General features: G+C 31.7%; 1 protein-coding gene across 1 annotated transcript; it reads left to right on the top strand.

Annotated features, from left to right (window-relative positions):
• The first annotated feature begins 6,669 nt into the window (after positions 1–6,669).
• LOC130450253 (2-oxoisovalerate dehydrogenase subunit beta, mitochondrial) lies at positions 6,670–31,994 on the top strand. The gene is made up of 7 exons (XM_056788550.1): positions 6,670–7,092; positions 17,346–17,626; positions 20,500–20,655; positions 23,841–24,012; positions 29,144–29,289; positions 29,730–29,816; positions 30,455–31,994. Exons 1-7 carry the CDS (start codon positions 6,948–6,950, stop codon positions 30,593–30,595), a joined length of 1,128 nt encoding a protein of 375 aa, XP_056644528.1. The 5' UTR covers positions 6,670–6,947; the 3' UTR covers positions 30,596–31,994.
• Positions 31,995–60,948: the final 28,954 nt, after the last annotated feature.

Below are 60,948 nucleotides of genomic sequence, written 5' to 3'. Positions count from 1 at the left end.
ATCAAATTTAAGTACTATTGAAGAAAAAATTATTCAAATCTAAAAAAATTTTAATTTTTGCTTAATATCTCCATAAATAAAGCAGTAACAATCACAGATGAAGATGACGAAGAAGAGGAAGAAATCGAAAGTGTCGATGATACATAATGTTATCTCGTATTTAATAAAAAATATTATATACATTATTTTAATTTTTTCTTTCAATCATTGAAAAATAAAAAAAGACGACGTAAAAAAGGGTTTACAATTTTTTTCATGATTTCATGATAAAAGGATTGTTTTCAAGGGTGAAAATATTAATATGAATTAATGTTTGGACCACCAAGTATTACAATGATTATATTAGTTATTATGTGGTTTTGAAAAACGTGTTAAATCTGAAAAAAATCTTTTTATTTATAATGTTATCATTAAGGGTAGATTATATGGGTTGAAATATGATTAATATAATTAAGAATTATATTCCGTGATATGTAACTAAACTTTTTTATTCTGTGTAAGGGTTGGTTTTCACCCCTTTAGAATGAAAAGCCGGTGCTAAGATCTTCTAAAATTGATCCACAGGGTAAATTAAACGTATTTCCAAATTTCCATAAAAACACACAATTATTCTATAGTCGTACACTTTTTCTCCTGATCAGCTGACTTTCTTAAATATTAGCTTCGTTATTTTCACTGTTAAACTTTGTACAAAATATTATGGTAATTATACACTTTCACGGTCACCTGGTTTTTTGGCTCTAGAATGAAAATTTCTCATAGTTTTACTGTTTTAAATCGTAAAAAAACGGTTTTGCAAAATAATCCTTTACAAAAAATTGTGGTAATTATACACTTTCGCGGTCACCTGGTTTTTTGGTTAGGTTAGGTTAGGTTGGCTCTAGAAAATCGAAAAATGGATGGATTTTAATGATCTTGGTCTCAAAATGTTCCATTTTACGGCGGATTATATAGAATATAGTACGAAACTATTCACGAAAATTGATTGTTTTTCATCGATTTCATTTTAAGCTATAAACATTGAAAAAATCATTCTTTTTGGATTTTTTTTAAATTGTTTGTTAATTTATGTAGAATACAAAAAAAAATATAAGAACTTTATCTGATAATGAGATAATTTTTTGTAAAGGATTATTTTGCAAAACCATTTTTTTACGATTTAAAACAGTAAAACTATGAGAAATTTTCATTCCAGTTATTTCTACTAATTTTTTTTATAAATCCGCCGTAAAATGGAACATTTTGAGACCAAGATCATTAAAATCCATCCATTTTTCGATTTTCCATAGCCAAAAAACCAGGTGACCGTGAAAGTGTATAATTACCAATATTATTAAAAATCGAGGTTAGGAATTTGTTTACTTTTAATGTTTACCGAGATTTGAATGCAATTTCTTGCACGTTATATTGCATTATGTCAAGCGGCCTTTAGTATTCGGTTGTTGATCCCGAAGGCTGATTTATTTATATCTGCTTAATCATGAAATTTCAATAAATAATCATTAAAGTGTGCGTCCCAAAAATTAAGGTATAGGGTACCACAACAACATTAATGTAAAAGTCTAAAAAATACATATTCTTGTGGGAATATTTATTAAGATATTATACTTTTACATTTTTAACAATAATATAAGTAAAGATTTCTGTTTAAATAACACATTTTTAACATTGTGAAAAAATATATTTTAGTATTTCCTAAAAATAAAGATAAAGGTTTACGAGAAACAAATCATAAAATATAATCATAAAAAAAGATAGATAATAAATAAATATATAATAATATAATATATATTGTTATGGTATAAATATATCCAAAATAAATTATTAAATAATAATAAGATATAAATAAAGCAATAAGTTCAGTTCTGTTATTCGGTTACTTAGAGCAGTTTATCACAATAAAATAAATAACATTCTTTATATTCAGTTTTGGCCAACACTATATTCTAAATTATTATTTAATTTTGACAAATCAAAGAATTTAATCCATAAATTGACAGATAAAAACAGGAGCACCAACTTCAAAAATTTGTGTGACATACCAACATAAATTTTAAGGTTATAAATGATAAAATATAAAAATTTTGACAACTGCAATGATAAAATTAATAACATAGGAATGAGATAAATACAACAAAGAAATTATAGAATAATATTATTTGAATAAAGTCACAATAATTTAAAAATTTAGAAATGACAATTTAGTAACTAACTTTTAAAATAAATATCATTGGTTAAAAAAAAAAGGAATGAAGAAAAAAATCAACAACGAGAAAAAATTTTTTTTGGCAAGAGAAAAAAGAGTAAAATAATTTTAATTGAAATTTAAAAAAAATTAAAATCTTGATAAAAAAGGCATAAAATATTCAAAAGATTGATAATTAATAATTGTATAAGTGTAGTAATAAGAAATTAGTGAAAACAATTAAATAAAGTGAAATAAGTGAGAATACTCACAAAGGGACAATTTCCAAGATAAAGAAGTTGTGAAAAGGAAAAGAACAGGAGTGGAACTACAGCGGAGTATCTGTTTATTCTGCAAGGCCGTAACAATTTCCAATTAAAAAAAAAATTAAAAAATACAACATAACAAACACTTAAGGTACTGTTCTATTAAGTTTAAGTATTTCTTTTAGTATATAAAATTTGAGTTCACATTTCCATATAATTTAGTTTTATGAATGTAATTATGAGTATGAATGAATGAATGAATGTTTGTAAAATAAAATAATTGTAATAGCTAGTTAAGAAATTGTATATTTTGAATATTTTATTCATTATAAAGAACAGACCCGGTCTTAAAACTATTATAATCTGACCTTATAACCATAACAATTTATCGCAATAAAATTTTTTAATTTGAACTCACAATATAATACCCTGAGAATAAAAACAATAATAACATAATAAAATAAAGAAATTCAAATAATTATTAATGGCGCCCAAATTAAAATCTGATTTTATTTAAAATAAAATTTATAAAAATAAACATTACACACTATTAATACCATAACAATATGGCGCCCAACGTGGGGCATATATAAAAATTGGGCATAAAAAAAAATTGGACATAACAAAATTTGGCATTGAAGAGTTTACAGTAATAACAAATTTAAACAAGAAAAATGGAAAAAGGAATGACACTCAGAGATGGGAAACAAATAAGAGCAGAAGGAGAATCAGATGAAGAAGAAAGGAGACATGGAATGGGTGATTTCCAAGTACATTATATGGAACAAGACCATAATGAAGAACAGAGAGAACTGAAACAGAAGAAATGATAGAAAATCAAACAGCAGAAAATTCACAGAAAAAGAAAGAGAGGATGGATATAATGAGTATGTTCCAGATTATGATAAAAAAAATGGATGAATCTAAAGAAGAAATAAAACGAGAAATGAATACAAATAGTCAAAGAATGGAAGAGAAAATAGAAGATATGAGAAAACAATTGGAAGAAGTAAGAAGCTATGCCGAAAACAAAATACAAGAGACAAAACAAGAAATTCGAGATGAAATGTTAGGAAGATTAATGGAAGCAAAAATAATACAATCTAGAGAAATGGAAAATATTAAGAAAAATGAAAATGAATTAAAAATGGAAATAGGTGGGAATAGTAAGAAAATAGAAATAAATACAGAGAAGATAAAGAAATTAGGTAGAGAAATGATGAAAACGAATAAAAATATACAAGATATGGAGGAAGAGATGAACAAAGAAATAAAAATGAATTTTAAGATAGCAGAAGAAGAGAATTATAAAACAAAAAGGGAATTTAAAATGGAAATAAAGAACATACAAGGAAAAATAGAACAAATTGAGAAAAAAGGAATGAGTATGGAATATGTTGGAGGAGTAAAAACAATTTATGGAGCAACTAGTCAAAAATTTGACGGAAATATTAAAAAAATACATCCAAAAATATTCATAAGAATTTTGAAAAATCGAATAAGAGGAATAAATAATATTGAAGACATAAAGGAAATAATAAGAGATCATTTAGAAAATCATGCGTTAATATGGTTTTCTGCCAGGGAAAAAGATATGTCGGATTTTTAAGATTTTGAAACGGCATTTTTACAATATTTCTGGGGGGAAAATACTCAATCAACCATCAGGGAACAATTATATTTCGGAAAGTTTGATGAAAATAGAAGCCATAGTTTGAACAATTATGCAATCCAACTACATGCGATGACACAATATCTGGAACCACCAATCCCTGAGGAGGCAATCGTTATGTTCATAGCAAGGCATTTCAAGGCAGAATTGGCTGAGACCATTGCAATACAAAATATAAGAAAATTGGATCAATTATCTATGTATCTACAAAGAGTAGAGAGAAATTTGATCAGACATGAAAATTCACAACAAAATATAAGAACAAATTATAGAAACAATGAAAATAATCAGAGAAACAACAATCAAAATAACAATTGGACAAATAATAGATTTAATAATAATAGAAATTATAATAATAATGCACAAATTAATAATAACAATAATTATAATAACAATAATTACAATAACAGAAACTACAATACTAATACTAACAATAGAAACAACAATGATTCATACAGACAAAATAATTATAATGACAGGAACAATAGACAATATAAAGGACTGGAGAGTAGAAATTCTGAAGGAAATATGCAAAGAGGAAATGGAGATCAAGAGACAAGAAGAGTAAATTTTCAAAGAATCAATCAAGATAGAAGAAATAGATCAGAAAGCAGAGATGATGATGTAACAAATATAAATGAGACAAGATTACATACAGCACAAATATATAGGGAAAATACAAGACAGACAACTGAACAAATAAATGACAATGAAAATTTTTAAATACGCACACATCAAATAAAACGAAAGGACATGACTGATAAATTTATTGATATTTCATTAATACTAAAAAAATTATAACTGGGAATTTATCACAAAATAATTATTGGAATAAAAGACAATAACTGAGAACAACTTATAAAGAAGAATTAAAATTTGGTTTTCTTATTTCTTTTATAAAAAAAATAAATCAAGAAAACAAATTTTGGGAATGTTGTTATGGTATAAATATATCCAAAATAAATTATTAAATAATAATAAGATATAAATAAAGCAATAAGTTCAGTTCTGTTATTCGGTTACTTAGAGCAGTTTATCACAATAAAATAAATAACATTCTTTATATTAAGTTTTGGCCAACACTATATTCTAAATTATTATTTAATTTTGACAAATCAAAGAATTTAATCCATAAATTGACAGATAAAAACAGGAGCACCAACTTCAAAAATTTGTGTGACATACCAACATAAATTTTAAGGTTATAAATGATAAAATATAAAAATTTTGACAACTGCAATGATAAAATTAATAACATAGGAATGAGATAAATACAACAAAGAAATTATAGAATAATATTATTTGAATAAAGTCACAATAATTTAAAAATTTAGAAATGACAATTTAGTAACTAACTTTTAAAATAAATATCATTGGTTAAAAAAAAAGGAATGAAGAAAAACATCAACAACGAGAAAAAATTTTTTTTGGCAAGAGAAAAAAGAGTAAAATAATTTTAATTGAAATTTAAAAAAAATTAAAATCTTGATAAAAAAGGCATAAAATATTCAAAAGATTGGTAATTAATAATTGTATAAGTGTAGTAATAAGAAATTAGTGAAAACAATTAAATAAAGTGAAATAAGTGAGAATACTCACAAAGGGACAATTTCCAAGATAAAGAAGTTGTGAAAAGGAAAAGAACAGGAGTGGAACTACAGCGGAGTATCTGTTTATTCTGCAAGGCCGTAACAATTTCCAATTAAAAAAAAAATTAAAAAATACAACATAACAAACACTTAAGGTACTGTTCTATTAAGTTTAAGTATTTCTTTTAGTATATAATATTTGAGTTCACATTTCCATATAATTTAGTTTTATGAATGTAATTATGAGTATGAATGAATGAATGAATGTTTGTAAAATAAAATAATTGTAATAGCTAGTTAAGAAATTGTATATTTTGAATATTTTATTCATTATAAAGAACAGACCCGGTCTTAAAACTATTATAATCTGACCTTATAACCATAACAATTTATCGCAATAAAATTTTTTAATTTGAACTCACAATATAATACCCTGAGAATAAAAAAAATAATAATAACATAATAGAATAAAGAAATTCAAATAATTATTAATGGCGCCCAAATTAAAATCTGATTTTATTTAAAATAAAATTTATAAAAATAAACATTACACACTATTAATACCATAATATATATATATATATATATATATATATATATATATATATATGTTATAATATATAATAATAAATAGATAATAAATATAGTACAATAATTGTAAGTAGTCAATTCTCTCCGATCCTTAACATTGTGAGGACATACCTTCGAAACTCTAATATAAATAAAATAATCTTTCAATTATTAACGTATTTAATTATTTTTCATAAATACACCACCTAATCCATGATTCTAACAGTTCTAATTAAATATTCACCATTGCAGTAACTTTGCGTTTTAGGACGACTCTGTATGTTTTTTATGCAAAATAATGCTGTCTTGTCAACCAAAGCATATGATATAATCTTGTATTCATGTTTTTTTATTGTTTTTAAATATTCAGATATTAATTTCCAGACTTTAAACTAACTCTGTATAACACACATGTTGAAATCTTTACTACTTTTAGAAGTCCACGTTCAGTATAGTAGATTACCTGTTAAAGTAAAAATAAACGATTCAATAAGTTGAAAATGAATTCTTAATAACCCGTATTATGATAATGAGTTTATCAAGGTTATTGTTTGTGTTCTGTTCGACAAAATTTATACTCGGTTATCAATAAAAAGATAGCATTTATTCAAAGACCAATTTCACTTACTAGTTTCAGTTGTTTGTTGTTAACGTGCTTGTGAAAAATGTCGTGGAATAAAAATTGTGTCAAGTTTTTAAGACGAATAGGACAATTCAGTTATTTAAACAGAGAGATTAGAGTGTTGAATGGATTAGTTAATAAAAGAAATCATTTTGTTTATGCGCCTGATTCGACAACTTCCATAAAAGGTAATTAAATATTATCTCCATGTATGCAATGAATAGAATTTCTAGTTTATGAACGACTGAATCGACGGAGATTATAGTTCAAATTAATAAATAATGTGTATGTTGACATTATGATTGAAGGATACGAGGCAATGATATTCAGATATCGGTAATGATGAAATTGTGCAGGAAATACAGATACGGACTAGTAAATTTCTTTATATTTGCCAATAAGGTATAATTACGATTATGTTGGGAAATGAATATAAGACAATACGGTAAATAATTTCATGTCAGCACGTATCTCTTCCACTATAAATATATACAGGGTGCTTTCTTTCGCAAAGAAACAAATTTTGCAAATAATTTCATAATAACTTAACGCGTAACGATATGTGATTAATAACATTATTACCAACTAGCTGTGCCCGCGATTTCGTTTACGTAAATAAGAGTTTATTTTTATAAACTCTTATTATTTAATACCAAGGATAAATATAATGAATGTTTGATATAAACAGATCATATATCAAACTTATAAATCTTACGACATAATGTATATGTTAGAGGAAAAGTGGATTCTCCACTAAGAGTTGACTCTTCCTAGGTTAAGTCGACTCTTACTGGACTTTTTAGTAAAAGTTGATTAAAATGGAAAAGTGATAAATTTTGAACAACATTTACTAGACAGAGTTGACTAGACCTAGGGAAAGTATACTCTTACTGTCTTAAGTTAGTAAAAGTTGACTTTCCGTAAGGAAAAACATTCTTCCTAATAAATAAATAAAAAAAAATAAAATAAGAAAAAACAAATAAAAAGCAAATAGAAAAGCAAAAACTCCAAAATAAAAAAAATTATTGGACAATGTTTATTATTTATTACAACAAGGTAAAGATTTGTGACACTTTGAGCTGCATACTACATCATTCTTTTTATACATGCACTTATTAGATTTGCATTTAGTGTGGCAAGAACATTTGAAAAATCCTTGTCCATTTCCAAGCGATTGTGAAGTTGCAACAGTCCATAGGGACCAAGACCCTCTTCTGTTTATAAATTTGTCAATATCTCAGTAGGTAGTTTTGAAGTGCAGTGTTTTTCATAAGTTGAATAAACTTTAAGCCTTCACTCCATTTTGATGTTTTATGGTCTTGCATCCAGGTGGTTATCATATTCTCTATGTCTTGGTTGGCTCTCTCAACACTAACTTGACTTTGACTATGTCGCGGTTTGCCATGCACCATTTTGAAGTGTGGCCATACAGTAACCAGATTGTCAATAATTTTATTAACGAATTCTCTGCCATTGTCAAATTGTAAAATATAAGGATCGCCTAACAACGTAAAAATATCAATGATGTTTTCACATACTTAGTTTGCAGTCTTTGATTTCAGTGGCCTTAGCACAACAAACTTTGTTAAATGATCCTGGTACACCATTATAAATTTAAAATCTCTATCGGGTTGCGACTGGAAATCAATCAAATCCACTTAACATCGAGAATTCATTTCCTTGAATAACAAAGGCATTACAGCCAGTCCTTTCTTCTTATGGTTCAATTTTTAAATACAAGGTTCGCATAAGCTTAAAAATAGTAAAATGTCCTTTGTGGTTACATTTTGAAATTTTCCTTTCAATTGCTCAATCATGCGATCTCTTCCTCCATGTCCAGTGGATATGTGTGCCTCCTTTAGAACTCCAAACAGCTCTTCATCAAAAACATAATACTTTATGTTTTCTTGGTCTGTGACAGGGTGAATTAGTTTTGTAATACCGCTTACTTCAATAATATCATATCATCTTAAAAACCTAAGATCATTGCTTTCTTTTTTACTTGAGGTTTTTAGACTTCTGACTTTTTCAATGTAGCTGTCGTATTTCAATTTGGAAGCCGAGCGTTCTAGATTTAGCTTTTCTCGAAACACTTGTTCCTTGGAGTCTTACACTCTGAAAGCGATTATTAAAATTTAAAGACACACTGAAATTAATTGTAGTCCAGGAAACGAAGCCAAAAAGCTTTTGTATTGAATTAATTGCAAGACTAGCAAGGCATCAATTTTTAGAAACATATCATGGAAACAGAAACAGTGAGTGATCTGGAAAAAACGATTAAAAATCAAATAGTATCTGTAAATGGATCATTCGAAACTTGGGAAACATTTCAAACTTGAACAAATAACACTACTGGAATCTATAGATTACAAAATATTACTTTTCCGGTATATCTTTGCCTTGAGCGGCATCAATGAAAGAAAAAACAGATTCCGCCTCGGTTTTTGGCTGTCCAATTAAAGTAAGATCGCTCAATTCGGAGAATCACGACACACATTAGGTAGATAACTTTACAACTTCAAACTATTTCGTTTACTGGGCTATTACCTAATGAAGTTTTATAACAAACTGCAACTAATTATTGAAATATAAACACTTACTGAATCCTTGGTCGCTGTTGTTAATAGCATCAAATAGACACTTGAACGGGAAGACAACGGTAAAGACAATATGCGCGCGCAGTTATATGAGAAGAGAGACATCTCGGAATAAACTTTTACTAAACCACAGTAGGTATAGTTAACTCTTCCCAGGTAAAGTTGATCTGTTTATTCTCATCCAACTTTTACTGAAACTTTTAGTAAGATTTAACTCTTCCTAGGCAGAGTCAACTCTCCCTAACAATCTACTTTTCCTGTAACATATATACAAAATACCAGTTATATAATAAGTATTTCCAATACCTCTTTATGTTGGAAGTTTGGTTTGTGGATGTCGGGATGTATACAAATAATTTATTTGCTTCACTCACTCGGGAGAGAGCAACGTATAGTTGGTCGTGTGAGAAGCAGCTTGCACCAAGGTCCACCCCTGAAACGCGTAGAGTCTGCCCCTGTGCTTTGTTGATAGTCATTGCATAACCAAGACTAACCGGAAATTGGACTCGTTTCAAATGAAATGGAAAGTTGTTTGGTATGAGAGGGATTCTTGGTATAAACACTCGCGTTTGCTGCTCACGATAAGAGTTCAATCGGATATTTCTTTAGGTGGCCGTTACCGCGGAGCGTGAAATAACATGGCGCTCTCGATTTGTGTATTGTCGAGCTACCTTTTCGGTAAGGGTTTCCAAAGAACGACTTAAAGCTTGGTGTTCTCTAACCATAGAAAATCTTGTTTCTCGATACTCATTGGATTCCTGAGATCGAACTAACTTTAGTTTTTTAGCCCCTTTTGTGTATTGAGAAGATTTTTTCGGCATTATTTGAGATTCCTGCACTGCATACAAACGTAATCCCCTGTTTTATTCCTAGATAATCCTCTAGAGCTAACTGTTTTTAATAAAAAAATATAATACCTACTCCAAAATTAATAAAAATGAATTTTATCACTGAAAACCTTCTTTAATCTGAATATTGTGTAACGGTTTCATTCATTCCATTCCTAAAAAGTGGTTTTCATTTATCAACCTTATTAAATGTATATCACCAGTAACTTAATACTTACTATATATATTAATGTTCAGAAAAATCTGTAAAGGAAAATGAAAAAAATGGGAATAATAACAAATATTTTGTTTCTGGCACAATGTGGTGAGCATAGACGCGCCCCGACACTTTTGGAGTGCTCTATGAGCCACAAGAATGAGTGGAATTCAAAAAATCCACATATAAAATTGATCCTCAAAGAAAGATCTAAAAGATTGTTCTGAGGTAATTTTACTGAAAAATTGAAAAATAAAAAGCTATTGAGCGAAAAAAGAAATTGTTGACAAAATTTCTGCACTTTTTGCTAGTAACTTTTTAAATTCGCGATTAATGGCAAAAAATATTATTAACAAAATTGTAGGCAAAGCAATTTGCTACAATTTATGGCTTCGGGAATTTTTTGTAGTGACAATAGTTTGTGAGATATCGTCCAAAATAGATTCTCACCCCTTTATTTAAGATGACGGCTGGGTTACAAGAGGTAGAAAATAAAATTGCGTCTTTAGAAAAACGGACTAATGGACTAAAAACAAACCAATGGACAGACGCCGATTTTTCAGTTTTATTATAGTACGAGGATATATTGAAAAATTCTTAGCCTACTATAGAACCAAACAAAATTTCAATGTTAATATATTTTATTACTCAACATATTCTCCTCTTAATTGGATAAATGTATTACAGCAAACCTGCAACGTCTCTAGACCTTTCAAAAAAAATGTTTCTTCGTGCTGTGTAAACCAGACCCCTACAGCTTTTATTACCTCCTCGTTGGAAGAAAATTTACGAACTTTTTTTCAGTTGAGGAAAGAGATGATAGTTGGACGGAGCCAAATCTGGTGAATAACGGGGGTGTTCTAGCAATTCAAACCCTAAATTTTGCATGGCAACATGAATTTTGTGTGCAGAGGCGTTGTCCTGCAAGAACAAAACACCTTTGGATAGCTTTCCGCGTCTTTTCTCTTTAATTTTTTCCCGTAGAGTGGTCAGTAATATCGAATAGTAATCTCCAGTTATTGTTTTACCTTTATCCTAAAAATCAATCATGATTACTCCATGGCAAACCCAAAAAACGGAGGCAGGAACTTTTCCAGCAGATTTTTGGACACGAAACTTCTTAGGAGAACCAGAATGTCGACATTCCATCGATTGTTGCTGTGTTTCTGGATCATAGAAATGTACCCAAGTCTCATACATAGTAACAATTCGGTTTAAGAAGTCTACATCGTTTTCAAATCGAGCTCAGATCGAACGCGATGCTTCTACCCTTGCACGTTTTTGGTCAACATTCAAACATTTGGGGATCCATATTACAGCAATATTTCTCATGTCCAAATTGACGTGAACTATATGATGAACGCGTTCGTATTAAATATTCAGTGCCTCAGATATCCGTTTTAGCCCAATTCGACGGTCTGATAAAATCATGTCATGAACAGCATCGATATTTTCGGGGACTGACACAGGAACTGGCCTTCTCGATCGGTCATCATCTTCTCTGGTTTACTTTTTTGACGTCAAACTTAATATTTTGTTTATACATGGAACTGGTCTAGGCTAACTAGATATCAATACATCGTCGTATAGAAGATAGATTAATCAAAAAATTTTTTATTTCCAACACGCTTATATTAGCTTCATCTCTATGTAGATTTATGAGCTTGTTTGTTTGTTTGTAACTCTCCTTTGTGGCTTATCAATATATATATATATATATATATATATATATATATATATATATATATATATCTGTATATCTTTTGTTAACCGTTCGTTTCTTTTCGGAAAAGTTTTTTATAAATTATCACTGCAAATTTTCTTTTTACCTCGAAATAAATTTTACAACTGTTGCCCTCTGTTGGAGATTTAACATGTTGTTTCAGAAGAATTCTACATCTATGCATCCATTCATTATAGTTTTAAGTGTATTTTAACAATTATTTTTATTTTTTTGTTTATTTTTTTTTGAGACAAAAAGAAATAATTTTGTTATATTTCTATGTTATTCTGTTTTTGGTTTGTTGTGAATTAAAGGGATTTACGTTTAAACGAGTTCACTTTGTAATCTTTCATTGCTTCCGTATTGAAAACATTTCCGTTCCGAGTGATATTGACCGAGTTTGAGTGATATTTGAGGTAACATTCTACGAATTTTTTTCTCACATACGTTTTTCTTACTTTGATACGGCTAATACTTCCTAATTGATGTGAAAAATAATGTTAATAACAGTTTCCCTAATAGGTGGATTGATCGGGGAGTTCCATTTGAATGGCCACCACGTTCCCTTGAATCTCTCCTAAAATACAATGAATTTTTTTGGGATATCTTAAAAGTTTGGTATATGCACCACCGGCAAGAACAAGGAAGGAAATAATCGATAGATAAAATTTCCATTGTGGCGCTGTAAGGCAGAATCTTGGAATGCTCTGCCAAGTTCAAAGAAATATCCTCCGTAGACTCCGGAAGTGTGTATAAATGAAAGGTGCCCACTTCGAATAATCATTATTGTTTTTTTTTGTTTCGATTTGTTGAGTAGTAGACTAACCAACCAAAAGTTTCTATATTTCAATTTTTCGTTATGTTACACCCTGTATATCGCTAACTTTGGCGTTTTCTACGTGTTATAGATGGCGTTTATCAACAAACTTCGATTTAGACGTTACCGGCGGTCTAGGCGTAGTTTAAACTTCAGCTTAACATGAAACGGAGGACCTAACTTTTTCATATTGTTCACATTTTTACAATATTATGAAGGGTTTTGGTACAATTATTGAAGATTCTCACGTTATAATTGATGAATTCGACGATGATCATGAAGAAATTATCAACAATGTTGACGCTCCGAAAACAAAAAGTTATTTGTTCTGGAGCGAATCTTTAAATTGTCCTACATTTTTAAATTTCTCGCGGTTCTATCGAGAACATGACCGCTTTTGTTATTTTCATCATTAAATCCTCTTACCAACTCCTCTCAAATTTTTTCCTTTTCCTCACGTATCATTTTTTTTATGGTTTCGACTGATTATTCGAATTTCTTCACAAGGTTAATCAAAAGTGTTTTGTTTTTTGTTTATAAAATTCTTTTAAACAATTCAGCTCTAAAACAAATATCGGAAAAATTTTGGTTATACGTATGATTGTGATAACTGGCAGAAAAATGTCTGTGTAATAGCTGTAAAATAGAGAAATCTTGTTTTTTCTTGGTTTAAACAAGAGTTCAAATCATAGTTTAATCTCCAGCTTTAACCTAGATTATAAAGTTGTTTCAGGAAAAGAATATTCTCCGAAAATGTATCCGTGGTCACAATAATTTTTATCCAAATCTGAATTAGTTGAAATTGAGTTAATATAAGTCAATTCCTTTTGAAAGCTAAGTTTAAAACACCACCGTTTCTAAAGGTGGGTCGTGGGAATAACAGCACTAGAGTTTTTTGAACATGAACCAGAAATCAAACACAACACTACTGTCGATTGATGAAATTATATGCGAGAAAACTGTGCCGACACTCTATTACGTAACTATTCAAATTGGGGAGTCAAACACAGCAGTACGTTGAACAACAGTGAATTTTTGAAGGAATATATCGTGAAAGAACCATCGTAGAACGTTTGCTGCTCAGTTATTATCCATTATAAAGTAAAGTTTAGTTCTCCAGCGACATCTATTATATCAGACGAGTGATAAGGGAACTTCTCCTTTTTTAAGAAAGGTACGTTGGGTTTTATGTGGTTTTGATGAGGACATTTTTCATGTGAGGATTTAGTAGGTTTTTCCCTGATATAGAAAAGATTCGTTGGCAGGGATGGAGTTGTAATGGATGGTAGAGTGATATATATTAGAATGAAAAATAAAAGAAAGACAAAAATGCCGATCAAACAAACAGTTTTTCGCAGAATGCGGGTAGACCGGTGGCAGGTACAGCTGTGGCTGTATTATTGTCTATTATTTGATTAGTGAACCAGTTTACCAGGCTACAGGAAAACTGCAAGAAATACGCAATACTGACGATCGACGAGTGATGAAAATACAACAGTATTTATAAGTTAGGTTAAGATCATTATATGGTAAGCCATACTGATAATTTCGTCATACAGAAACCGTCGAAAGTATTTGGCGTCATATATTCAAGTATTTGTCAGCTTTATTAACTTAAACGAGTAACTCACCGAACTATTTTGTTTGATTACAACAAAATAGAATATGAATTGACTATAGGTTGACATTGTCGAGTGGTATAAGTAAAACGAAAAAGATCCATATCGTGTGTTAAGACAAACAAGTTTGAAACTAGTATCGAGTTAAACCGATTATAATCTGAATGTTTGGAAAGTAATCGTTCATCACGTTCCCGCTCATAGCTATATGATAGGATCCTTTCTACTTTGGTATATCAGTGATAAAATGGGATTGGTTGGTGGGTTGTTTCGTTTGTTTTTGTTCTGTTGAACTTTGAAAGTTATTAATTCCGCTTATATGGTTATATATGATTAATTCTTATGAAAAGCGTAATGAGGCGTTGATTTCCCATATTTTTTGGCTGTTCAACAAAAATATATCTCATTGATTCTAAAATTTGTTAGGAAATCTGTGTGTGTTTGGAACTCGTTTATAACTGCTCGATAATGTAATGTTTCTTATTCATTTAAACATTTTTTATATAGTGGAGTGCATTTTTAAACAAAATTTCTCATTTATTTGATTTATTTATACACTAACGCATAATGCATTAAACTAATCACTATCCACTAAAATATGCACTAAGATTTATTATTAGACGCTTATCCCTAAATCTCAACAAATTAATGTTTACTTATATCTCTCTATATATTTGGGGAGTACATCTGATTAGTTACTGAGTTATCGCTGTAAACAAATGCCCGTTTATACGTTTATACAAAATGGATTTCTAGGTAATTCAAGTTCTAGAATGCGAAAAAAAGGCTTCTTCGAATCTGACAGCTATAACATACTGAAAATAAGTTCAGGACCATATAAAAAAATTGTCGTGGTATATAAAAAACGTGAATAGTCCCTCTGGAAATTTGCCAAACTTTAGATTCTATTAACGTAACAGAAATAGGACCGGCTTCACGAACTAACTCATGGACGAGTTCGTGCCAATAATAATGTGACAAAATATAAAATCTATTAATTATCTTAATAATAAAGAGCTGTGAACATGAGAAAACTATAACATATGAGCATAAAGTAATAAAAATAGTTTGTTGTAAATATTAAATTTACCTCGTAAACAGAACTTGACGTGCAAAAACTCTGATATAAAAACTCGTACTGGAAAAGATTGGATTGATACAGATCCGGATTTTATTGTGAAAATAGTTACTGAATATGAAAATTTAGTATACGACTATTACCGTGAAACAGGAATTTAGAGTTCTCTATGAGAAACCAGTGGTGGAACTCGTTTTAAGAAGTCCGTCGATCAAAGTCGGACATCAAAGTCATAGTTATTGTTAAGTTCGTCTCAAGGGGAAATTTTGTAATTGCACAAGTAGGTACTGATGAGTTTGCGTGACGATACTTGGAAAATGTGCCAACGGCTCAGTTATGCATCAAGACAACGTTATTTCGGGAGTTTTTGGCTGCTAAACGTCTTACTGACATTTAGAAATCCATAGCAGAGGCGATGTATATATGTATGTATGGATTCGGGGTCTCGTATACACTCCAGGACCCAAAGGATCCATTGCTGCGATACTGGAGAACCCTAGAATATGCGATGGCTTCAATTGCCAGAGATCTTCGACTTTTATTTCTTTAGACGTTTCATCGGCTATGCAACAAATGGTATTCGATCTTTAAACTGTATAAATAATTTGTACTAATATTGGATAAACAATTAGTATTTAGTTGGATGCCAACAGCTTTTCAACGAACAACGTTAATAATAAAGAAAAAAAGAGTGTAAATCTAGAATAGAATCTAATATTTTTTGATGCAAACAATAAAAAAGTTTCAGGAACAAAGAAATTTATTAAAAAGTAATAAAATCCGTATCAACTACATATCCAATAGAGCAGAACGAATAAAAAGCGGTTAAAAAATTAATAATAACTCAAATTTATGAATATTAAAGATAAGAATATGAAGGCGGGATGGTTGCAGCCCCCAACTGAGTTCTAAGATGTTGTAGTTTAATTTGGTGTGTATATGGTGGTGCACCGGTAGTATTTAAACTCTAACCTGGCAGCTGTAAAAATGCTGGATAAAAAAACAATATGTGGTATCACTGTTGGAAATTATTAAAGAAGGAATGAGTAGGAGGAAGAGATTTTAATAAAAAGGAGCTCACGTGTTTATACGAAAATAAGTATACAAAATTTGTGAATACTATATGTTAAAAAGATATTGGAAATTTACTGTATTTTCTTTTAATTTTGAACTTTTAGAATGTAGACAGAGGCCGTTTTAGTAACGACACGAGGTTTTATTGAATTTTTTAAATGAATTGGGATGTCGATAACAATAGATAGATAGCATGAAAGTGCATGCAATTTATCATTGCTGTAATTATCCAAAGAAATAACTCTTCTTCCCATTTATTTTTGCTAACTCTCAAATGTAGCAATTTAAATAAATGAATATGACTTGTATTTGGATGGTTTGTACATGTAAACTAACAAACTTGTACCTTGGACGCAATAAGTATAGCACCAAAACGACAGTTGCGATCGCTAGTTGTTGTATAAATCGATGAGCTTAACTTCATCTGCATATTCTTGTGCTTAAAACATGTTGTACTAACTGACATCGATTTTTTTGTTTATGTTTCAGGTGAAAAGCAAAAAATGAACATGTTCCAATCAATAAATAATGCGCTGGATATAGCTTTAAAGACAGATGATACAGCTTTAGTTTTTGGTGAAGATATAGGCTTTGGAGGAGTTTTCAGATGTACACTCGGTCTACAAGAAAAGTACGGAAAACATAGAGTATTTAATACTCCTCTTTGTGAACAGGGTATAGCAGGTTTTGGTATAGGTGCGGCAGTTATGGGTTCCACGGCTATAGCAGAAATGCAGTTCGCTGATTATATATTTCCAGCATTTGATCAGGTATAAGTTAAATAGAATGAATGATACAATCTTCTGTTCTAAACTATTAATAATTTTTAATAACATAGGAATGGATCATAAATTTTAATTGGCCATAATTTTCACACAGCTCATTTGATTTTTCAAATTTTTCCATAATGCAGTACACTACTATTAAGCATTCGACTGGTATTAGCTAAACTTAGAAATTCTAGGACCGGCTTTGAAAAAATTTATATTCGGGATTCGTATTGAATATTGTACCCTGAACAATATTTATATGTGATTTTCAAACTAAATACATAACCAATAAAAACAAATTTGTGACAGATTTGTCTCATTTTTATTCAATTTTTGGTGAAAGATCAAATCTTATCAAAAATAGAACAACCATAATGACGTATGGCATGATGGCAATCCCAAAAAACTTAAGCAAAATCTTTTCCAGCAGATTTTTTGACACGAAACTTCTTAGGTCTTGGAGAATTAGAGTGTCGCCATTCCATCGATTGTTGTTTTGTTTCTGGATCGTAAAAATAGACCCAAGTCTCATCCATAGTAACAATTCGGTTTAAGAAGAATACATCGTTTTCAAATAGAGCACAGATAGAACGCGATGCTTCTACCCTTGCACGCTTTTGGGCAACATTCAAACATTTGGGGAACGCGTTCGTATGAAATATTCAATGTTTCAATGTTTCAGAATTCGTTTTAGTCCCATTCGACGGTCTGATAAAATCATGTCATGAACTGCATCGATATTTTCGGGGACTGACACAGAAACTGGCCTTCTCGATCGGTCATCATCTTCTCTGTTTTACTTTTTTGACGTCAAACTTTACACTGACACTTCTAGTAAGTTATTGTTCGTTGCTATGGTGACGCAATATTTTGTTTATGCATGGAACTGGTCTAGGCTAACTAGATATCAATACATCCCCGAATTAAATGAACATTCTTGCTTTTATGCGACATACACTATAGAAATAGAAAATATGGCTCCTTGCCTATCAGACATCCAACAAGTTGGGAAGTATACTCGTATATCTTTGCTCTGATGCTTAAAAGATTGCGATTCTCGAAAAGCTGCTGGAAACAGATTTTAAAATCAAGAACCACTCAAGTTCGGGAAGTGGTAATATATCAAACGTAGGTTTTAAAGGATATATTTCGTAGATAGGGGAGGAAATATAAAGAGAGATACGTGGGTGTCAGAGCAACCAGTAACAACAAAATACGTAGCAAAATCGGTGGAACTGAATAGTTATTAAAAAATTATTGAGCTGCCACAAAAAATGGAAGTAGAATGAAAAGCGTGTTCATATAGTAACGTAACTTGCCAATATTTATATTTCTGTTAGGTTTACAAAAAAGACGTTTTTTGAAATCATTCAGGAAATTTTGTAAGCTGTTTATATGTCGTATCTAATGATACACTACCAGTCAAAAGATTTTGCCCATCCTATAGTTTACGTGATAAATAATAAATAAAAACAATACAATTGATTTTGTTATTTTTATTTTGCAAATATAGATAAGAATATAATATATAATAATAAAAATACAGTCTGTGATTGTCACATATTTAAATTTTTGATTCATCGATGTTATCCCCTTTTCCTTTTATTATTTCGGTGCACAATTTTGGCATTCTCTGTAATAATTTCGACGAATAATCATCATTTATTTGTTCTCCAGGATATTAGGATATTCCAAAGATTTGAAGTAGATCTAGGACATTGCTTTCTCACTTGCTTATCCAATTTGTCCTACAACTCAATCTTGTTGAGGTTGAGCGACTGTAACGGCAAAATCATTACTTCCAATACATTATTTTCTTTCAAATACTCTCTGCACAGATTCGATGAATGCTTGGGGTCGTTGTCATGCTGAAATATACATTTTCTGTCAATAAGGCGCTGCCCAGAACATAAATGTTTATTATAGCCCCATTTTCTTAGAATCCCTATCAGTTCTCCAGTCGCCTGTCTAAAACTTCCACAACCCATCACCGAGCCTCTGCGGCATTTTACTCACCAATAAAATAAGTTCATCTTTAGCAGTTTTGGTTTTTCGAGACCGCCCAGAACGTTTTCCATTGCCAAAACCCTTGGGTGATGCATATTATTTCCCGTTGTAGTCCACGGCGCGTCGAGGTTTTTATAGACTATAAAGGTATTGCAAATTAAAATATCGATACATTTGATTATCTGATATGAAGATATTCTATATGACATAATTTGGAGCTATTGGATTTATTTTTAAAAAATCATAGATGTTAGAGAGTGCAGAGCTAATACTTACATACGGCAATAACTAGGTTTCAATCCACTCTAAAGTACATTGACATTAAATGAACTGGTCTATATTTTCAGATGTTACTCAAATGTATTTTTTCTACGAGGAATAATGAAAAAATTGCGGAGAAACAAAACTTTAATCCGTCAATATAGCTACGAGTCTTAAATCTGGCAAATAAGGCGTATAGGAATAAACACAGAGGACTTTTAGTTGCAAAAAACTCGTGTATCAAACGGTTGTGAGTGTTTTGAGTTCTTTTTCTGGTACCTGTATTTTCACATCGTTTTCCAAACATTCTAGTATCCCAATCGTATGTTTCAACGAACAAATCTATCCACTTTTTGTGAATTTATATCTGGTGTTCATGTCGAAGGATGTTCCAATCGTTTTTCGTCCTTAACTAGTCCATAAACAGTCACTGTAGCTATATTTTAACATTTATGGAGTTTTTTTGGTACCTCTTACAAAATTTCATGTTAAAACATTATCAAAAATCCATATTTCACGTCAGATAGCGCAATCATGATCTCACTGAAAGGTTTATCATATCTTGTACATAAAGAAATTCTGAAATCAACTTATATAATTTTTAGATAGTTAATGAAGCTGCCAAATACAGATACAGATCAGGAGGATTGTTCGATTGCGGAAAACTTACCATTCGCGCTCCTTGTGGAGCAGTAGGACATGGAGCTTTATACCATTCTCAGAGCCCAGAAGCTTATTTTGCACACACACCTGGGTTAAAGGTAAGTGAAATAATATCAAGCAGTTATCAAAAGGAATTCATGTTCTCCCATTTGCTTCCGTGTACGGTCCCGCCTATTTTAATTCACGAAATCGTACGAATAAAAGGTACTGGTAGGAATAAAACTACAACTGTACCTACACTTGGAATCCTTGGTAACTATTGTATGAAAATCCGTTACTACACAAATATAATTTACCTACACATACTCATTCCTTGTGATACATTTACAGATGCCCAATTGTTTTGCAGTATCATTAATATACCAGAATTACGAGTCCACCATAATGGTTGCAATATTATGAAACTCTTTATGATAAATATAATTAAACTTTCTTTGATTATTCTTTGAAACTCATTGTATATTTAGTATTGTCTTGGTTTTGTCCAGATTTGTTCGTAATGTATTATTATGTTATATATGTTTATGAATACAAACTTATTTCTATAAATTTCAACTCCAGGTACGATTTTTTGGGTATTGTTTTAGAATTAAAAACGTACATAGATTTTTTATATGAAAACCTGTATTTTCCAACATAATTTTCACTGGTATTGAGAAAATTTACCATATCGTTCAATTAACTTTCAAATTCAATCTTCTAAGAATTCTACCGCCTGTTTTGACAACCTCTTTCAACACAACTATTTTGACATTGTCATTGTTATCGTCGTTTTATTCAATTTGAGAAACCTGTGGCAGTCAGAGAGGGAAACAATAGAACTTATGGCGAGCTGGTCCCAACCAAATGCTCTGATCATATCTTTGATACGATTAGTAACATGTGGACGGAAAATTATCGTGAAACAAAATGATACCTCACTCAGCATGTCACGATGGTGTTTTCACAATACGTTGTACAACTTGGTGTCTCCCCACATCTACGTTGTTTAAACGTGACTTCTGGTGTAACGTTGGCACATATGTATATCACCATTTATTTAGCTTATTTATCGTATTGCAAATAGAATGTGAAAGACTAAACCCTTGGTTCAATGCTACTCTGGGAACATACATACAAGTGATCTTATACTACATACAAGATAATTATTGAAATAATAAACAATAAATGCATAAACTATTTATTCAAACAACGTGAGGAAACACTATTATTCATCTATTTCTTCACTTTCGGTTCTTGTAGTTGACCAATTCAGAATAGTATCATAAAATTCTTTTAATTGAAGGATATATTGGATTATTTTTTGCATGTCATTCATTTTTATCTCATTTTTGGGTATTTTAAACTTACACCAGATTTTCTGGTATTTTCGTATTCGTTTTTGGAGCAAAATGTAGCTTTGATGAAATCATAGATGAATTCAGAACATTAACTTTTATGACATAACTATATTCAAAGATTCTGTATTGCGAGATATTAGATGATTTACAGCTTTTCTTGAAACATCACTGCCATGAGTTTTTAAAATCAAGTATGTAGTTTGAAGTAATCGAGAAACCCTTTTTTTGTTGCCAAAATAAGACTATATACATACTTATGTCATTTCTCCTAACGAGTCATTTTGTTGTCCTAATATTTCTGTCACATAGTAAAAACGAATGTCCACGCACTGGAAAGTATTGATATATTTTATTGAAACGATTCATTGCAACAAAAGTAAGAAAGAATCTTATGATCGTGTTATTCTTTGACATAGGGATCCATATTCTTTATGGTTTTCCACAATAAACAACACACTTCATCCGGGCCCCATTCACCCTCATGGTAAGTCTTCAAGTTGTGAACACAAAACACTTAAAGCCATAGTTTTCTTAAATAAAACATTTCTTGAACTGGGATCTTAGGAATACGCAGAGTTAATATATAATCAAATACGATGACTTCTCCGTCTTTTCTTTTCTGAAACAATGTCAAAAATTCTTTTTGTTTATTATAAAACTTTTTAGCACGTTTATTATAATTTTTTCCACAACTGCCACTCTCTTCGCATTCTCATTGAGAAAATTTTTATTTTTGCTTCTACTCGAGCTCTCCTCTTGTCAAGCAAACGTCTACCTGTGGCCGACCAAATCTGTAGCCATGATCATCATTGAAATATTTTCGGTAAGTCGTATTTTACGCATTGATATAAGGAGTATTTTTTCCACGTTTAGGTTCGCTTCTAAATATTGTTTATGTTTGCTGCTGTAATAACATGGTTTTAGAGGAAATGATCGAATACGTTCATCAAAAGTTGCAATTGCTTCGTTTAGTAAAACATTATCAATGTTTCCCTTCCTGTTTATCTTCAGGTAAATTTCCCTTCGATTTAAGGGAGGTAAGACGAAAAACACACTAACTTATTATAGCATATAAAATGGAGAAAACGTAACTGTATGCCTTTCATGGCCAAATATGTAAACGTACTGTCACATTTTTTCGGTTTTTCCTGTTTTGAGCGGAAGCGTTAACCTTTGAGTATTCAATAAGATTATCAAATATAATTCTTATTCTTTTACCGATCGTCCACTGTAAACTAATTAAAATAACTGCTGTTAGTGCTGTTTTTCTCCATTACTAAACGTCTGAGTACAGTTTTTTACAAACATAGATTTAGATTTAGCCGACACAACCTTCCAGTACTTGTATTCGCATAAGATTGAACAAGTAGACGCTGTGACCTTTGCTTTACTTTGTACAAATTGTATTTCTAGCACGTCTTCTCTTCTTTTTCGGAGTCTTAGCTTTAGACTCGTTATCAAATAAGTCGTTGCAGCTACTTTCACTAGTCATATCCAAACTTTAACAATGAAATAAACAATTTTTTGGGTTAATAATCTCCACAACGTTAAACCAGTGTCTCAAATACAACTAAAATGACGACTAATTTGTCCGTTACTATTGCATCACCCATCAAAAGCAATATTATTTTATATATCGAAAGAAACTGAAAAAAATAAACAATACTTCTAAAAAAAAATAAAGGTTTTATTTCTTTCTTCCGACTAACGGTTCTTGTGGCCTCACGAATCTATATGAAGTGAATGGTTTTTCATTACATTCTTAAGACTTATTATTGAGCGCCACGTCTATAGAAAAAAAAATTTAGCACGTGTCAGAGTGGCTTTCATTACCTTCTTCCAATTGGTGGTTCAATTATGAAAAATGTTTCTCATGAGTATTGTGTACAACTCCTTGAAAAATATGCATTCATATAAATAATAACATAAAACTTTGTTTGAAGATAGTTATTCCAAGAGGACCAATAAAAGCTAAAGGACTTCTTCTCAGTTGCATAAGAGATCCAGACCCTTGTTTGATATTTGAACCAAAAATTTTGTACAGAGCTGCTGTAGAGGATGTACCTGTAGCTGATTATCAATTACCGATAGGGAAAGCAGATATCATATTAGAAGGTAATAATAAATATTATTTTCTACAATAAATTCTTAAATTATATCAATACACTTAAAATCATCCGATTATCAAATAAGAGTTTATACTATTAGACGATTATAACGCAAGCAACCAAATATTCACTATGTAGCTTTACACTTATTTGTGTAACATTTTGTTTCTGGCTATATAATAATGCATGAACTTTCTTTCAGTTCATAGTTTAAAATGCTTTCTCTAGTTCTCTCTATATCTATTATTTTTATTATACTCTTTGACAAAACTACAATATTTCCTCTGCGCAAACTACTGACAGGTTACATGAGTAGGGTAAGGTCACCTAAGGGTACGCACATAACTTTGTCTGGGTTATAAATTAGTTATATTCAATCAATTTTCGAATATTAATATTTATTCAAGTGAAAAATATATATGAATACAAAAACGAATCAAAACTTAACGAGTTTCTATTATGGTTAACGAAAAATAAGATAAAAACAAAATTTTCAAAATGCGTTCTTTCTATTGGATCTCATTCCCCCTGAAGAGTACGCAGTGTGTTATCCAAGAGTACAAAGTTAACCTAAGAGTACGAGGTCAACCCCTTTTCGGGCACAAATCACAAAAATAATCATACAGTCCTTCATATGCAGTGCAAATATCATAAAACCATTTGTAAAGGCTTTGCACTTTATCAGGTCTGTTTCTGGGGGCTCATAGTACACTTCATTGCACGCAGGATATGTTCCACTAATTTTTCTTGTTGGAATACATTTCTATTTTTTTAGAAGATTGGGATTAATCTGATTTTCCTTTTTTTTATTTTTTAGTTTTTTGTTCAAGTCTCTTTTAATAGTTTGTCTATTTTTCTCCTCCAAATTTTGATCAAGTACTGCCTTGAAGGGTGTGCTTGTTAAAATTTCCGACTTCTTGCTGGTAGCCCAATAATTACTATACTTAACTATAAAATTTACAGCCTTCCACTTCAGATGAGATGTGATGATCTCCAATTATAGTTGATTTAGACTGTGATTTTTCTATTTTGAATTTGTTTGTCACGTCTCTGAATATTTTGGTAGAATCATATGTTTTCATGGGAATGTAATAAAGACTTAACTCATACTTACTATAAGTACGCAGACCACATGGCCCAGGTTGTGATGATTCGTTTCTTTTTTTCTGGAGTGGATATGTTAGTTTCACTTGCCGTCAAAGAATGGCCTGAAAGTAAAATTTACATTATGGAAATTCGTTTTTCAGAGGTAGCGTTTGCGTATACTAAAACTGTCGAGACGTTTGGTGCATTTTTCAAAAGCGGAACAAAACACTTCCTCACCTTCTAATACTATCAAAATATCTTGTACATTTTGTAAGAAAACTATCGGTTATGCTGACAGGAGCAAAAACAACGTCGTTGAAGAGGATTGTAAGGCCCTATATCCGTTGCTGAGAAACAGTGCTCAATATTATTGATTGAAATCGTCCTGGTATTAGCTTTTCCAAAAAGTGAAGCCACTTGATATATAGTAATGACTTTTCCTGGATTCATAGTCATCCATCTGTCACTTTCCTGATTGTAGGCTGATTTTAGGGCACCAAAAAATCCGACATCGAGTGGTTGTAATCTGTGACTACAATGAGGCGGGAAATTAAGAAAATGTATAGCATTTCCCCTGCAAAACGATATGGCTTCGAGACTTATATGTGAAGATCGATTGTCCAGAACTGAAAACATGTACAACCGTACATTGTTTTTATACTGCTTCAACCATATATCGAAATAGTTCAGAATTCATAAAGCTACTTTCAGCTAACATCATGATTGTATCTTCAGGTGCCCAATAAAGTAATTCTTTTTTCTCCCTCTTTCTGAGATAAATTAACGCATGAGGTATATGATATCCTCTGTCGTTTGAACAGCAGACTGCTGCAATCAATTGTCCTCTTTCCCCTGATACCACTTTCAAAAAATCTTCATACTTGAACTTTATGGTATGCTCTAAAGCTTACTTTTTCCGGTTGTCTGATAGCTTAGCTAAGTTATATTTTTGGCAAAACGTTATGTAGGAGCCCATAAAATCTCGATTTGAAAATATTTCGCTGTCCACTGGATATGTTCCGGAAGTTTTAGAACCACTTAAAATATTGCTGGGCGTGAAAGCTCGAGAAAAAGCAGTTGGCAGAATCTCTGGTACTAAGTAATTATCAAACGTTTTTCCTTCATTACTAAACAACTAAAATGTTTTAAGAGGTCCATACATAATCAAGTGGCTGGAGTTTCTTTAATGTGTGAGGTGGAAAAGTTATCATGATAATTCCAGAATCCGAAACATTTTCGACTGCCTCAATGAACAAATGTGAATAGTGATTGTCAAAAAATTTATAACGCGAAAAGTTCTTTGAACATTTGACAAACCTAATAAAATGGTCAAGGAATTTTAAGAACAGCTATTCATTTGACCAGCCAAATGTTGCAGGTGGTGCGCCAAATAGTATGTTGTCCATAAAAAAAATATCATCCTTGGCGGAATACAGTTTCCAGCAGCATTAACTGCTGCTATCATAGTCATAAAGGCTTCCCTCTCGGATGATGTTGCACTTCCTAGTTGCTTAATTCCTTTTGGTGCAACTATTTTTGGAATGCGATTGAACAGTGCTTACACCCGTCTAATCTAAATTCCAAATCGTCTGTCTGTCTGCTCGGACTTATTGCTTCGGGTTTTGGAATTGATAGAGTGTTTTCCCTTTTAAGAAAACCGCACATCCACTCCTCACCAGCGATTTGTTCTGCATTCCATGTAAATGGATATTCCTTTTTATTCACCACAGCAAATTTATAAGCTATATGTCTTACGCCTTTCTTAGTTATACGCCGTATTGCATTAAAACAATTTTTTGAATATATTATATTTCCCCTTTTATTTTAATTTTTTTTTACTCCTGAATACACTATATTAATATTAAACACTTTGAAAGCCTGCCTAAAGATCATTTTTTTTGCTGGATCTTCAATACATAAGGCTTCTTTCAAGGCACCATATAGTGTTTCCTTTTCCCGATTTCGTGGACAAAAACACTTCTAGTGGTTCGATTTATATAAAAATTTGTTTTTCAAAATACAAAATGGCTGCCATTTTTATTATAAAATGTATTTTTTATTTTAATATTGGGTTTTTTATGCTGGTTACTTTTTTTTGACTGTAATTTAATTACATAATATAATGAATTGTGCTTATTACTAAGAAATTTTTCGAGAATAACTTTCTCTGTATTTTCTAAAATCTTTATTTCTGGCTTCCTGTGCATCTTCAGACAACTCTCCGATTGGCAGCTCGGCAGCTTCGATTATTTGCGACCCGTGAATGAGAACTTTATGGAGACTAGTTGGCATATACCAGTGATATAAATAAACATATAATCGAGCTGTTTCTAAACAATAATGACTGAATGCTTCAACGTCGACTGCAAAACCACATGCAAGTACTTGCAAAATATGATGGAATCGCAGAATCAATTTCAGATCAACACCAGTAATTATTGAAACTGTTTCAGACGATTCAAAAAAACGTCTAGCAGTGTTTCCGTCAATCATGGTTCCTGTTCCTTGTTTCGGAATGTCAACTATTAGCGATAATTTACTTTTCAATCCATCTTGAATGTTTTAAATTTTAGCTGAATAGCTTCTTCAATTGCTAGCAATTTATCGCTGATTGGGGCAGCTCTAAGATCTATCATTAGAAAAATATTTTGTTTTGTTAAAGATATTTCATCCATAATGAATTTTTTCATTTGAAATTATTTGAAAATATGGAATTATAAAAGAGAATTCATAAAACGGCAAAATCTATGAATGAAACTTGAAAGTAATTTTCCAAAAATGAATGCGCATTAAAAGGGGCAGGTATAAATAAGTCAGAAGCCATTTAGATTATCTCTAATCCTCAATGGGGCCGAACGTCGAAATTTTTCAGCCGCGCGCGAGCAAACTAAAATGGCGCTGAACGGTGCTAGCGCGCCTAAGAGCGGCTAAATTTGCAATAAATCGTAAGTTTATTTAGTCCTCTAAACGATCCGCTCAACTTTAATCCAGGAGAAGGCGGGAGAGACAACTATGTTTTCATCTGAAAATTATGTAGGGAGAAAAAAAAAAGATTTTTTCGAGCTGCATTCTAATGCGCATTTAGTATTAACTGTTGTAAATTTCAATTATTTTAAAATTATTATATAATCTTCTTACCTTAATAAATAACATCCAGAAAGAATTTTGTCAATCGGTCAACTATTTAAAAAAATATTCACTATTGAATTGTGCTCCATCGGAAGAGCGACAAGCGCGCGGAGCTTGTAGCTGCTGCAAGGGTCACTTTCAAACTGTTGTCCCGCTTCAGGTAATCGATTTAGGGACCTATCCTTCAGGTTTCTAACGTACCGAAGCCCCATCTAGAGGACCTGAACAAAAACAAACCGGAATGTTGATCTTCGGTTTTGGCATTTTTGGCCACGAAATCGGGAAAAGGAAACACTGTGCACCAGGATTTACTGAATCTGTCTTTTTACTAGCCTGATTTCTGCAAAAAAAACCTAACCTCCTGTACCATTGGACGCGTTCCAAGGTACATGAGGTGATTTTGTTTTAAGGTACAAGAGGATGCATTTTTCCTATCAATTAATTTTATAAAGGTTATGTTCAAAACAAATAACAAAACTGCGTAATTACTTACCAATAGTCGCAAGTTGTAAATAAAAAAAAAACACTTATCCACAATCATTTGCCGTAAGCAAAAAATCTCACTCAAATATTTACTTAAATGACTTAAAAACAAGTTTTCTGTTTTACTGCTATAAAGCGCAGCCGACTCACTGCAGACTATACATCTATGAATAGGAAATAGACGTTCCAATTAAGATCATTTCTGGATTTATAGATGAAGTCACTGATTTTAAATTTAAATCGTTTTAAGGTACTATGTTCAAGGTACAACTGTCTCCCCCACTTAAATGAAAAACGAATTCCTTTTTCCCCTGCCTTTTTTTCTTTCATGGTATTGAATTATATTATTTGGAAAATTGTATTTTCTCTGCAGTGTACTGTTTGAATATTTTTATTTTTGTTCATTATTTTACCAACGGACTTCGATATGTATATTTCAGGAAACGATGTTACTCTCATTGGATGGGGAACACAAGTTCATGTTCTAAGAGAAGTGGCTGAAATGGCAAAAAAACAGCTGAAGGTTTCTTGTGAGGTTATTGATCTAGTCTCCATTTTGCCGTGGGATATGGAAACCGTATTTAAGGTAAAACACTTTTAAGTATACAGTGTGGAAAAGTCGAATGACTTAAATTAATTATATCGGTTACTCCAATTATTAATAAGAATTTACAAACTCAATTCCATTTGAATGACAGAGCCCGTAATTTTTTAATGATTAGTATGGCATTTTCATATGTCGTTTCGTTGATAAATGTTTTTGTTTCTAAAGTTTATTATAAAATCACCATAGAAAAAATCGTATGATTATCTAGCTTTGATACAATACATTCAAACAAACAAAATTATGAAAGACAAATAAGAAAATAATCGAAAAACCGCGAACGTTTTGACAAATCTTCTTTATGAATATTATTCGAACATCAGGTGTGACAATCCGTTCAGATGTAAATGATCAATTCTTAGCACTTCATTGCCTACAAGTATGATTGTTTAGAAATAGTTTTAAAAATATTTTCGTTACAGTCTGTAAAAAAAACCAAACGAGTTCTGGTATCTCATGAAGCACCTCTAACAGGAGGATTTGGAGCCGAATTAGCAGCAGCAATTCAGGTACGTACATATAGAGAATATATGAGAAAAGGTACTTGAAATATATTCTAATTTCATATCAATAATAGACTGTAACTGCAAACTCTAAAATATTTTTTGGTATTGCTCATGTTTGTATTCAGCAAATCAAAATTAATTATCACATTACCCGAAGAATATTTATTAAAGTTAAAATTTGTAAGTTAAGTAAATCTCAACGAATACTTCACTCAATGAACTTGAATTCATATTGAACACACTGTTTTCAACACCAACACTCACAATTACACTGTCTGACGCGCGTTTCGATAACAAACTTGTCGTTTTCAGAGACCGAAGGTAAAGTCCAGAGACTAACTGTCTTTTACCTGTCTTCCAACTTGGTTATCGAAACTAGCGTTAGACAGTGTCATTGTGAGTGTTGGTGTAGTGGTGGTGTTATCAGTGTGTTCAGTATGAATATCACCAAGGATTTCAAAAATTCTAACTTAGACTTGAATTCATGTAGATGTCGATTTATCCTCTAAACTCTTATATGACAATTTACATGATAGGAAATTATTAAGACATATGTTTGTATTTGTGTAAGTTACAACCGGTAAAAATCAAATACCTCTAGCAGTATTCAGAAATAACTGTATAATATCTATCTTTTGCAGGAGGAGTGTTTCTTGCATCTTGAAGCACCTATACAACGAGTTACGGGTTACGATACGCCGTTCCCACACGTTTTTGAACCTTTTTATATACCAGACAAATGGAGATGTTTTGACTGTGTTAAGAAACTGATAAATTATTGAAATAAATATTTATAATTAGAATATACTTTAAACTTTAAGTCCAGTTTTTATTAGAGGTCGAATTGTCTGATATAAAATAATGTTACTACGCTTACGGCATTACGACATATCTTTATTGCAAAATTAATCTCATCATTGATACTTATCACCATTTGGAGTACACTGTATGAGGCCGGTAATGGTTAATAGAATGCGATCTAACAATTCTGGGGGGTGAATTAGATACAAAATTATTTTCCTTGCAGAAAAGTCTACTCAATGCGTTTCACTAGAAGGTGATTCTACCATTTTTTTCGGAAATCAATTGGAGAAGAATTGAAAAACTCCTTTAATGAGATCTGTTCAGCGTGGAAGGTAATTTTGAGCACATTTATTTCCTTATCTAATTCACTTATTCAGATACATAGACACTAAAATGAGGTGGTGTTCTATTTTTCTATCATAATTCAAAACTTCAAATAAATCAGGAAGAGAATTTTGGAAAAACTCTTCGCCAGCTAGCCAGATTTGTGGCGTCCAATCAAACAATGATCAATAATGACGACTCAAACATAAAGGTTTTCATCTTAATATTCATGATAATTATGCATATTTTTAATACCCCTACGAAAAACACAAGCCTCATCACTAAAAAAAGTTTACCTTTCAAAGTGAATAAGCTTATATACAGAAATTCACTCGCTGAACGAAGTAACGAGGTAACACTTATTGCAGTGTTTGGGGATGATATAGATGGTGTAATTTACATCTAAAAGTTCTCTGTACAGATAATCTTGATATGCCACTTTGACGAGATAAAGTTCTAGTGCTAATTTGCCGCCATCTGACACACTCATTTAAACAAAACGTTATCGTTTAACACTAAAAAACTTCCCTGTTCGTCGAGCCCGTCTTTTAACATAAGAAAGTGTTCCTCTGTGAGGAACCATACGATTAGGAAACTTCCTCCGATATTTTCTCACGCTTCTTCTATAGTTTTTCATTCGTTTGAAAAAAATAAACAATCTAAGTAATAGAAGAACTATCAATTTTGGTGTATGAATTCATAACCAACTCTTGACTTTTTTGTAACTTTTTAAATAACATTATTTATTGGAAACGTGTTTGTTTGTTTCTGGCGAAATTCGTACGAAATTTTATTCGCAGTGCGTATTAAAGTCACTCCGATGACGGAATATAAATCGCGCAAAAAAAATTCGCGAATTATTTTATAAACCCTGTACTTTATAGGCTCATTATTACATGTTAAGGACCATGTTTAATATTAACAAAACTGTAAACATCTGAAGTCATCCAAAACTTAGAGAAAGAGAAATACTTTATTTTCAAAAAATTGTTACAATTCGTAGACAGAAGCTTGTAAAAACTACTAAATAAAGATAAAACAAATGAAATAAAACTTCAATATACAGAATAAAACCATAACGAGTAACTAAATTATAGGTAATAGAAATGCGGGTAAAGATGATATCGATTTGATTTCAATTGGCAAGTGATTGTGCATTTTTTTGCATTGTAAAATGTTGAGCCCTTAACGAATTCTGAACGTGGAGTAGGTAGGAAAAGGTCTTGCTTCGCGTTCCTAAGTGGATAGCCGTGTAACGTCCTTTCTGAAATTGGAGAAGCGTGCTAACCAATTAGGCAAACGAATTCAAAGATGAATAAGGAAGGAAGAGTCAGAATTTTAAAGAAGTCCCCGCAGTGAGCCCTGCTGTTAAGTCCGAGTGAATATCTAACTGCTCTCTTTTGTTTAGAGAAGGTTAGAATCGCATCATGATTTAAGGGTGATTGGGTTACTAGATATAGTCCCATGGAGTGCTGTGAGATCAGGGCTGCTCGCTGATAGAAGGAGTGCAATTGGGCAATAATTCGAAGCTGGTTTTTATTTCCTCCTTAGTGTAGATTTATAATTATAGCAGTCTTAAGGCAATTGGGAAAAGTGCCATTTTGAAATGAAACGTTAATTAAAGTGGTAAGGTGATTTAATGTGCAATCGGGTAGACTTGAAAACATTTTTGATTTAAGTCTATCAGTTCCAGATAAGTATTTAATTTTGATGATATTAATTGTACTGCGAAACTCTCTAAAGCTACGGGCATAAAGAAGAAACTGAGAGGTATGAAAACGGATCATGAGAAAGAGTTATAAAATTTGATAAATTTTTGGCTACATTTACAAAGTAATTATTGAGGTTATCAGATAAAGTAGAGATTATGCTCAGTGAAGCCTTATTTCTTTAATCATTCACATGGACCATGTTTCTTTAGAAACATTACGAGAACAGGCCAGTCTCATATTATAATAAATATCTTTGGCAGCTTTTATTGTCTTATGATAAATTTTTCTGTGTAGTTTCAGGTAATTTTTGAAAAGGACACTAGCAGAGAATTTTCTTAGGTGCGTTACTTAGAAGAAAATAAAAAGACTACAAGCTGAAGAAATCCAAAATTTTCTCTACAGATGAATTCATTAAAAACGCGTCGATTAAATATATCTACTTGATAAAGTAAGTTAATACCATTTTCTATCACAAATTTTCAGATATTGACAAGACTTATTAATAAAAGCGACATCTTTTCTTTGGTTGTAATTTTTTTCAAATTGAAGTTATACTGATTATAAGAATTATGGGTGCGTCTAGAAGAGATGAACTTCAGAAATTGTAACAACAGATTGTAGTGACTTCTCAATACAAAAACTAATGTGCTAAAAAATTCACAATAACTGGTGTATATTATGATATTTATAAAAAATACCTTTTCTCTGAACAAATTGAACAAAATTATTTTTTGTAAAATATCCGAAACAAAATGTAGGTATTAATGAAATTGGTGTTACAGGAATTCTTGAATCTTCCAAATCCTGAGGTGTATACTGGCCATTGCTTCAGAAGATAATCAGTAACAATACTTTCAACTATATTTGTCACATTATTTCGCTATAAAGTCATAGAAAAAGTGTGTATTCCATACTTCATATTCGTGGGAAATGATTATCATTAATTGCTTTTTAAACAATATACTGGTATTACATTGACTCAAGTTATCTTGAAAACATGTTATGGCATCTATTACTGTACCTGAAGAACATTCATAAGAATCTCAAAACGGAAAGAACATGCTGAACAATAATATGTTTAGTTTTTAATTGACAAATTGTATTTCAAAACTCCGTGTCTCTAGTCTCTGAAAATATGCAGTATCTATATATTTCTCTCTGAAATCATCAAATATTTTGGCACACTATTTTTTAGTAAAAATTTGCTTGATGCTAAAATCAGTAAAAAGTGTTACTTTTCAAGAAAAAAAAAACGATTTTTTATACCCCTGAAAAATTTGCAAAATTTGGCTGCATTCCTGCATTTCCCTTAACGATATTATGTACTTAAATTTCTAATAATTTTTTCATGTTTTTCAGTCTGTTGTACTAGTACATTATGTTACTAGGAGTAGAAGGCTATCATTGTTGTGTGAGTCCACAAGAGTCCACAAACTTGACGGAACATACAATGGGTCTTCTGCTCCAAGTGACATATACTATTTTTTCTTCAAGGGTAAAAATAATTTTCCTACGACCACTTATGAAAATGATAGATTGCACACTCATTTTTACCTAAGGAAGTAGCTTATTTCACATTTGTGCTAAAAAATAACAAATCATACACGTATTGAAATGCTTCTTTTTCTTATGTTATATATGGTCTCAAACGATAGAGGGATTACGCGAATACAACATGAATCTGGCTTGGTGCCGAAAGGCAAAAGGCCAAATTTAAGAAGACTGAAGAAGTAGACAATATGATTTTTGAGGTTATTTTAGTGTTTACAATAAAAATTGAAAGTTTGTTGTGATTTGTGCTCAAATACATACTTGTGTGCAAGATAATTCAAGCGTTAAAATTAAGAGTTATAACTATTACTAATAAATATATAACTAATATATAAAGTAGTTCAAAGTAAGAAGAAAAACAAAATTATTAACAATTATTTAGTTCTTGTTAGGTATCTAATATAGTTACAAAAAATTTTTTATTTTATTGGTTCTTTTTCTGTTCTTTACTTATAAAATATTTCATAATCAATTATTTTCGTTTTTGTCATGTCTACTATTACAAAATAAAAAATATTTTGTAGGATTTTTTAACTTTTCAGCTTACGTGTTTATATACTTTTCAACATTTGTGTTGAAATGATTTTCAACACATGTGTGAGATTGTTTAATTGACTTTCTCATTTAAAAAATATGTTTTTTTGTAGAATATTTCACGTGGTCGTAGGAAAAATAGTGTACACAACTCGTTGGAAAATTTATTTCGCACTCGTTACGTTTCAGCACTCTCAGTTGCTGTTTATGTTTACAACGCCCATAATAAGACGTTATCGTTTCTCATTATTTTGTTACTAGTACAATATTGAGCGTTCATTATTTTACTAGTAAAACAATAAGTTACCTATTTCTAAGATCTTTGTTGCCGAAAATAATATAGATTTTATTATATGCTTGAAAAAAAAATATTTATTTGATAGCCTCAATTGATAGGCAACCAACATAACCAGACATTCTTAGAAATGTTTGAGATTTAATTTGATTATATAACAGAGGTTAGGTACTTTCATTTTATTATGGTATACTTGTAATTTTGCAAATGCATTGAAGTGCATTCAAATATTGCATAGATTTTCTCGAATTTGCCAATAGATGGAGTATTGGAAAAATGTACGAATTACTGTATAGGTACCTATAAATGAAAGAAAATTTGTAACTACAAAATCAAAAGTATCTCTACAGTTCTATCAGTTCCAGTTAACTTTGCAGATATTTAGTTTCAACAAAGGGTTGTTTAGAAGAATTTGAAAAAGCACAAATCTAAACTAATTATTATAATGCATTTTTATGTCGCAGACATTAGTTGTAGTACTCCGTATTAAAAGGTTATGTAAGTAAGGTATGTAAGTTCAACAGTACAATATACATCAGTGTTTAGATGAAAATAAAAATTGATAATTATTATGATCATTTTTGTATGATCCAGATAAACTTATATATATTTTTATCCTTAATATTTTTATTTTTATTTCCTCGTGAAAATATTGAATACGCAAAATCGAACTGTTCATTAAGGATAATATTGATTTATAAATCTAGATTAATCCAACTAATCGTAGCTTCACGTAAGTAGCAAATGATCTTAATCAACCTGTTACATAATCAATTTAAACGATATCTGATATAAGCGTTAACAAAAAAATATACTCTAATGCAACCAACTGTTAGATATTAGAAATCGTACTTGTAAATTATGCGCTAAAAATTGCAAGAATAAATCATATTCAGGACCGTTTTTAGGACGAATATTGATTGTTAAGAATAAATTTGAAATTAAAATTTAACAAATTGTGAGTAGCCTTGGCTATGTTTGCGATTTTCCAGCCTTAGCCCAATACTAGCGAGCCTTACTTTGGCCGTTTTATGTGAACCCAGACTTGAGCCAGATGTGGGTAATCTAGTAATGGTTAATCTAATCGTGTTTATATCGGCTGCTTTTCAGTTAGCTTTGTTGAGTAAATTTATAGTTCAATTCTTTATAAACAATGTCTAGTTCATATCGAAGCGTTGAGAAATGGCAAGTGCTAAAAAAATAAAAATAAAGAAGACGAAGAAAATAATTCAGGTTAAAGTGATTAATGTGACAATAGTGATTTTTCTGATTCTGAACCATGTGATTTACCGCCTTGTGACAATGGTTTTTATTATTCTGATACTACTAATTAGTTAGTTACTGATTCTAACGATGACAATAAGTTATTAAACCAAAACGGACACATGTTCATATCAACTATAGATATTTAAACAAAAACTAATTGTCTCAAAGATTGATCCCAAGTGAGCTTGTCACAAAAAATATTTAAAACATAATTTATATCTTTTCTAATTATGAGTTTGTTAGCATTTGTTCAGCTGTAGCAACCAAATACGGCTGAGGTCTGAGAACTAAGAAATGTCCCAGATATGGTAACAACCAAGTCTTGTTATCATCCCAGTCTTTAACCAAGGTTGTACCAAAAAAGGTTTACAAGCTTGGCCCAGTCTTGACTAGCACACATGGCCCAGCCTTGACAGTAATGCTTGGGCCAGCTTTGGCAGTGATGTTCGGTTCAATGGTAGCAACCAAGCCTGGCATTCTGTTATCATTCCAGACATTCACCACGGCCAAGCTAGGCGTACAAGCGTGGGCCAAAGTTGTACAGCCTTGCGCCAAGCTTGGCCCATATTTGGCTCCGTTGTTTCTTCTTGTATGAGAGGAAGCATTATAAGAGAAGTAGAAAAGTGAAGTTAACCTAGCTGTTTGAGAAGAGCAGAAGTAGAGAAAATAGAAACCTTAGCAATATCGTTGACCTATAAGCAATCAATTCCGCTTATTTGACATCTATATAACAGATTCGCCACTCCAGTACACTCTTCTTAAACTCATCAATCAATACTGTGACCACCTAACTTAAATTTTGACATACCTAAACACCAAAAGAAATTTCCTAGCAACGTAATGAGAATTGTTGTAACAAATTTCCAACTATATACAAGGTCACACATATCCGAATAAAAGTTAACAAAAAGGACTTTTCCACGCACTAATCTTAAGATCATTCCTAGCAAGACTGTTACGTTCATTATCAGAGTGATATTATCGAGAGATGATGATACAATATATCCAGAAATAAATAAAAAGTAAGTATCCTCAGAAAGCAGCCTCAAAAACTAGCAGATATATGAGCAATAACCAACACCATAAGTCACCAGTACCTTAACATCAATAAATTAGGCCTAAATTACTGGCGCGGCCCAATTCATTCATTCCACATGACCAGAAAGTATTTTCTGGTCATGTGGAATTCAACAATTCAGTAGGCTTGAACAACAAAACGTCTGTGGTTATAGACCTGGAAGATTCCAAGCACACAAACTAACACTAACACAGTATCTAAACAAAGAAAGTGTGCATAATGGAGTATTTTGAGAAAGATTGGGATAAGAAGGAGTAGCTGTATTAATATGAGCAAGCCAATGATATTAACACTAGTTACGAATAATGCTCTTTAGCATAATCTCTCTTGGAGCACATAACTACATCAAGTAGTAAATCGGACCACGTTCACGAAGCAAATCAGCAAATCAGCTGATCAGTGAATTGCTAATAACAATTATTAAACACCTGGGATCTATTATACAACCCAATAAAGGTCTATAAACACAGAATGACTAGGGATCTAAAGAAGAGGTATGAAAAAATTAAGCCAATTTAAGAAAAATCAGAAGTTTCTGAAGAGTTAGTTATAAATTTGAAATTTTTACGAAAAATCGAGCCCAACCTTCAGAAACTGAGATAAAAAATCTCGTTCTGTGATGGAATTCGCAATAAGCTGAAAAATCATCTACTTGGTCCATGATAATAGTTCTCGAATAGTCTTAGACACTTAGGCATTGTAATATTTGCTACACGCGATAACCCATGTTTGCCCAATATCTTCGTTCTAGATGAGTGTGAGCTATAAAATCTTCTGGTTGTTTCCTGTGGTAAACAAGGTCCAAGTTTAGTTACTGCAACTTTTATACGTATAGTAATACATAGACAAATTATCTTCCATTTTTCCACTTTTTATGTTGTCTGATTTCAATATTCCGCATTCCTTCTCAACACAAAAGGATAAATCATCAAATTTAATTCTAAAATTGCTACGGGTTTTTTTAAATTTATTATTTATATTTAATCGTTTTTGTAGATACCAATCAAATTTAATGATCACACACTTTCGTTCTTTTATATAAAGTGGTTTCTCGAGACGGTCCTGTAACTCTTTTAGAATGTAATCTTATTTAATGGAGCGGAGAGGAAAGGAGAGAAACAAACGCCCGCACAAGCGTCCTTGTCAAGGATAACTACCGTTAGAGCTTGCTGGTTTTGATTTTCGTATGTGATTTCAATCTTTGCATTAGTTTCTGCAGCTGTTAACATGATCAAATTACTTTCAAATATATTTTACGAAATATATAACATTATAAGTACTTATATATATTGTAAATTGTAAATACTAAATTAAACAGTAATAAGGTTGTAATTAGAAAATAAATTTATTTTTATAACTGTCGTTTTTATAAACAAATAGATATAATACATATGAAATTGATTATTCCAATTCGTTATTATAAAATAAAAATTTAAATGAAAAATTTTTTGTGTAAGTTGAATAAGAATCTCAAATTTTAATCACAGGATTTATTGAATTCCTTCAGTTTTTAGTTGAAATTGTACTATAATATATCTCAACAATTATATTAAACTGCCTATTAAATATTTTAAGATCTTTTTCTGGATTTTAACTATGTTGAATACACAGGGTTTCTCCCACAAGAACCGAAGAAGAGGAGAAGCGTATAGGGGAGCTCAAAATATGACGATTGGAGGCAATTTACCTCTACACCAATTTGTTCGCATGAGGAGTTTTCGGGCGTCAAAACTGGGCAACTATAAATTTTGTAAAAAAACTAATTTCTTTGCAGCTCTTCTACTTCATTAGAGGTTAATGAAAGGTGACTTAACTTTAAAATTTCACAGAAGTTTTTTAAAAAAATTGATTTCTAGATCATGTATAAATTGATTCTAACGCTTTTTTTCCTTGAAATTTTCCATAAAACTCCATTTTCGAGCAAAAGTCGAATGACCACATACATGTTTTCAATCATAGGTACAAAAAAGTTTAAAATAAAAACAAATATTTATAATTGGATATGGCTTTATTATTTTGCAAAATATTCTCTATTAAGATCAATACACTTTTGTAATATTCGTAATATAATGGCCTATTCATTAAAAAAATATATAGGTAATAGAGAATTAATAAAGTATTTGGAAATTTCTCAGTCCAAGCTAGATAAAAATAACAAAAACAAAATAATAAACAGACCACAGAGACATGTCTGTAAATGGCAAGTCGACCCACGTGTTTTTGTTTCATTTTACCACAAAAACAAAATAAATCGATAACTGCTTCTAATATCTATAGCTGACATAGCAGTGTATTTATTAAGGGAATGAAAATATTCATTCTAAAGAAGATAAGTAAGTAGAGTTAATATTATTAAACACTTTTTAGTCGAATTTTTCAAGGAAAAATTAGACTATTACGGTAGGCATGACTAGAAGAAAAAGGGGGGCACATCATTTTTTCCATGTTTTGAGACCTCCTGAACACGATTATGATGGTTTTTCGAATGTCTGTAGTTTATATATATATACAATTCTTATTTTCGACTCTCGAGCAATTGCTGTGGGCCCGATTTGGTTCAAAATTAGCATACATGGCTTTTTTGGCGGTGGATTGATGATATTAGAGTTTGGTTGAAAACAAATGAATATTTCGAGGGGTCGCAGTGCAAAAAAGTGGTTTTTGACCTTTGCTCACCTCTGCAGGTCAAACGAAAACGACTGAAAAATGAAATTTCACATGTAGGTTCAATTAGTTGCGAGATGATTTCCTGTCTAAGGTCGAAAGTTTCCATCTCCACCCCTCTCCATTATATGGTAATTTTTGTTATATTTTGTTATTTTTTGGCCAGAAAAAGTTTAACTAGAGGGTTCGAACTTCGCATGCAAGTAGGGGTAATGTTGAAGAATTGTCTTTCTCAAGTTCAAAGTTTTCTTCTTCAGTTCTTCTAGCACAAAACGCCCGAAATCATTTTGATCGTTGTAATTGTTGAACTGGACCGCCTCCTATTTAATGAATAATACGAGTATGATCATTGCTAGGGTGCTTTTTTTTACTTCCCATTTTCGAAATTTCTTGTCATTATGACAATTTTTTCTTGTGAAATGTGAAAGTTATTGAGGAATAGCAAATTGTTCATATAAAGAAATAAGATTGAGAATTGATATCATTTCCAAGAAATTCATTTTATGGAAAGATTTGTTTGTGTATTAGTTAAATTCTTCATTCGACGAAAAATTCGACTTTCGTGATGGAGCTCTGCTGCTCACGGCTTTTTTAGTTTGCTTTGATGGAATCTTTAATCAAAATTTCACTTTAACTGAATTCACAAAATTCCACAAAAAAATGTGAAATAAGCAAAAATATCGCGTGTATGAATTAACTTTTATATGAAACGGAATGTTCCATATTTTTGACGTAAATCCTGGTAAGACGTACTGAATACACTGCTTACATCAACACTACACCAACACTCAATTCAATCTCTGAAGACGATAACTTGGTTATTGAAACGCGCGTCAGACAGTGTAATTGTGAGTATTGGTGTAGTGGTGGTGTAAACAGTATTTTCAGTATGAATATCATCAACGGTTCCGAAAATTCCATCTTAGTTACCTGGTAAGAAGTGATATGAATGATAGCTGTTGATGATGACAAAGTTGAAAAAGAATATTGTACACATGAATGCATAGATGTTATAAGAGTTGAAAGTGTTGAAAAATTGTTAGTTTGAAAATAGTTCGACAGATACAGACTCGTTGCTTTATTTTGGTGATGGATAGGGACATTTTTATACGGGATACGGAATGGCACTAATATAGGAAAAATTTCCTCTACTGGGTTGAGTTTGTGGTGTGGAATCGATTGAAATAATGGGAGCAAAAAATGATATGAAGAAACAAACAGTGTTATAGATTAAGTTATTATAGTAAGTAATGATGGGTACATCTGCGGCAGAATTATTCTTTATAGTCGGCGGGTTCATAAGGATATAGGAAAATCGCAAACAACCTGCAACACTGACGATTGACGATGTGCAATTTAGGAGCGTGTTTCATCTAAAGGCAATGGGGGGAATTGACAAGTAAGGCAATGACGCTATTATCCGAAGAAGGGATAGGGAAGTTTACTCTTGGGTTTTGAGGTAAGGGTCCGTCTAGTAGTGATTCAGGGCAGAGAAGGGAATTGTTTGATTTGAAGGTGCGAATCACGTATCAAGCTTGTAGGTTATTTAGACGACTCAGAGTAGGGGTTATATCAATATCGACATAAATTGTGTTTTTGGCGCTGATACGGCTCTAATATTGGCAGTACCTGAGAAAATATTTAAAAACTAAATGAACATAGTAATATCAAAAAGTGTGAGCGTCTTAAATTTTATCCCCCGATCTCGTTATATACATAAAACGCCCACACTTTTTGGTATTACTATGTTCATTCAGTTTTTAACTATTTGCGGATTTTTCAGCTAATTATAGGAAAGCAATAGTTCCCATGTATCACACTTTTCATCACATTTCTGTACTCATGTGATCACAATATACTTTTTCGATTTAAATACCAATTGTACCAAGATTTACGCCCAAATTTTCATTTTAGTTTAGAAAAAAACGTTTATAAAAGTTTTTGTTATTATTATAATATTATATACTATAGTATCAATAAAATTAGGGCTACGGTGGACAAAACACAAAAGAATTATTTCGTTACAGTGGTGTTGTACAATTTGGCTATTTAAAGTTATGTTTTATTGCTCATATAGAAAGTCTCGAAAGCATAAACATCCAAAACAGACCTTCTTCTTAATTTACTGATTGTTTTTTATAATTCAACCTATTACACTTTGGAAAATACAGGAATGAATGTGAAATAGCCACGCTCGTCAATACGCTTACTAGATGATGGTAGTAAGGATTAGTACGGTCGGTTAGATAGTGAGAGCACTGCGTGGGTACCTACTTTCATTTACATTTTTACTGGATACCGAGAAATATATTTATTGCTGCAAAATAAAGATATTATTTTTCTTACAGTGATATAAAATGGAATTCAAATCCAAAGTGAAAAGTTTTGACTGGACAGAGTCGAGAAATTTTGGCAAATATAATTCATTCTATCCGCCGGGAAGCATAAAAAAACTAATGATCGACATTCAAAAACTTTAAGAACGTGTTGCTATTGCCACAGGTGACAGTGTGTATAAGATTTCAAATATTGAAACCATCATTTATTAATTATGCATAGCAAGGAGGTGGAAGAAAACTAAAACAAATTGAAAACTTTTAATGGAGAAACCTTATATGAGACAAAAAAGATTAAATTTTTTAAGAATATAAAAAAATTTCGGGAAGAAAATATATAATATATATGGATAAAACGTATATTCATTCCTCACATACACATAACAAATCTTGGAGTGATGATACAAACGAAGGACTGCGTCAGCCTGTGTCGTAAGGTAGGTGATTAATCATACTGTTATTCCCACTTTTTATTTTGCGATTGTATTTAAGTGTTGCATCCATCCTGTTATTTTTTTTGGACTTTTTCTCCACATCAGTGAAACGTCCTTGAAGGACACAAAGAATAAAAATCCGGTAACAACTGAAGCGAAATATCAATTATTTTGTAGTCATTTATTTACTTACTCCTATAGAAGAAAGAAACATATTAACATATAGAACGGATCTGTTTAGTGCTGTAAGAACGATATCGAAAAAAGTTGTCAAGGTCTTTTCCTGTTGATTTAAAGGCGTGGTTACTATAATACAAACGTAAGATTTTTTTATACGATAAACCAACAATAATTTATTATAATTATTGCTCATGTTAAAATAACCGTTTTATGTGCAATTGCAATAAATAGAATATGTAATCGTTTTATGAGAAATTATTAAAATACTTAATCAGTCTTCTATCTAAAATTTTTTTGTTTTCACTATACAACCCAAAACAAATTAGGTAGATATTAAGTAGTATATATGACAATTCAGAAGACAGGATATTTGTAGGAGTAATACATCCCTTTTACAGTTAGTCTACTATTAGATACAGTAGGTTTGTTCCAACTTGCTACTCTGGACCGTTCTTGGAACGGTTATTGGAAGCGTTTAAATGATACTTTCTACGCAATCATCAGCTATGCACGGTTCTTGTGACAGTACATGCTATCAATTAAGTATCGAAAAGACCATCCCAGGAACTGTTCACAAACGATACTTAAGTCGGTTGTAACGCATAATCTCTATTGCACAGAATCATCACCGTACCAAGGACGGTTTTTTATGTGTTGGAACGAACCTAGTATTGACTATTTTTGACATTTTTATGTATTCTTAACATTAATGAACTAAATCAAACTAAACTTCGTTTCCACTTTGCACTATACGTGGTTCATTCACTATACTTTTTACGAACGCATTTGAATGCACTTTCAGTTTTTCTTCTTTCACATAGATACGATAGACCTGCATCCTTGTGAATAGCTTCATTATGGTTAAGAATCATAGTATAATTTTTAGGGTTTTAGACTTAAATATCTGTATAATTCCAATATTCGAAGTTGCAGATTTTCCCCATAATTTTAGTTCATAGGTCCAGACTGAATTTAAGATTTGTAAATGAATATTTTATTTTCAAATGATAACAGTACATGCTCCCCAACTTGTGGCCCAGTTTTCTTTTGGAGCATATGAGAGAGAGATAAGCATTATTGTTATTACAAAATTTTATCAACAAAGCAACACAATTTTATATTAGATAATGCAAAAATATAAAATAACAATTTAACTTGATATAGTAATTGTAATATATATAATATCTTACTTCACACTAAATTGAATTATACCTTTCTATTGAGTCTATGGTAAATTGTAGAATTCTGCCACAGGATAATAAGGTCTTTCAAGCAGAAATGTCTTGATCAATATTCGGAACTTATTGAGTGTATTTGCCATTTTTAATTCCGAAGATTGACAAAGACATTTCTGTTTAAAAGAATAATTTTTTGGTTCTAAAGACGATGGAATTTTTTACCAGATCAGAAGTGGGATAGTTAAGTAATTGTCCAGTTCTTTCTTCTAGTAGGGTAGGTATGAATGGGTCTCGCAGTTGAGTTGTGAAAGTATTTGCGAACCAAACAAACAGATTCTAAAATAAAAAGAGCGAGAAGAGTTGGAATATTGTGTTTTTTAAAATAGAATTCGCAATACGTTCTACTACTCACACCATATCATAACGATTAGCTCTTTTTTTTGTAATTTGAAGAGGTTCAAACTACAAGACCCCCAGAAAGACAAACTATAACGAAGATGCGATTAGGAAGTGGAAAGTTGTTGAAGCAGTACGAGAATCGTGCTATTTAGATACAGATTTAATTGCACAACAAACAGAGGATAACTTTATTGCCAAGTTTTCCACATGTAGACCAAGAAATTTGATCGAATTTGAGGATCGTATTAAGTCACTGTTGAGTTTCAGAGCTTTATAGGATAAAACTGAAGTTATCAGTGTTTAAATAGAGACCGTTCGCGTCAGACTGGGACTTAATAGTTATAGTGAATTTACCATTAATTCGTAAGTGACATTATTAGTGAATAGCAAAAAAAGAGCTGGACCCAAAACTTAACCCTGAGGTACACCACTGCTATCTGGCAATTTACATGAAACTTTGCCATTAGCTCTGACCAATTGTTTTCGACATTAAAGGTAAGATACAAACCATTTTAAGGGAACACCTCGAATGCCATAATATTTAATGATCTACACAATCGAAGGCCTCAGCAAAATCACAAAAAACTGAAGCCATATAAAATTTATTGTTAAATGAGGTATATATTTCATTAAGAACAGAAAACAGCGTCATTAGTGCAGTTATTAGGTGTAACAAGAAAGGGTAATAGACGGTTTTTCATTAGCCGTTCAATTACCTTCGATAGGATTGGTAATAATGGAATAGAACGATAGTTACTAGTATTATTTTTTTCCCCACCCTTGTGCAGGGGAACAATTATAGCTGTTTTTAGACAGCAAGGGAAAAGCCCCTTTTCAAAGTTTTGGTTGATTAGAGAGCATAAAACGTTAATAATCACTTCTGGATAATTCAAAAATAGCTTAGCTGATAACCCATCGTTGACGCAGGAAGTCTTATTTTGAATGCTGAGTTTGCTCTAGCTCAAATTTATCTACAGGCTGAGGGAAAGACTGCCACTGATTATTTTAGAAGTAACGAGGAAAGAAAACTTACTTCGTTCGTCAGGGTAGAGGTCAATAGTGTTTGATGAACGGCTTTTGTTCCTCAAATGATTGATACCAATCCAAGTTTCTTTCGAGGAAATTTGAACTTTCGAAATGCGATTTCCGATACAATAATTTATGGTCATTGATATAATTGAGGATGTGAGGATTGTCTGTGATTTTTTTAATATACAAGAGTGATCTCATATTATTGGATGAAGTACGTGTTCCTTTCATAGCCCATGATTCGTAATTATTAGTTTTACGAGGGCGTAGAGGAAATGCTGTATTGTAGCTCCTTATGATTTTATCGAGAAAGTCTGAGTCAATATCGTCAGAAAAATCAATCCAATCATTAGCTAAACATAAGTTATGAAATTTGGTGAAGTTTTATTTAGAGATAATCCTCATCAACCAAGTGTGTGTTTTTAATTTCCTGTTCAGATGCATACCCAGATATTTGCCTTTGTCACCTTGTAACATTACTTTGCCATTCAGTTTTAAAGGCGGACATATTTCGCGCATTGCAAATCTTATATACTGAGATTTGTTCTCATTTATTTTTGTTCTCCATTTGGTCCATCCATTGTTGTATTTTTGTCACGCTATTTTGCAGGTTTCGGAGGCTATGTTGGGATTTTTATCAGATGCAAGAATTGGTGTGTCTGGTAGCAAGTCAGCTGTAAATATTAGATATAATATGGGGCCTAATACGGTTCTTTGAGGTAAGCCAGAATGGATTGGTTGAATCTTTCTGTATCTATTGTCCCATTTTGCCTGAAAGTATCTAACGCTGATATAGGATTTTAATACTTTTTAGTAACTTATTGGTACATTCCTTTTTGGTTTACATAGAAGACTCGGCTAATGTCCAGGAATATTGCATAGCAGTTTTTCTTAGTTCGAAAGTCTTCATTCATTTGCTCGATAACTATATGCACTTCTTGCAGTTTCAATCCAAATTATTGTGATGGTTTTAGTTCCATGTTTTCTAGATTGGGCATTTGTTTGTTATGAACTTCTCATATGGAGACCACTGGGATAAAGATTAATAGATCCATAGGACGTTACGCTCCCAGGCGTCATTGAACAGTTGCATCAGGAATTGGAAACATTTTTCTGGAACCTGCTGATTTATCCTGTAATAAGGTAAAATCCTGGTGCTTATTTTTGGATAAATTTGAACGTAATTAATTTAATAAACGATAATACGGAGATGAAATAAAGTTATTACTGTTTAACTATAAAAACGCTTAAATATGCCATTGAAAAGGTCGTGAACATACCCTTTTTTCTTTTCATATAGGGAGAGAAAAAATATTTCGAAATAAAAATGTTATGAGTAACTTTCTAATACTATCGGCGTGTGAAAAAAGGTTTAACAAATGACTTCTACCCTCAACTTGGCCTCCAACATGGAATTTCTAATAGGTTTATCTAATATATTATCGCTCTAATTCTTCAATAGTAGTCGACATATTTTTGATAAACCTTGTCTTTCAAAGATCGCCCAAAAAAGTATTCTAATTGTATTGAGTTTTGTTACCTAGTGTATTTCAAATAATTCATGCAGTTATTTTTTGAAAAAAATATCACAATTTGGAGGAAGTAGTGATGAGAGAGACTGAACTTTGTCTTGCAGAAACACCGAGATCGAGTAGTGCAAGGTAAGGTAGGGTAAGATGAAAACTTAGTAATGCAAGACTTACGTACGACCAAGATCAAGCAAGAAAACCTATTGTGGTTTTGCGGTTTTTTCATTTATCTGTGATTTTTCTATTTTTACACGATGGCTTCTAATCTGTTTTAGCCAAAATTTAATCTCAATTATTTGTCCTTTTTCCACGATACTCATTTTGCTTACACAAAATCTACACACTCCACTTTGTTTAAATAATTAAGTTGAATTATACTGAAGGAATATTAAAGATCAAAACATAACTTGCCTCTATAACCCAGGGTCGTCTTTATGTATAGGTCCAAGAGGCCCAGGCCTACGGGACTAGGCTCTGGGGGCCTTTAAGCATCAAATGATTGTAAAAAGTATAATTTCTAAATGAACTTTTTTTATAAAATATATAAGAGGAAAAATCAATTATAATATCATTCAAACAAATCTAAAACATCGGGCTCAATTATCAATAAAAAATTGTTTCTATACAGAAACACTGCATAAATTTCTTTTTTACTTAATGAAGCTGCACGAATTTATTTGTTTCTTTCAAAATATGTTATTATGTAATCTTGTGTATTGTGGGTCTTTTTTTTTTAGAAAAGTGCCCCACTCTATGTTAGGCCATAGCCCCCTGTTATTGAAAGACGGCCCTGCTATTATCAGAATTTAGTTCCGACCTTGCAATGTCAGATTATTATTTATTCAGATCCATGACGAATTTCTGGCGTGGAAAAAAATGAAATCAAATGAGATGTTGTTGAAAATGCTCTGCGATAATTTTTTGCATCTAAGCCCAAATAATTAAGTTTGGTTAAGATTTTCGGGAATTTTATCTGGTAAATCCTATTTATTATGTGTACAGTTCATTAGTACTGCAACGAGAGGGGTTTGAAATTCATGATTTCAACCAAAATTTATATTTTATTGTCATTTTTCTTTTGGTCTAGTTCTGAGCTTTGATCCGTATAAAATTAAAATTTATTTTATAAAAATTGCTTGAAAAAACTTGTCATTGCGGTGTTTTAAAGACAAACCGTATGATTTGGTTATATTTGTGAAAATATCAATTGATGGATTTATGAAAAATACATTTTATGATTATTTTAAAATCAATACGTTGTTTGCAAGACATGTGAAAAAGGCTGTAGACATTGAGCCAAAGGAATAGAGAAATGAAATAACAATGATCTGGAGAGAGCCGCGAAGTAGGTACTCTTTATTCCTACTCTTGTCTTGCTATTGAGGGTAATAAAAAATAAACACTGATAATGATTTTGAATCATCAACCTCAGATCATGACCAGCCACAAGTCGAACTGAATGATTTAGTAAGAAATTTGAGACGTCCAGAAAATCTTTCTGAATTACTAGAGTGAAGCAAAAAATTGCTTTACCCAGAAACTAGACCCTCTTGATATCTGAAAATTTTAGACATCTCTTAGGTCAGCAGTCTGGATTTACAAAGTTTTTCCTGTGTGGGTAAGGTAGAAGCAACCAAGATCAGTATCAGACAAAGAGGGACTAACTACAAAGAGCAGCATCAATACCTGGAATCAGAAATGTAATTCTCGAAAATCTTGGACTTATGAAACAATTTGTTAATGCATTAAACAAAGAATTAAATTGTTTTAAATATTTATGTCGAATGTTACCGACGACAGAAGAATTTTTGTAGGGCCTTAGATTAAGAGCTCGATGAACGATACAAAATTTTCAAATGTAATGCATTTGGTGCTTTTAAAGAAGTTTTCACGTGAATTTCTAGGAAATTATAGACTCAAACTACGTTGAAATCGATGAAAATATCAGGATTATTAGTTGCAATATGAACATACTTTCTACTTTCTCGTTTCGACTATTTCTATGACAATCTTCGTGACGTGAATGAAGATAAAAGTGAAAGGTTTCATTGAGATATTCAAAAGACGGAAAAGAAAAACCAATGGCGCTGGAACACAAAAATTATGGCCGATTACTGTTGGACAGTAACTAGAGATCTTCCTTCAATTGTATAAGAGAGAAAAACGACAAAAAACGGATTCTTCAATAAAGAAAACGTTATTGTGTAAGATGTGTAAGGAATATATAAATACAGTTTCTGTATGGATATTTTGTATTTTTTCTTTCATATGCTATGAAATTAATTTATAAATGACGAAAATAGTGACTTTTCTTTTTATGAATTCACTCTTTAAAAAAATAGCGTTATGTGATATGAAAAAAACTAAGAGCAACTAATTGTTAGAACTGTCAAATCATCTTTGTCACTGAATTTGATACTCTGTATATGATTAAAGTAATTTTGATATTGTATCAAATAAAACGATATCCTTGCTCCTATTTATCATCACTTACCCTTATCGAACAAAAACAGCACGAAGTTGTGTTCTAATTTCCGTTCATTCAACTTGACAATTGCTTGTGTACGATATAATAGGAAAAAAGGACATTTTGGGACAAACGACTCGAATCGATTCCGGGTTTTCCTTTTTATTTCTTTCCCTGTTCAATGCGATATGAAGTTTTTATTTCAATCTTCTCGTGTTATAAAAATCTTTTGAAGTATAATCGTAAACATAAATTATAATATTTCATATCGTTATATCACGGAGGAAAATTGAATAGCATCTTAAAGATGTCATTCACTCCAGAATATCGAGTTGTGTGGGTTCAATCATGAATAATCACGTCTGATTGTATCATAAATATAGTTTAAAAAAACTTAAAAACACGCTTCTATAACACATCAAACTAAAAAGTGTGCAGCGCTTTGTTCCATATTTCTCGCACATCAAGCGCCCGACGCTTTTATCAAAATAATACTAATATTTTTCATTTATTATTGTTTCAAGTTTATTTTAAACATTATTTTTAACTATTCAATGTCATATGCCATGGAAGCGTGTTTTTTGGTTTTTTAAATTATATTTATTTAATTGATACAATCCTCGTATAATGATTTCGTTGTTTATATATCTACATCTCGTCGAAACTTGTATAGAGCCGTAACGGTGTAATTGGTAAGGTTGTCAAAGGGCCCAATTTTTAACCAACACGGAGATCGTAGGTTCAAATTCTCTGTCGAACGAAATTTTTAGTAAACGCTCTTAGTCCAAAGGAGAGTTACAAACAAGCTCACAAACTCACATAGAAACTTCACATTTTTCATTCTATTTTCAAATTATGCAACATTGTTCAATGAATATTGAATATAATTGATGGGTATTTCGTCATTGTAGTTTTCCAAGAAGGGAATCTACAAGGGTGTGTCAATAAATCTGTGACTTGTGAATTGTCCGCTCCTTCTTTCAACAGGCATTTGACTTTTGTCAAAATTTGAACATACTCAGCATTTATTGTGTTTTACACATCTTCAAAATAGACTATCTAGTGATTTGAGAAGAAAATGGGAAAGAATCGTTTTCATCAACCATCACTCATAGTGAGTCTGGTTGATACTAACATAAAAAGCAGTGAGAAAGTTTGACTTTTATTACATCATAAAACCACAAAAAAAAGAGATTTCGGCCTCTATGTAAAATAATATAAATCATCTAATAAACCTAGCGTTTTCAGATGTATACTGAAGCTTCAATACATTGACAAGACAATATTCGTAAATTATTCTCACTAATTTTTTTATAGACTTTCAAGAATATGCCTGTCTCTATCCCTGAAGATTATCACAGTAACTGATTTTTTTTGTATCTATCTGCCTTTCTAGTGTATTCTCAATTTTCATTGGATTGGGTACATTGCTAGTTGAAAAATGCTTGAGATTATAGTGTTTAATTCTGAGCCTGTCCACTCCTATGCAGTTCTGTTTGCCTTTTTGGTGCCATCTGTATACCATTTTATGGCGTTTCTGTTGTTTTTATGGCTCTGGTTGTACTTGTACATACAGAGGCCAGAATTTTCAACTTCGAGAGATCGATTGTCGTGAGGTTCAGACCGTTGCAATGCCCCAGATCACTGCCTTGATTATAACCTCAAACTTTCTGTACATTATCGTAGTTTTACTGGTTATTTGCTACTCGTGTTTTTTTGAGAGCAAATTACTATTAAGACAGGTCACAGATATTTTCTCTAATTTTCATTCATTGTTTTGTCAGGTGAGGGGATTGCTTATGTTGTATCGCTCTTCGGAGGCGAAGTAAGGTTAGGTTAGGTTAGGTTAGCTGCTAGGACCTTCTTAGTTACTACTGTTTTCTGTTTTATGAAATCCACAAAATGCACGCTTTATAATTCCAAAACGAAGTAGTTATCAATTAGAATCTTTTGAAATTTTTGTTGTTTGTTGCAGTGCGAGTCTTATACTACTTCTGAAACTTTAAGATTGACGCTAATGGCTTCATTTTGTTCATCGTCGAATGGTACACTGCTTTCAATATCCTAGCTTCATGGTCATAATTTTATACAAAGAAAATCGAGAAATTATGAGAAATTCTGTGTGAACTTCAGCGTCTCTTCGATCGCTTCGGGGATTAAAAGACAAACTTTAAAACATATTTTGTACTGAAAGGTATTAAACCAGATTCTCGTAGTGTTGATGTACTTATACATATACCCCTAAAGTACTAAAAGAGGTAGAGAAAGCTTTTCTACACCCCCAATTACCTACATACTATGGATAGTGATTTTGAACTATCAAAATCAGATCAAAAGCAGCCACAAATATTTTCACAAGTCGAACTGAATTATTTAATAAGAAATTTGAGACGTCCAAAAGATCTCTCTGAATTACTGACGTCTAGAGTGAAGCAAAAAATTGCTTACCCCAGGAACTACATCCTCTTAATATCTGAAAATTGTAACATTTCATGTTTCCTTTGTGAGAAAGGTAGCAGATCAGTAAGATCAGTATCAGACAAAGAGGGACTTGCTACAAAGAGCTACTTCAATACCTGGTAATTTTGAAAAATCTTATTGTCTCTCAAAAAGTTTTACTCCAATCATTTCGCTTCAAACCTGGACTTATGAAACAATTTGTTAATGCATTAAACAAAACATGAGATTATTTTAAATATTTATGTTGAATATTACCGACTCTAACAGAGATATAAATAATTGGAGTCTTATACTACGTCAGAAACGTTAAGATTGAAGCTAATGGCTTAATTTGAACCTCTTGGTCGAATGGCACACCGTTTTCAATATCCTAGCTTTATGGTCATAATTTTATACAAATAAAATCGTGAAATTATGAGAAATTCTGTGTAAAGTTCACTAATTGTGAACTTCACCATCTCTTCGATCGCTTGGTTAAATGATCAATCAGACTTGCAGTAAGGATAGACTTGCGTCCTTGATCATCTTCATGAATATCAACAGCTCTGTATCCTTCGACTTGCAGAGGATGAATCACATTCTGTGATTCATAATTAGCGGAGGCATCAATAGTAGAAGCCACTATTTTTGGTTTGCTGGAAATAGGGCCAGTACTAGAGGTATTTGTAGAGACCAAGCAGAATACTCCTAAAACGTGTGAACCCATTTTCTGTCACTACGTATTTCATTTTTAGAACCAAAAGGAATTTGAAAAAACCCTAACTTGTATAGTTATCACATTTGAATTGTGTATCGTGAACCTGCAATGCTGTCATCAAAAGAACTGATCCGAAAAATTATATTTTAGAATCTATGAATCGGTTACTGAAAGCTTGTGATTTATTAATAACACGACAGAAATGACAGCATGGCATAATGAGGTATAATATTCAATACTCTTGTAGTACTTATTAATCTTTTTAAGGCTAACTAATGTCAATTTTGAAAATAGAATTAATAATATATTTGCTTCGTACTTGCAATATCCTGCAACTGTTAGCGAAACTCAGAGCCACTTAATATCATTTTAATAAAAGTGTAATGGAGCGAATCCCACTCGTACAGCACGATTACGCTCGACTTTGTTTTTGATTGATTTATATTTTTAATAACTACTGACTACCTCACGAACTAATATTTGATATTTATGTCATTATGTAACATTTCTATTTTCATTTGGTTGGCAGAAAAAGTAATTTCAATTTTATTTCTTGTTTTTTGTTTGTTATTGTTTGAACGATACAAATTTCAAACAGTAATCAGTGATATATGTGATCGACGGTTTTTTACCACTTGAACTATATATAAAATTCAAGTTCTATAAGTAATTTTTAGATGCCCGTTTCAAAGCTAATCTTATGTATTAAAAAAATTGATGATTTACATTCAGAGTCCATTCAGGCGTTTTACCCAACCGATTTGTTTAATTTTTTTAATGAAAGGTATTGATGCACAGATCAGCCATCAACCATCGGATTTCATCTAATTTTCACCATTCTCAAGTTATACTCAAATGCGATTTCCCCCTGTACATTATTTATGGGAGTTTTTCACATACACACGTTCTATCCTCAATTTCTCAGGTTCTATTCAAGATAGAGACTTCGTTTTGGTTTAAGAACACTCGCTGAAACACCTTCTTTCTTTTGAGTTTTTGTACACTTAAATCGGTTGAGTTGGAGAGGAGCTAGGCGCGGACATTCAATGTGGAGTTATGGATTTTTGTAGGTTTCTGGCAATTTTTCTACATTCAAGGATCTATATCTCAGGTTCTAATATAGCTACAGAGTTCGTTTTGATTTAAGAACACTCGCTGAAACACCGTCTTTCTTTTGAGTTTTTGAACACTTAAATCGGTTGAGTTGGAGAGGAGCTAGGCGCGGACATTCAATGTGGAGTTATGGATTTTTGTAGGTTTCTGGCAATTTTTCTACATTCAAAGATCTATATCTTAGTTTCTAATATAGCTACAGAGTTCGTTCTTTTCTATTATAATGATTTCTGATACTTATTTAATGGATTCGATGCGAGCGAAGCCGCGGGTAAAAGCTAGTACCACATAATTCTGAACCGAATTCTAACCTAATTGTCGAAAATACATGTGGTCTAGATCGTTGCTCTGATTGAAGAAGTCTGTCGTATTGATATTTCCTCACCCGCTTCAATCCCATCTATTTTTGATAGTAGATACTTTAATTAATAGTATGATCATCTTTGAGTATCTCATTATAATACAATTTCTTCTATTTTTGTTACAATTTTAGTTCTTCGCCTATCTGTTGTCAACCTCCGGCTAGCTTACAGTGAAGAGGTGTGGTTCACAAAAAATAATATTTGTTGAAATAATTTACTCAGACGCCACCTGATTTTTGCCCGAAGGCTAATTTGATGTTCAGTTTTTCCTGTAAACCAGAAAATAGGGAAGAAGATAAACCTACTTTAAGAAATAAACTGTTCTTTAATGAAATGAAATAAATGTACAAATTTCAAAAAAGATAATATAATAGCAACAAACAAAATCATTGAAATATAAAGAAAACTACAAATTACAAACAATGAAACTAAAATGGAAAAAGATTTGACATTTTAATTTCAAATAATGTATAAAATTAATCTGGTAACGCCTCTGCCAATAGCTATATCCAGAGAGGAAACAAAGGAAGATCACTCGCCTGTTAAAATCCTTGTTACTATCGGGGGACAACTTCTACTTTCTGGTAGATTTTTTACATATAATTTTCCTTCTTCGGGAAAATTTTCCATTAAATCTACACTCAATAATGATAGCAAATCTCGAAACAATATCTATAATTGTCTCTGGTCTATTCCCCTTATGATGATGGCTCAACAAAACTCATTCGAGCAACTCCACAATGCACAGGTCTATAACTTAATTCGTGCGGTTTGATAAGAGATGGCGTAACGTATAATATTACATCGTTCCAATGTTCCGAACCTGCGTTGAAAAGCTCCTGTTATTGTACGTCTTTTCAGTATATGTCATTCATTGGAAGCGTTAACAATAATAATTTTTTTCACTCAAATATTTATGGTGCACATGCTCTAAATGAGCGAATATGCCAAAAGTGGTTTGCACGATTTAAAAGTGGTGATTTTGGCTTGGAAGACGATGAATGTCCTGGCAACCACAAAAGTTTGAAGATGAAGAACTGGAAGCATTACTCGATGAAGATTGATGCCAAACACAAGAAGAGCTCGCAGAATCTTTGGGTGTCACTCGAGCAGCAATTTTAAAACGTTTAAAAGCAGCTGGATATATTCAAAAGCAAGGAAATTGGGTTCCACATTAACTTAAGCCAAGAGACGTCGAGTGGCGGTTCTGCATGTTCGAAATGCTGCTAGAACGCCACAAAAGGAAGTCATTTTTGCATCGGATTGTTACTGGTGATGAAACGTGGATCTATTACGACAATCCCAAGAGCAGAAAATCATATGTGAAATTCGGCCAACCAACCAATTCAACGGCAAAGCCGAATATCCATGGCGCGAAGGTAATGCTCTCTATTTGGTGGGATCAGAAGGGTGTGGTGTATTATGAGCTGCTAAATCTACAGAGCACAACTAATCCGTTTGAAGAGAGCAGTAGCCGAAATCCTTCCGGAATATGCGACCAGACACGAGACAACAATTTTCCATCATGACAACGCACGGCTCCACGTTGTTATTCTGGTTAAGAACTATTTGGAAAAAAGTGAATTTGAAGTTTTACCTCACCTGCCTTAGCCCAGACCTGGCCAGAAAGATGGGAAAAGGTAATAGCTTCAGATGGGCAATATGAATAATACCATTTCCTACAACAAGCAATTCGCCTGAGCTATGATCTCACTCATATACAAGGTTTCCGCCTATAAGTAGCACCCAAAATATATCTAATGAATTTTCCACTTTTATTCCAAGTTGCCTCTACAATGGAAATGAAGTTCAGTAATGTAGTCACTTTATATTACCATCTGGTTGGGAATCAAATGGTTTCTGAGTAAAAGTTCCCATTTTCGACATCATTCAAATTTACTATAGATTTCCCTCTAAGAAAATGTAGCGATCGGAATAGATGGAAATCCGATGTAGTAATATTGTAGGTCTTACTACTTTTTTATCGTTTTTCTTGACTTTTGTTAGTTTATATAATTTTTTAATCGATTTCTCCATTATTGTGAATGAATCCTTTTCTGTTGATAATTGTCGGAAGCTTTTTGACTAGAGATTATTTCACTCGATCGAATTGTTCACAATAAAGATCTACGTCCAATTACGTGTATACCTACTCTACGAAATATACAGAAGCGCCTCTTTGAGATGTAAATCTGACCTCGTACTCCTACTTCGAAATCCTTATATGATATTTGATAAGCGAGAAAATCGTTAAAAATAGTAGGACACAATAAATCAAGAAACGTGAATTTCGACTCAATGAAAACATAAGTACCATTAGAATATAACAACATAATAATCCTTATATCTATATAACGTTCAACCTTATAAATAATAAGATTAATATTTATATAAATATATATGAGAATCAGTAAATAGGTAGATAGATATAGACACACATATATAGTTGTCGACAGTGACATCTGTAATGAACACTTAAAAGCAGTACTCTACCCTGCTTTACTTCAAATTGCAATCGTTGGAATATTTACTTTTCCTTTTTAATTGGCATACTAAATATATTTTTGTCTGTTGTATATAAATTCACTTCATAATCACTTTCTCATTAAATACATAATAAATATGAATAAAAGTGCATAACGTTGATGGAAAAAACGCGGAAAATTAACAACGAGCGCATGAATGTTTGAAACAAACTAGTAAATTGTATTATATTGTAGTTGGATGATTTCGACATCTAACGCTTGCATAATTTTGAATTTATATGTGTTCGTTTATAAATTATGTAAATAATTTAACACATTTATTACCAAAGATGCAATTAGTTTTTGAGTTTGAAATATTATCAGAAAGTCAAATTGATTATTGGAAAATGAGGTCAAATTAAGTAATTTACTCAACTATATATTTACTATCGACGCCCATTCTATTCACGAATATCTTCAGGTAAACAAGATCAAGTTTTTCATATTCCTGACGGGTAGTTACTGGTTCATCGTAAACAAAAGATTTGACGTAGCCTCACTGATAAAAATGCGAATGATTTAATTTAGAAGTGCGTGATGGTTGAGCAAATTTGTTTTCACATTCAATTATTGATTTGAAAAGTCTGCGTTCCATTTCATACTTCAAAACCCGCTCAAAAAATTCACATAATATAAAACAATCAATACTTTGCGTTAATAACAAACGCTTACAAAAAAAAATCAAAAACTATTAAGGAGCTATTATAAATGCAAAAAAAACAAGTAATGATAATAAGGGTTCGTTCGCGAACATAAAATATAAAAAACAAGATATAATAATAAACGAAAATGTATTAGGAAACAAAGAAGACAAAATTTTCAGATAGAAAGCACTTCAACGAGGCAGAAAATAAAGAGACTAAAGGAAAGGCACGAGCTGGCAAAATATGAAATAAATACAAAACAAATCCAACAGGCAATTGAGAACTGAAACTAGGAAATACATGATGAATAGAGCAAATAACGACAGGCATGGTAAAGGCGGAAGAACTAGAATTAACAAATACATTAAAAATTATAATGAGTGAAATATATGACACAGAAGAAGCTAGATAAAATTGGCAAGTAGGAATAACTACGGAAATATACAAGAAACTGTAAGAATTATAGAGGAATCACAATATTATGTAAATCCAGCAAGACTACTAGAAAGATAATGGAGAACATACTAAGAAACGAATCAGGAAAAACCAAAGAGTATCCAAATCAATTACTTGCAGCAAATAACAGATGCAACCAAAATTAGACAAATAACAGAATAAGCAAAAAGAAAATACGGGGAATACAGATCTTTGAAATCCTTCGACATCTTTGAAATCGTTCGACAGATACAATGGAAAATGAAATAAAAGAATAACTAATAAACTGAGTAAGAGCTTCATATGAACAGACCAAAAATCATGTCAGAGTTAGGTATGAGGTATCAAATATGTTCTAACCAATGAGGAAGTGTAGCGAATATTTACAGAGTCCCATTTTTATTTAGTGTTAGATGAAGGAATGAAAAGAGCAAACTTAAAAATACAGAATGATAATCTACAGATAATGAATATGGAAATAAAACGATCACAAGACTACAATTGCGAAAGTGGAAAGAAAAGATAAGATTAGAAGATTCAAAAATGGAACAGGTTAAAAGTTTTAAATATTATGGTAATTACTCAAAATAGAACATTGGTCCGTCCATATTTTAAATAAACTACGTGCTCTTTAAACCAGACATTAACCGATCTCTTCGTTTGTCCTATATATTTCCCGTCAAAATCACTACAGCTACTTTCATATATATATAACTCTTTTTCAAATTTGGTATTTTATCCTTAGGATTACCAATTCCAGTAAAGGATAAAATCAAGGAAGACTAACTAAGGTGATTTGACGACGTGTAAGAAGTAAATTATGACCGAAGACCTGGACAAAAGATATAGGGATGGTAGGAAAAAATGAGGAAAAAGATTACAGGATATAAAACAAAAGACACAGGTTAGGATAGAATGAAAACAACTGTGGACAAAGAGCTCATGTATTAACTTAACTCCAACACCTGACAAGCTGATGATTAAGTGAGTAAGTAACTTTAATATCAAATAAAATAATACCTAAAACAACCATTCTCCGCCTATGGAAGAAAATCGATAGACCTAAAGGTATGAGAGACAATTTGCCGAGCATCAATGTAATTAAGTGAAGTGAGCTGATAAAGTTCTGTCATATTATTCAGCTTATTACAGACACATAGCAAAATGGAGAATATTCGTTATTATATAGTTACTGAGAGGTATCTAGGGTCAGTGTTCTATTTACCAACTTGTTTTGTTTTGAGTGAAAAGACAATTTCACTCTAATCGTATAACTTTGTGGGTTATATTATTCAACAATTTGTTAAGTTGTAATAGCTTTTCCTCAATAATGAATATTCATTTTCTTCAATAAAAAAGTATGTAACGTGACTATGACTTTTTTAATTGAAGCAGAAAACTCATTAAATGAAAAATATATCAAGCTTTATCCCGAACTGGAAACAACTACTGAGATTATGTGCTCTCCGTGTTCAATGACAGTTGATTATGTTTATCTTCAATATCGATAAATTTTGAGATTTCTCAAAAAACAACTCAAAGTATCTAATTTCCAACCAGTATTTTTTCTGACCTGTGAATAGGTGAAAAGTATGGGAAAAAATTTACGGAATCAATTCTTACAATTTAGCTATAGTATTTAATTATTGGGAGTGACATTGTTTTCTCAACAAATCATTTTCGTTATCGCTGTTTTTCGAATATTTTCCTCATATCCTAAAGTTCACAGAAGACTAGTGCAATATATATTTTGACAATTATGTCATGTTCTTAAGTAAATTCAAACAAAAAAGTCTATGTCAGGTTTTGGTCAACAATTTTACTTAATTATCTCTCATTTTAAAGCCTGTTAAGAATTATTAACTATTTCTATACATTGGAATAATTCGAGGCAACGTTTATTTCTTTATTTTTTTTTTCTCTCAAAACGTAATTTTACCCCAAAAAATGTTTCGTTTTGTTGGAAAATGTATCTTTGAAAAATAGTAGAAAATAAGCCATTCAAAAATGTATCACATAAAGTTAGGACTGTTTGGCTGCAATTGATGAAAATACTGATGTTCTAAAACTCGCAGATATCTTGAAAAACTAGGCGTTCAATATAAAATAGCAAGATAGTATGGACAATAAAGATTATGCTGTCAAACTATATAGAATTCTAAGCTTAAACGATTACAAGAGAAGAAAACTTTTCTAAAGCACAAAGATTTTAGCATAATAATGGAGGCTTACGATAAGGAAATACCCGACTGTTTGCAAAACTAAATCACGTGAGTAAGAAGATGGGTCGAATAGATTCTTATCAATCAAGGATTTGGCATCATCGATATGGTAGGTCAAGAATAAAGTCAATCCGAAATCACTACTATCAGACTATATGAAAAATTGACGCAGAAAAGACAAAACAAATGCGAGCGAATTTTTCTTATCGTGAATTTGTCGTCAAAATGGTACTGAAGCATACCGTTTGGACGAAACACGACCATTGTAAAAGTCGAAACAAAAAATTAAATAGATTAATCGTAGCTTACGAGCAACCGCTGTATAAAAACTTCCAACATTCAATCAAATTAATTAGACTAAGACAATGACGCCATGACCGTATGCTTTTACTTGAAAAACACCAACCGCCAAGCTCAAAAATCATCCTTTAGCCAAAATCGTTAACTACAAAAACCACCCTAGGGACGATTTTTCAGTCCCCAATCAATTAATTTGTGAAATAGTCAAATAAAAATGTCCGGTAGCAAAATTAGGATCTAAAATCTATATAACAAAAAAACTACAGAATATATGCATTTCCAGTTTTTAATCAATAAAAGGTAGACAAATGCGGATTTTATATTTTAAAAAATACATCGTCTAAATGTTGGCCGGTTACGTCTTACACATTCTTCGGAACCTGGCTTGGTTCGAACACTTTACTTATGAGATATCCCCATAGAAAAAGTCCATAGGGGTAAGATCTGGGGACATGGGTGACCAAGGAATGTCACTTAAACGGCTTATCAATTTGCTAGGGAAGAAATCACGAAGCAGCGCCATGGTCTCCCTAGCAGTGTGTGGCGTGGCATCATCTTACTGAAACCATGTCTGTGAAGTGAAGGCAGGATGTTCTC

This window comes from Diorhabda sublineata, chromosome 11, assembly GCF_026230105.1.
Source record: "Diorhabda sublineata isolate icDioSubl1.1 chromosome 11, icDioSubl1.1, whole genome shotgun sequence".
NCBI classification, from domain to species: domain Eukaryota; kingdom Metazoa; phylum Arthropoda; class Insecta; order Coleoptera; family Chrysomelidae; genus Diorhabda; species Diorhabda sublineata.
This window is presented reverse-complemented; position numbering and strand designations above follow the sequence as displayed.

What these genes read in the sequence shown, in the direction of transcription:
- LOC130450253 (XM_056788550.1), top strand. Translation starts at nt 6,948, where the DNA reads ATGTCGTGGAATAAAAATTGTGTCAAGTTTTTAAGACGAATAGGACAA. An exon ending in TTCGACAACTTCCATAAAAG is followed by an intron (nt 7,093 to 17,345) that starts GTAATTAAATAT and finishes TTTATGTTTCAG; the next exon opens with GTGAAAAGCAAAAAATGAAC. An exon ending in AATTAGCAGCAGCAATTCAG is followed by an intron (nt 29,817 to 30,454) that starts GTACGTACATAT and finishes TATCTTTTGCAG; the next exon opens with GAGGAGTGTTTCTTGCATCT.